Source organism: Marmota monax, unplaced genomic scaffold (genome assembly GCF_021218885.2).
Source record: "Marmota monax isolate L192 unplaced genomic scaffold, Marmota_monax_Labrador192_F-V1.1 WCK01_AAM20220418_F8-fsc00249, whole genome shotgun sequence".
Taxonomy (NCBI): Eukaryota; Metazoa; Chordata; class Mammalia; order Rodentia; family Sciuridae; genus Marmota; species Marmota monax.
The window spans coordinates 325,120-397,208 of NW_026694242.1; the positions used below are offsets into that span (position 1 = coordinate 325,120).

Genomic DNA, 72,089 nt, shown 5'->3' on the forward strand with positions numbered 1-72,089 from the left:
GTACACTCAGAAAAATGAGAAATGATATCCCATCCAAGTATGATATACCAAACTGTGTGTGTGTGTCTGTGTGTGTGTGTATATATGTGTGTGTGTGTGTGTATATATGCATTCTACTGTCACGGGGATGAAAGAGAGTCTGGGGATGTGGCTTAGTGGTTAAGAACCCCTTGTACTATAATGAGTCAGAGGGAAAACAGGGAAGACAAATCAGAAGGCAGGATGGATCCACACAATTCCAACGAATTTCCCATAATCCCTGCCCTAAAAACCAAGTACTTAGGGTCTGTGTGATATTGGTACATCTGTGAAAATTTGAAAAAAATACTTTTTCTTATGATCTGGAGACATAAAAATGGACTTGCAAATTTCTACCAGGCCTGGTAGAATGGGTTGGAAACAGTAGTCACATCCTATACAATTCCAAAGTCATTACTTTAATTGAACCACTTCAGCTGAGTTCCCAGCAAATGTGACTACCATTGGGGTAAAGGTTCAGAGACCACATTGCTCTAGTTTTAGATGAGTGTGAGGTCAGCCTGGGCAACAGAGTCTACCACTGTCTCAAGAAAGAAAAAAAGAGGGGGAGCCTTGGTGAGCGTGTAGCTCAGTGGTAAAGCAGCCTTGGGTTCAATCCCCTGTGGAGACCAGGACAGTGATTGGGAGACAAGTGTCTCAGATGGAGGTCTCTAATGATGTAATGGCAGTGGCATGCTTGGTGACTGGAAAAGTTTCTACGCAAAAGTATATGATGCCCGGTTGCTATGGCAATGCTCTCCATGGGGGAGACTCTGTTGTGGGAGACTTTTCAGCTATGACCTTATTCTCAGGCACAAAGTTCCTTGCTAAGTCAACCACAATGTTTCACCAGTTCCGCTGCTTTAAAGGATGCTTTAAAGTAACTTTAAAGGATGGACTTTCTTGAGAGCTGCACAGTGCTCTTAACATTGCAAATTCCAACTGTAGAATGTAACGGAGGAAATAGCTGCATACTGTTGCTAACTGTAACTTTCATAAATACAAAGAATAATGCTTGCATAGTCTTTAATATGATCAATGAAAGATATACAATAAAGATTGCTGGTGTAATTTTTTTTCTTTTTTTTAAAGAGAGAGATAATTTTTAATATTTGTTCATTTATATTTTTAGTTTTTGGTGGACACAACATCTTGTTTTTATATGTGGTGCTGAGGATCAAACCTAGGGCCCCACGCATGCCAGGTGAGCGGGCTACCACTTGAGCCACATCCCCAGCCCCCCTGGCATAATTCTTTAGACCTGCTGCTCCATCATAGAGCAGTGCTCCACCCGATCCCAGATGTTGTATCTTCTGTGACTCTTTATTTCTGTAATGTCCCATCAAACCTTGCCAGAACCTCCTAGTTTGGCCACACTTTCCGCAGCAATCAACAGTAGCAAAAATAAATGAATAAACACCATCAATCTCTAATTAAATCACTTCATATATTTTTTGATATGTTAAAACAAGGTCTATGGAAACTAAAAATTCCTATAAAATCTGATGTGCTTCTGAGAATATTTAATAGTCTAACATTTTCTAATTCATTAAATATGGAAAAATTAGAGTTCTATCTGGGCATCCTGAAATGTTTAAACACAGTCAATGATAATCACAGAGGAAAAAAATAAAATACCAACTACATAAACACAGATATTCTCTATCTCAACATTTGCCTTGGGTAGATTACTGCTACTTTGGTGATCTAGTCCCATCTGTAAGTATCCATACCCAATACCAAATATAGTGAAAATTACTGATCCTATTTAATCACAACTGGTATATATTTTGGCCTCAGAATTGGCTAATATTTTCTGTTTTCTCTATTTCAATAGCATTCTAATGCAAATTGTCCTTATCACTAACAGGACCAAATAAATTTTTAGACTACTCATCAGCTTTTCACAAATGACCTGAGCAGAGACGTTTTTGCAGGAGCACATCGCAAATTGCTGACATCCTCCTCCAAGGTTGCTTGACACACTCCTTGAAGACAAGAAAATCTGACACCTTTTAGGCTGCCCTGGATCATGTGGCAATGTGTTCTTCACTTATCAGTTTCACTTGAGCTCCCCAATGACATCATCTCTAAATCAGAGACCTCCATATGGAATTCCTCCACCAATAGGCTCTGAAAAGACAGGCACTTTTAGCACCTTCAGAGACTCCTGCACAATAGAAGCTTTCACAAACTCTTTATGATAAGGACATGATGGCCACTTGTGATGACTACCAATTACTGAGGTTCCCAGAGCAGGAAGCGGCCCCTCATGGACCTTGCTATATTATTATTTTTTAAAACCATACACTTGCTTTTTATTGAATTGGTGAATTTTACAGAGTTCCTGAATTAGTAAACCATGCCTGAGAATCCAAAGAAGAAAACAATATAATGGACAAGTCCATCCACCCATCATACGGTTTATTAAAACTTGGTTCCTAATGCATTTTTCTTGGGGGTACTGTGAATCGAACTCAGTGGCACTCAATCACTCAGCCACCTCCCAGCCTTCTTTTTTATTTATTATTTGAGTTACTTCTTAGAGACAGGGTCTCACTGAGTTCTTTACTCCTTGTTATCCAGGGAGGCCACCTTACAAATCAGAACCCTTGGGCTAAGGTTGTGGCTCAGTGGTTGACAATGTGCCTAGTATGTGTGAGGCACTGGGTTTGATCTTAGGAAAAAACAATTTATTTATATATATTACTTATATATATATATTATATATATATATAAATATAAATTTTTAAGAAAAATGAAAAGATGGACTGGGGATGTGGCTCAAATGGTAGCAAGTGCACCTGGCATACGTGGGGTGCTGGGTTCAATCCTCAGCACCACATAAAAATAAAATAAGATGTTGTGTCCACTGAAAACTAAAAAATGAATATTAAAAAATTCTCTCTCTTTAAAAAAAGTTGAAAAATATCACAATCCTCCTGCCTCAGAATCTTGAGCCACTGGTATTTCAGGTGTATGCCACAGCACCTGGGGATTCTCAAGAATTTTGAGAATTGCAGAGTCTTTCATAAAATTTTAACAATAGTGGAATCTAACCCTGCTGCAAGTCTTTAAAACTTCTAGTACACTGTACCATTAAATAAACCTCTCCATGTTTATCTCAGTTTGTTCCACATAAGCATCACACTACAAAAGTTTGTAAGAAAATGCATACATGAAGGAAAATATGTGATTCAAGGTCCAAGAGGTTACTTGTTATTATGTTTGGCCCCCAAATTATGTCTTTGGTATGACAAAGAATATTTTAATTCTCATTTAATCATTGTACATTCTCACTATTTGCTCAGCTACAAACCCAAATCCATCAGAAGGTAGCCATCCACCTGCCAGCTCACATGATAACACTATTGTCCAAAAGGGACAGGCAGGTACCGCCAGGAGATTATGTAGCCCTCCTAGGAGTCTGATTCCTAAACTGATGTACTCACCAAGACTGAACTCCTACAAACAATGCCCACACCCCAGGACAGTTGCATTCACTCCGGTCCCTCACACTGCCCAGGAACAAGCCTGCAACTACGGCCTTTGGCAAATGGATTTATTACAAACAAGTCCAGACTGCGTCAAGTGCTCACACACCTCTATGCAATATTTCTATTAAATCAAAAATGTAAAACTAGGAAATTGCCACACTGACTCATTAGCTGCAAAGAAAGTTTTTGGAAATCCTGGGAAGCATTCAAAACTATCTTTTAAAGAAGTTTTACTGGATGGCTTAGGCTGTATTTATCAAAAACAGAAGGGCCACAGCACACTCTTGGCTTTCCTTTCCAAATGAGCACTGAGGCACAGCAAATGGCAGGAACAGAGATAGCAGTGACAATCAACCTATCTTTGGCATGTTGGCAAACTTCAATATTTGGACACAAGTATGTAAGGAACTCTTACCAATAATCACACAAGATCCATGACACGTGAATAGGTTGTGGGAGAGGTTTTGCTCAGGAGGCTTTGAATCCTTAGGACAAGCAACTGAATCCTTTACCCTGAGCAGAAACAGCCCTCTCCACAGCAAGTACTGCACAATATCACCTGATTGGAGGCTGTAGCTTTATTAGTGATGTAGGGCACATGAGGCTAGACACCCAAGGAATGTTCCAGGAGCACATTGATTAGCTGCAGGGTTCTCAGGGGTATCACAAAATTTTTTGGATCACTGCTTTGAATTTCATTGATCTTTATTTACATCCAGTGGGACAGGGATGGAGGTTTATATTTTTTGTGGGGGTATACATAAAGGTGTTTTTTGTTGTCGTTGTTTTGTTTTGATTTGATTAGTTCACAGAAAGTGCTTTGTGTACCAATTTTAAGATTGGTCAGAGGCTTTCCAAGCTTTGCCACAAAAGCAGAAGTCTGTGTTATAACCCACATTGAGATCTTTGCAAAATCTTTTCCTGACATTCTGTTGAAAGAAAATTATGGTGAAGGTCTCTTGAGAAGCTTATTTAAGATTATTTGGTAGAGAAGAGAATGCCGCTGTATTAGGACATCAGAGTGGGATGCTCCTTACCAAGCCTTTGGTCATGCAGTGTGTATTAAGAAAACCATCACACAATTTTACCAGGGCTACTGAGGTACTCTAAACACAGAGAGAAATCAAGCCTGGGTTTTCTGCATATTCCACCTAAGTATTATTCATGGGGAGAAAACCTAAACTGGATGTAGTTTTTTTAAAAAAAAATTCACTGGTATAAAAGACCTTTAAGAAGGAAGAGATCAGCTGCAATTGTGGAGGAAACACCTGCAGAGCTGCATCTGCTAATGTGGTTATCAGTGGGGTCCACACTCACAGCAGCAGCAAACTCACCACCTGAGCCACAGAGCATTCAATGCTAGAATGCCTGCCTAGCATGCACAAGGCAGGATTCGGTCCCCAGAACTGGGAAAAGAAAAGAGAAAGCAACTCAAGTATAGGGCAAAATATATTTTGAGAAAGTGCCTCTCCAAACAATATACACAAATGATATTATCTTATAATGCTCTTTAATGTGCCTACATACAGCACAATACATGAGCCTTAGAACAAGCACAAGTGACAAGTGTGATGGTCCCAGAGTCATCAATAGATCAATAAGCAATCAAGGAAAAGGAAGAGGCCAGCTGCAGGGTACACAGACACATCCCGATGGTCCCAGCTGCCAGCCTCACCCCATATCAAAAAATAACAATTAAAAGGATTGTGGAGAAACTCAGTGGTAGAGCACTCCTGGGTGAAATCTGAACAAAGAAAGAGAAGAAAGAAGTTCAGAAGAGCCATTTCACCAATCTGTACCAAAGCCTGGAGTGGAGAGGCCTAAACTAACATACACAATATGTAATGAAACATTAGACTCAAAAGACTTAAGATACAGGAAAATGGAATCTAACAATAAGAGAGATTTAACCCAGAAAAACATATTGCTTTCAAATCTTCATGCTGATGCAATGCGCCTCTCCAACCCAGGGTGCAGTTTTGTTACCTCTGAATAGATTTAAAAAAAAAAAAAAAGAAAGAAAGAAAAAAGAAATGAAGGCACACACCATTTTCAAACACCTACACTGGTTTTCTCAAAATAAATAAATAAAATGAAATAAAATAAAATTTTCCTCAAGTCTGAACAAGTTCAAATGGATCTGAAACAAGCAAAGTTCTCACCACATTTCTACATACAGGGCTTTTCTCCAGTGTGATTTCTTAAATGCTGTTCAAAGGGAACTGGAAAGTTGAAAGTGTTCCTGCAATTTTTAAAGATAGAAAAAGGATTTTCACACATGTGAATTCTTTTATGCCTTTGGAGAAAACTCTGAAATCTGAATACTGCCCCACATGGCTTATCCTCAGCATTTTCTACAGTATGACTCCTTTCATACAACTGAACAAAACTAGAACGGCTGAACCCTTTATATTTCTTACTTGCATAGGATTTATTCTTTTTATTCCAAAATGATATTCCCAGTCCTTAGGGGAAAAAATGAGAAAACTAGTAGATTTCCCACATTTCTCACATTCACAGGGCTTCTCTGCATGAGTGTTTTCATATATAAGAAAGAAAATGAAGCTGACAGAATGTAGCAAATCCCCCAAATTCAGAGGGTTTGTTTTTCAATGTGAGTGAAATGGCTTTGAAGGCAACAGGGAAAATAGAATGATTTGTGATATTTTTCACATTTAAAGAGTTATTCAGTTGGATGTGGTGGTGTATGCCTTTAATTCCCGAGACTCGAGAGGCTGATTCTGAAGAATCAATGTTGGAGGCTAGCCTCAGCACCTTAGGAAGACCCTAAGAAACTCAACAAGTCCCCGTCTCAAAATAAAAAGTAAAAAGGAACTGGAATGTAGCTCAGTGGTAGAGCACCACCAGACTAAATCCCCAGTGGATTGATTGATCGATCTCTCTCTCTCACACACACACACACAAACACACACACACATTTTCAGCAGTGTGAGCCTCTCTTGTCTTTGAGGATGACATGAAATATTGATTTACCATATTTCACATTCAAAGGATTTTTCTCCAGTAAACTTCCTACATGTATATGAGCGAAACAGTAATAACAGAAGAGTTTACCAATTGTTTTCATGCATACGATTTCTATGCAGTATGTGTACTTTTACATGTGTGAAGCAGAGAAGATGTGGCAAAGGCTTCTCCACGTTGTTGACATTCATTGGGCTTCTCTCCAGTATGCATTCTTCCATGTCTGTGAAGGCCACTGGATCTAGAAAGGCTTTGCCACACTGCTTACATTCTTAGGGCTTCTCTCCAGTATGAGTGTGTTTATGTATCCGAAGGTAAAAGGCAGTAGTGTAGGCTTTTCCACATTGTTGACATTCATAGGGCTTCTCTCCAGTGTGTGTTCTTCCATGTCTGTTAAGTTGATAGGATGTAGCAAAGGCTTTTCCACATTGTTTGCATTCATAGGGCTTCTCTCCAGTATGTGTTCTTCCATGTTTAAGAAGCTGACGGGATGCAGGAAAGGCTTTGCCACACTGCTTACATTCATAGGGCTTCTCTCCAGTATGACTTCTTTCATGTATGTGAAAGTCACCAGATCTAGCAAAGGCTTTTCCACAATGTTTACATTCATAGGGCTTCTCTCCAGTATGCACTCTTCCATGTATTTGAACTTCACTGGATCTAGCAAAGGCTTTGCCACACTGCTTACAATCATAGGGCTTCTCTCCAGTATGAGTTTGTTCATGTGAGTGAAGGTGAGAGGACTGAGTGAAGGCTTTCCCACACTGCTTACATTTATAAGGCTTCTCTCCAGTATGAGTTCGTTCATGTATCTGAAGGTAAGAGGCAGTAGTAAAGCCTTTTCCACATTGTTCACATTCATAGGGCTTTTCTCTGGTATGCATTCTTCCATGTATGTGAAGATGATGGGATGAAGCAAATATTTTTCCACATTGTTGACATCCAAAGGGTTTCTTTCTAGTATGTGTTCTTCCATGAATCTGAAGGTCACCAGATCTAGCAAAGGCTTTTCCACACTGCTCACATACATAGGGCTTGTCTCCAGTATGAGTTCTTCCATGTGTGCGAAGGTCACCAGATCTAGCAAAGGCTTTGCCACACTGCTTACATTCATAGGGCTTCTCTCCAGTGTGTGTTCTTCCATGTCCCTTAAGCTCATAGGATGTAGCAAAGGCTTTTCCACATTGTTTGCATTCATAGGGCTTCTCTCCAGTATGTATTCTTCCATGTTTATGATGCTGAAGGGATGTAGCAAAGGCTTTGCCACACTGCTTACATTCATAGGGCTTCTCTATAGTGTGAGTTCTTTCATGTATGTGAAGGTCACCAGATCTAGCAAAGGCTTTGCCACACTGCTTGCATTCATAGGGCTTCTCTCCAGTATGTGTTTTTTGATGTATTCTAAGTAATCTGGGATAAGCAAAGTCTTTCCCACATACCTTACATTTGAAATGTGCATTCCCCATGTGTGTGATCCTGTGCTTTTGAAGACTTGTGTGTGAAATAAAGGTTCGACCATCTTGTTTACATTCATAGAATTTCTCTCCAGAATGAGTTCTTTCATGTCTTCTAAATAAGGAGGAGAAATGAAAGGCTTTCCCACATACCTCACATTGAAAAGGTTTACCTCCACTGTGTGTTATCATGTGTCTTTGAACACCTGGGAGAGAAGAAGAGGCTTCACCACATTGTTGACATTCATAGGGTTGCCTCCCAGTATGAGTTTCTTCATGTCTTTGAATGTCACTGAAACAACTGATGACTTTCCCACATACTGTACTTTCATGTGGTCTATCTCCAGTTTGGAACAACATTTGTGTGTGAACACTTTTGAGAGAAACCACAGATTTCCTATATTGTTTAAATTCACATGGCTTCTCTTCACATTCCTCATGCTTATAGTATTTGTGTCCAGAGTGAGATGTGATGTGCCTATGAAGGAATGAAGGACATATGAAATCTTTTGCACACATAATGAAGTCACATGGATTTACTCTACTAAAATTTTTCTTTGTTTCATTAAGAATTGGAATCAATTTGAAGGTTCCCCACACTATTCTGTGGGGAAAGTTTGAAGTTTATCAAAGGACTTCTTTGATACGTAACCCATTCACAATTTTCTATTTATTTATAGGTCTTTACATTTCTACCAACATCAGGTGAAGGCTAGATTTTCTGACTTGTCAAAGTTGCCTGAAAATAAAGAGATTGAAAGGAAACAATCCTTTGCAACACACCTTCTCTATGGCTATTATTCACATAGTGATATTCACATATGCAATTTAATACTACTTTTTGCATGTCAAATACTTTGAAAAGACTGAATACCTGTTACAGATAAGTATATATTTCTGGTAAAAAATATTATAAGAATAAATACATTTCACATTATGCATACTTCTTTGGTTGGTTTGCTTTAAAAATCATATGACAGTTCTCAGATTCCCTCACGAATACCTCTTGTGAGTACAGTTACCTTAGGTTGCTTCCAGAGTTTTCAATCTGATCTTCAGTGGTCCTGTCTTCCCACTTGTTTCCTAAAATGAGAACATAACAATATTTATGAATATATAGGAGCTAGAAATGCTTTGCCAAATTGTAGGTGCCATATATGTTTCAATAATACGTCAACTGATTTCCTTTTCACCTTCTACATAAATGACCATAATAAACATGAGTTCCCTATTTGATTAATTTTTAAAACATTATTATTACCTATAGAAGCCAGGTTTCTGAGGACTTCCAGCATCACATCTCTGTAAAGGTTCTTCTGGGAAGCATCCAGAAAAGACCACTCCTCCTTGGTGAAGTTCACAGCCACATCCTCAAAGGTCACTGAGGTCTAAAATATACCACAAATGTATAGTGGAGGCCAGGAAAGATTGACAGCATGAGAAATCTGCACTCAACATGCATGATGTTCACATGATTCCATGGCCTCCTGATTAATTCCATGATTTGGTCCATCAAATCTTTACTGCACTCAATTTCTTACACCCATTCCAACACTAGAAATTGGCTACTCAGAAGGCAAACATCATAGTGATTTTTACCCTTCCTTTGGTGAGTTCACAGGAAGTAAGACAGGCTCCCAGATCACTCCTAACTTCTTTAATGGTTGCACCTCTATTACATGTCCTAGAAATGTCCTGTGTGGTACAGAGCTAATATAAGCACTTCTCATAGTACTTATCTTTAGAAAAGAAAGGTGTTGAGTAGAAAAATGCAGGAATCATGAAACTAAGCATTTGAGAGAGATTCTGCCAACTACAGTGACTCCCGGTACCTACAAGGTTAATATAGGCAACATGGTATTTACTGATGTCTTGTTTCCTCTGAAAGTCTATTGTTCCATACTTAAAGAAATGCCTAGAACCAGCCCCCACTCCCACCCTCTGGGCATGGGGTCACTAAGGAGATTCCTTCATAGACAACATTTAGACAACATTTCACACAGCTGGTCACAATGTGTTAACTGGAGACTGAGCTCATTCTGTGTGATTACACTAAGAACAACTAGAAGTTTGCAGGTGCTGTACTCCAGAACAAATTTAGTCAACTAGCTTACTATTAAAGGACCAAAACAAACATGAGTTCTCTATTTGATTAATTTATTTATTAATAAACACAACAATTTGATAATTTCTTGTGGTTACTGTCAAACCAGAATGGGGTAAGTGGAAAGATGGCCCGTGTCTTAGAAATAACTCAATGACCCAAAAATGTCACCAAGGGCTGGAGATGTGGCTCAAGCGGTAGCGTGCTTGCCTGGCATGCGTGCGGCCCGGGTTTGATCCTCAGCACCACATACAAACAAAGATGTTGTGTCCACCGAATACTAAAAAATAAATATTAAAAAAATTCTCTTCTCTCTCTCTAAAAAAAAAAAAAAAAAAAGTCACCTTGTCCAAACAACAGCCTTACAAAGTTTTATAACTCTCAAAACAATCTTCTTAATAAACAGCAAGCACTACTTTTCTAAGTCTCACTGCAACAATGAATGTCCAATGATTGTCAAACTCTTCTTAACAGCAGCCGAATCACTACCATAATATACAGTCATGAGACATATACCAATGTTCTGCTCAAGGACATTTTGATCAAGGTTGGGCCACATATGCAATGGTTGTCTGTGGTGAAACAGATTCATTGTGCCTGTAGCAATGGTGGTGCAAACAAACCTAAGGCAGAAGCTCTTCCACAGTGTGGTAAAGCAACAAGTTTGTAGCCCAGGATTCTGAACTATCCCACACAGTCTGGGTGTGAAAGAGGCCACCATTCACATCTGTAAGCATGCTATGATGTCTGCACCGTGAAGGACAGACAAAAAGGAAATGTCCCTGCCACTTACACAGAAGCATACTCAAAGACTGAAAACATACAGAACCACCCCAAACAACGAAGAATCCAAAATTACCCTCAGAGACATCAGCCCAACTCTGTCAGGACAATGATGCAGACAGGAGGGCTTCATGGACCTTCAACCAAACGGGAAGCACACTGAGGTCTCAGGATCACAGCAACACTCTACAGGACATAAACCATACCCCTACAAGTGCACCGCCAGTGAAATCCCATGTATGCTCAAAGAACATGAGAGCTAAAGCAGAAATCAGATCAGAAGAAGCTGAAAGGCCTCCAGGGAAGGGGACATGAAACACAGGGCTCTGAACAGACACAGGACAAAGAGGTGACTCAAGAGAAAAGGTAACCATTTTGAAAGAAAAAAATGTAAAAGTCCATCATAGGAAATTCATAGAGAACACCAGAGGTGGCACTGTATTGGTATCTAAGTCATCCAACACACATTTCAGAAAAGAAGAGCTAAAAGCAACCAATGAAACTGCCACTTCAGAAAACCAGAGAAAAAGAGCAAGGTAAACCTAAATTAACCACAGGGAGGTAACAGAGAAGGTGTTGATGAAACCACAATCAGGAAATCTGCAGTCTGCCAATCAAGTTCTTCATGAACATCAGCATCACTGATTAATTGACATAAGGCTAAGAATACATAGGACAGGGACTGGGGTTGTGGCTCAGTGGAAGAGTGCTTGTCTAGTGCTTGGGAGAAACTGGGTTCAATCCTCACTGCCACATAAAAAGAAAGAAATAAAAAGTGTAAAATATACAATAATATTAAAGAAAAAAACAACGAGGACTGAAAACCTACTAACAGATTTAAAAGTGTCATCGTCAACAATGCATTGGGACTTCAAGATTATCATAAATGTTCTTGACACAAATTAGACAACTTGCAGAAACTGGACCATTTCTTTGAGAGAGACAATCTCCTACAACTTACACACAAGGGGAAACACACAAAACAGATGAGCCCATGGCTGCTGGAAAAACACAGACTCAATAACTAATTACTTCCCAAAAAGGCAAGGCAAGGCTCTGACATCTCAAACAGGCTTCCATGAGACACATAAGAACTGCCACCAGTTTTCTACTTTTTTTCCAGAACATAAAAGCTGAATTAACACCTCCTAAGTCTTCCTGAGGCATAAGTTACCATATTATCCAAATTAAATAGATAAAGAAAAGTATTAAATAGAAAAGAAGACTATGAATGATGCTTGCCGCAGTCTGGCTGGGCACAATCAGGAGCCACTTGTCAAAAGAAACTAACTTTATTTTTAGAACCACACACGCCAAACAAAACAGCCTCTCAGGAAAAACCCTCAGAGCCTCAACTGCCACCACCGGCTTTCCACAAGCCTCTCTCTCCCACACAAGCTTCTCTCCACCTCCCACAATCCTCCTGCTCTTGAGGCCGATTGGCTGGGTCACGTGGGCGGAGCCAAAAAAGTCCCCCAATGAGCAGCTCCGTGGTCTGAAAGGGCAGGGAAACAGCCCAATGAGCATCACCACAGAGGAGCCAATCAGCTAGATGTTGCTGGGGCCGCTGTGAGCCAATCATCAGCCGGCAGCTGGAAGTTTGCTAGCAGCTGGAAGTTTGCTGGGGCCCCGTCGGCTGTGGCTCTCAACATCTCCCCCTCTCTGTTTAAACAACAAGCATGTGGCTTAGGGACCGTGTCTGTTAGGCAGTCCAATTCAACATACGGTCCTTACCCGTCATCGGATGAACTGACCTCTAGGCGTCAGCCTCCTGTCTTAGGTTGGTACCACTGCAATTGGATCATACCCGTCACTGACTACCGGTCCAGCATACAGCTATACTTGTGGATCAGCCTTTGCACCTGTGGGGGGGTGAGGTTCTTTGCCTCACCTCTGTTGGCCCCCAAATTTTAGACCATCACTAGTAGAGGAGGATGCAAAATGCCATGACATTAAGCCAATTGAGGGCTCCTTTGAAAAATTGTACCACCGGTGACACCATCAGCAAAAATACCCCAACACTACCACAAGTCGCTGCACCAACAGATAGTTCACAATGCATACAGGTGAGCTCACAATGTGTCCAGGCAAGTTCTGCAAGCAGTTCAGTGATGGCTATTGTAGAAGCTGTAGATTGGTTTTATCTTTGACTTCACCAGCACTGGGATGAAGATAGGAATTCTGGCAATAATGGCTAAAGAAAAATTATGTAACATTACAGAAGGCACTAAAAGAAAACAATTTTCTTAACAATTTACATTATCTTTAAGAGAATTATTAAATATAATGAAAAGGAAAGGTGAAAGTAAACAAACAGATCTGTTAACCTTCTTTTTTGTTTACATATTAAAACAATCCTCAACAGTTGTTTACCCAATTTAAATTAAACCATATAAATCACGTGAAAAAACAAAATATTTGGATCCATTTTATCATGAGCACTCATCATATATGATATATGGACATACATACATTCAAACATATAACACAAAACACAAGTGTGCACACATAATATAATACATACAACACATAACATTATAGTAAAGGCCTTATAACTTTTTACAGGTGAAATCTCCATTGCAATGTTTAAAAACTCTATAGTCAAAAAATAGAACTGATCAGCAAAACATTAACCTAGGTCTGTATGAGCTCAAAAAAAAAAATAGAACTTCATGATATGGCAAAGGGCAATAATAAAATAGATATTGAAAAAAGCATTCTGGTTCTGTTGCAGATGTAAGAATAGCCAAACTGGAGTTTTGGATATCAGTTGTTATGGATTTGAGCCAAATCATCTTCTTTTTGGTCTGTAGAAATCGCTTTAGTTAATCTTTCTGGAATCCAAATCGGCTGCTGTTCTCCCTGTGGAAACACATAAACAGACCCCCGACTCCAGACAATCACTGGGTCAGGACCTTGGTTAATCTCTCTGGAATGCAAATCGGCTGCTGTTCTCCCTGTGGAAACACACAAACAGACCCCCGACTCCAGACAATTACTGGGTCAGGACCTTTCCATTGTCCTGTTAGAATATCCTTCCAAAGTACCTTGGGCTTATGCACATTTTTTGGACACATATGCCTTTCCGCAGCACTAAGTCCTGATGAATCCAAATTTAAAAAGTTTAGAGTAAAAAGGGTTATTTTAAGTTTATCTTTGGGGAATATATACCCCTTCCCAATTCCTTCTTTTTGCTTTAATAAGTACATTTTAATAGTTTGATGAGCTCTTTCAACTATGCCTTGTCCCTGTGGATTGTATGGGATTCCTGTTATATGAGTAATGCCAAATGTTGAGCAAAATTGTTTAAAAGAGGTAGAAGTATAACCAGGGGCATTATCTGTTTTTAACTGTTTTGGAACACCCACAGTGGCAAAATTTTGTAAGCAATGAGCTATAACATCTTTAGTTTTTTCTCTGGCATGAAGGGAGCCCATCAAAAATCCAGAAGAAGTATCAACTGTAACATGCAAATATTTTAATTTTCCAAATTCTGGCAAGTGTGTGACGTCCATCTGCCAAATATGGTTAGGTATCAATCCTCTAGGATTGACTCCAAGATTAACTTGTGGTAAAAAGGTCACACAATTTTGACATTGTTTTATTATTTGTCTAGCTTGTTCCTTAGTTATTTTAAAACGCTTTTGTAAAGTATTAGCATTGACATGGAACTTTTTATGAAAATTTATAGCTTCTTCTAGTGTAGAGAAAATATGTATGTCATGTGTAGTTTTATCTGCTAAATCATTGCCCAAACTAAGGGCTCCAGGCAATCCTGTATGTGCCCTGATATGTCCTATAAAGAATGGATCTTTTCTGTCCCAGATTAGACTTTGTATAGTGGAAAGCAAAGAGAAAACAGTAGAAGAAGGGGAAATCCTACCAGCATCTTCAAGAGATACTATAGCATTAACTACATACTGACTATCAGAAAATAAATTAAATACAGAATCTTTAAACATCACAAAAGCTTGTAAAACTGCATTAAGCTCTACCTTTTGAGCTGATTGTTTGGGTACTAAGAATGTAAAAGTTTGATCAGGGGTAACTACTGCTGCTGTACCATTATTTGACCCATCAGTGAATATATTTGGAGCATTCATGATAGGTGTTTTTCTTGTCATTTTTGGAAAAATTACAGGATGCAATGACCAAAAAGACAATAAAGGATTAGATGGTAAGTGGTTATCAAATGAAACATTAGCTTTGCACATGATTATTGCCCAAGTATTTAACTCATTAGCTAACTCATCAATTTGATTCATAGTATATGGAGTAATAATTTTATGGGGAGAAATTCCAAACACTCCCTTTGCTGTTTTTATTCCTTTGAGTATTAATTGTCCTACAGCCTCAGGATACCTAGTAAGAATAGTGTTAGGAGAATAAGATAAATGTATCCATAATAATGGACCTTCTTGCCAAAATACTCCTGTAGGAATATTTTTTGTTGGTAGTACAATAAATAATAAAGGCAAACTTATATCAATTCTATCCAAATGCATATTTTCCATATATGTTTCAATGATTTTTAATGCCTTTCTTGCTTCAGGCGTTAACATTCGGGGTGAATTTGGATCTGATGGACCTTTTAGGATATCAAATAAAGGTCCCAACTCTCCTGTTGGTATACCTAAATAAGGCCTTATCCAATTTATGTCTCCTAATAACTTTTGAAAGTCATTAAGTGATTTGAGTTGATCTACTCGTATTTGAATTTTTGGTGGACGGACCATGGTTGAGGATAATAGAACTCCTAAATAATTAATTGGAAAATTTAATTGTACTTTATCTATTGCTATCTCTAGATTATAATTTTTTAATAAGTTTGTAAGTGTGGCATAACATTCTAGCAATGTGTTTTTATCTTTGTGTGCTAATAATACATCATCCATATAGTGAAATATTTGTAGTTCAGGATTTTGATTTCTAAGTGGCTGGATTACTTTGTTAACATAAATTTGACACATAGTTGGGCTGTTAGCCATCCCTTCAGGGAGTACTTTCCATTCATATCTCTGATCAGGACCTTCATGATTCAGTGCAGGGATAGTAAATGCAAAACGTGGACTATCCTCAGGATGAATTGGAATTGAAAAAAAAAACAATCTTTAATATCTATAACTAAAACATACCAGGTTTTTGGCAAAGCAGACAACTGAGGAATCCCTGATTGAGCAGGTCCCATAATAACCATCTCATTATTAATGGCTCTTAAATCTTGCAATAATCTCCATTTACCAGATTTCTTTTTGATGACAAAAAATGGGAGTATTATGGGGAGATACAGAAGGTTGTATATGTCCTTCTGCTAATTGTTGTTTGACCAGGTCATGGGCTGCTTGTATCTTTTCTTTAGTCAGGGGCCACTGAGGAACCCATACTGGTCTTTCTGATTTCCAAGTAATTTTTATTGTCTCAGTGGCCCTTTCTGAAAATCCAACCCATGTCTGTCTGTTCCTTGATCTATTTGTATTGGTGCTGCTATACCTTGTTCTTGTTTTTCTAATCTTTTTCCTTTCCTAAAACCTTGTCTAGTCATAATAGTGGGTGCATTTTGGTTGATGTTATTTGTTAATGTCAAACCTAATTGATCTAGGACATCTCATCCCCATAAATTTATAGGAAGATGATCCAATACATATGGCTGTATAGTTCCTTCACATCCTTCAGGATCCTTCCAATCTAATACCATTGCACTTCTATGGGGATTAGTTGCCACTCCTAGGCCTCGAAGCATTTGAGTGGCTTGTTGTAATGGCCAATGTTTTGGCCATTCTTGACGAGAGATGATGCTAAGGTCTGCACCTGTATCCAGTAGCCCATTAAATTCATGTCCTTGAATATTTAGTTTTAGCATGGGGCGAGAATCTAAATTTAAAGAAAGCATAGCCCAATCTACACCTGTGGAGCCTAATCCCTTGGAACCTCTTTCTACAGTACGACTGGAAAATTTATCATGTAGGCTGGGTATTATTAGTAACTGTGCTATTCTATCTCCTGGTGAAATTACTGATATACCCTTTGGAGAACTGGCTATAATTTTTATTTCACCTTCATAATCGGGATCAATTACCCCAGGACTTATCATAAGTCCTTTTAGAGTAGAAGAGCTGCGTCCCAATAATAAGCCTACTGTTCCTTTGGGAAGAGGTCCTTTCACCCCTGTGGGAATGATTTGAACTCCCATCTCTGGAGTTAGTACTGCTCTGGCAGAGGCGCAGATGTCCAACCCTGCGCTCCCTCTGGTTTGTCTGATGAGGGATCTGATGGACAATGTGTCCTGGGCACTACCCTGATGGGGTTGCTGGGTTCCTCCAGTGCTCCGTATATTTGTGGTTTTGGGCCCCGGAGCATTGGGCCCCCCTGTCCATTTTTTGGCAATGGAGCCCGATGCCTTTCTCCATGATATCGTGGATAAACACCTGGTCCTTGTTCGTTTTTTGATAATGGAGTACCCTCTATGGTGGTTTGAGAACGGCATTCATTAGCCCAATGTCTCCCTCTACGGCATCGTGGGAAAATACCTGGTATTCTACTCCTTTGATACCTAGTTTTGTTAAACCCTCCTCCAATGGGGCAATTCCTTTTAAAATGTCCTGTTTGTTCACAATTGTAGCATGTTCTTGGCCTGGCATCTAAAGCCTGTTTTACTGCAGCTGCCACAATTTGCCCTTGTTCATTAATGTCTCTGGCATCTAAAGCCTGTTTTACTGCAGCTGCCACGACTTGCTCTTGTTCATTAATGTCTCTACATAATTTAATATATGTGTTTAAATCTTCATGTTTCCATGGTCTAATGATATCTCTGCACCAACGATTCGCTTGCTCATAAGCCAGGTGTTTTAGTAATGGCATTGCTTGTTCTGTATTCCCAAAAACTCTGGTAGCTGTTTGAATAAGCCTATCTACAAATTCAGCATAAGGTTCATTAGCTCCTTGTATTACCTTAGATAATTGACCTTGTAAACCTCCATGTCCTTGTAAAGTCTTCCATGCCTTAATTGCATCTGCAGCAATTTGTGCGTATACGCCAGGATCATATGCAATTTGTTGCTGCTGATCCTCATAAGGTCTCTTTCCTAACAACATATCTAGATTTCTCTGAGGATAACCAGCTGCTGCATTTCGCCTAGCCGTCTCCTTGCAAAATTCCTCATTGGCAACCTTCCATAACAGGTATTGTCCTCCATTTAGCACAGCTTTACACATATTAGCCCAATCTGCTGGCGTCATGTTCAAGTTGTTAATGGATTCGACCAAGCTTACAGTGAAGGGTGCTTGAGGACCATAGGTTGTTACAGCCTCTTTTAGCTGCTTCACTGTTTTGAAATTTAAAACTTGGTAAAATCGCTGCCCTCCTGCCTCAAATACAGGGCATGTTAATATTTGAGATCTTGTCTCAGGATCCCAACTATCAACTGCGGGGGTTGGGGGCCTCCCAGCATATGGAGGTGGCGCTGTTGGTTGGACACTTACGCCCTCTGGTGATAGAAAGGTGTTAGTAGCAGTCTCCTGTAGAGGTGGTGCTGTTGGTTGGACACTTACACCCTCTGGTGATAGAAAGGTGTTAGTAGCAGTCTCCTGTTGTAACTTTCCCCCTGATGGCTTTTTCTGTTTTACACTTTCTTTCTCTGTCTGACTAGCTTGAGAGGCCTTCTCTTTTACTTGAATCTTTTCCTCTGTCTGACTAACTTGAGAGACCTTCTCTTTTACTTGAATCATTATGTCTTCTCCTTCCTCTACCATTGTCTGAACTGAAGGCTTTGGACTAAGCAAACAAGATATGAATGTCCACAATGGCAATGTGCCATCTGGCAGAGTCCCTGGGCTTTTCTTTTCTATTCTTTTTAAATCTTCACCATGATGGTTCCATTGTGATATATTTAACAACTCCTCCTTAAAAAGCCATGGGCTACATTTTTGTATTGTATCAACATATGCCCTGATTGTTCTTGATTTTACTGAGATGCCTCCTTCCTCTAACAATTTACTTAACACTCTTTCAGTTTGTTTTTTACTAATTTCTGATCCCGTATTTCTACTATAATACAACCCAACAAGATGACGCCAAACAAAACCGAGACAGAATGAAATAAAAAGGGAACAACAAAAAGTCATTATAGCCTTTCTATCCTCCTGACATGTGCATCCGTCCTTTCTCCCTATCTGTTCCTCAGACGTAAATAGTTTTTCCTCAGATGTGAGTGGTTTTTTTTCCGTCTCACTCATCTCCAGGGACAGGCAACTTAAAACAAAAGTGAAGCAAAATAAAAGAGGAATCTTAAAATGGCTACCCATCCTCTCGCCCTGCCCTCAGGGGCGAGCAGTTTCACTTACCCTCAGTCGCTCCCCGTGCGAGCCACCAAATGCCACAGTCTGGCTGGGCACAATCAGGAGCCACTTGTCAAAAGAAACTAACTTTATTTTTAGAACCACACACGCCAAACAAAACAGCCTCTCAGGAAAAACCCTCAGAGCCTCAACTGCCACCACCGGCTTTCCACAAGCCTCTCTCTCCCACACAAGCTTCTCTCCACCTCCCACAATCCTCCTGCTCTTGAGGCCGATTGGCTGGGTCACATGGGCAGAGCCAAAAAAGTCCCCCAATGAGCAGCTCCGTGGTCTGAAAGGGCAGGGAAACAGCCCAATGAGCATCACCGCAGAGGAGCCAATCAGCTAGATGTTGCTGGGGCCGCAACATAATGTAATGGCTCATAATCATAAATACAACATTTAATCATAAATGCAAAAAACTGTACAATGAATTCATCACACTCCAAGTGTCTATGCAAATGATGTGAAAATTATGGGCACAGGAACCCTCACTGCAGTGACTACAGCAGCCATATCCAGAACGGCCCAAAGCTAGATGCAAGGAAGATGCACCTTTCAATACTGAATGGACAAGCTGCAGTTTAACCACACCAAAGAGCATCACCCAGAAAATGAGCTCTGCAGCCTGGAAAGATACAGCACCCTTAAAGGCAGACTGTTAAGTGAGAGAAGCCAGTTTGAAATGGCCAAGTGCAGTAAGATTCCAAGCCAAGGACATTCTGGAAGACAACATTATAGATGAACTAGCAGAAGTGATGAGTGCCAGGGACTTAGGGAGCAGAGAGGGAGGAAGCAATGAGGAGGAGTGATGAACAGGTGGAACACAAGATTCCCAGAGCAGTGAAACTCTTCTGTATGACATTCTATTGCATACGACGTGACACACACAATCACATCACAAGGAAGAGGAACCCTAAAGTAAAGGATGAACTTTGGCTTATCCTAAATGCTGCTTCATCCATTCTCTTTATCAAATGTTCAACACGGGTTTAGTAACTAACAAACACCCTACACCAATGCAATATGTTGAAAACAGTAGAGACTATCAGCTGGAGAGAAGGGGTATTTGATACTATGTGTAATGGCACATTTAATTGTCGCCTTGATTGGAGTAAAAGATGCTGATGATTAATGAGCTTCTGGGTGTGTCCATGAGGGTGTGTCTACAAATGATGGGCATATGGGATAGTGAGCCAAACTGGAGAACCTCCTTAAGCTAGGCAACACCATCCAATAGGATGGTGTCTTGGCTTCAGCCTCTGGGACTCTGCAGCTACTACTTCTCAAGCTCTCCAGCCTGCAGATGGCCACTGTGGACATCCACCTTCAGGTCAAGTAGGCCAATCTAATGAATCCCCTTTGATAATGCTACTTCCTCTTGATACTTTTCCACTAGAGAATACTGACTAATAAACTATGTAAGCCTAAAATTGCTCATAAAAACAAAGTTTATCTAATGAAGAAGTAAATAAACTACCAAGCCGTGAAGTTTTAAAAATGTATACATAAGAAACAATATTATATGCTAAATACCTTTTTCATAATAATGCAAAAATAAAGCAAAGAGGAAGAGTCACAGTTACAAATTTCAAAAGTGTGAACAAAAGCAAGAAAACTGATTTTCAATACTATTTTCATCTGGAAAGAAATTGGATGATAAGTCTTCAAAACTCATTGCAACTGCTGGTGGAGTGGTGTGCACCTGTAATTTCAGCCACTAGGGAGGTCAAGGCAGGGAAATGGCAAAAGTTTGAGGCCTGTCTCAGCAACATAGCAAGACACTCAGAAATTTAGTGAGATTGGTCTTCATCAAAAATAAAAAGGGGCTCTGGGACTGTAGCTGAGTGGCAGAGCACTTGCTAACATGTGTGAGGCACTGGGCATGATCCTCAGCACCACAGAAAAATAAATAAAATAAAGGTATTCTATCCATCTACAACTATACAAAATACAAAAAAAGAAAAAGAAAAAGAAAAAATAAATAAATAAGAACAAGGGCTGAGGATGTGCTCAGTGGTCGAGTGCCTGTAGGTTTATCCCCCAGTAAAACACCTGCCCACCTCCAGAACGTTGCTCACAAATTAAAATTTATTTCTGGAAGATAACGAAGAATGAGCAAGCCCATGGCATAAATTCCCAGCACTCAATAAGTAAGCAAATAAATAAACAACAGTCTACAATACTAATTCTCTTGGGCTGGAGAGTAGCTTGGTAAAATACATGTAATGAGAGATAAAAATGATTATAATACAAAAGGTACACAATTAGAGGCATAAAACCACACAAAATCAGTGGAAAGACACCACACTTTCTCACAAAGAAGACTGAATGTTCCCATGATCTAAACTCTCTCAAAAAACACTGAGCATTTCAGCAAATTCTGTAAAATTTAGGGCATGGTTTGTTGTATTTTGGAGGTAAACTTAAGAAAAACTACATCTAAAAATGGAAATAGGAGGGTTGGGATTCTGGCTCAGCAGTAGAGTGCTTGCCTAGCACATGAGAGACCCTAGGTTTGATCCTCAGCACCACATAAAAATAAATAAATAGGCATTGTGTCCAAATACAGCAACAACAAAAAATACTTTTCAAAAAACTGGAAACAGTACACTATATCTAAGACCAGCCAAAATGTTGTACAGGACAGAGAGAATAGAGAGAGCATTTATGTTACTCCCAAGTTTCATAAGCTAAAAGGCTAGCTCCCAAAGGCGTGGCCCTACAAGGAGGCAGTTGGGAGGGAACAGGAATTAGGTGACATTGTGAGGGGATCAACACCCTTATTTAGACACAAGGATCTCTCCTTTGCAGAAAACAGGTGTCATTTACTCTTTCACTGATATTCAGTGATTAAATGATTACAGTTGGGTATTCAAGGTATTGCCAAAATTGTCCTTAAAATTTACAATGAAGACCCGTGTGATGGTGCACACCTGTAACCCCAGCGGCCCTAGATGATGTAACAAGACTCTGTCTCAAAATAAAGAATTTAAAAGGGGCTGGTGGTTAAGCACCTCAGGGTTCCATTCCTGATAACAAAAAAACACACAGTTAACATGAACCTGCCAAGTTCAGACAACAACGGTGAAAAACTGCCATCCTTTGTCAAAATCATCACCTTGTGAAGGACAGATACTAGTTTTCATGAAATCACATTCATAAATTTATGCAACACTATTTTTGTAGAATTGGACTCAAATTCTGCAGCAATAATGCAAGACAGAGTTTCTCTGTATCTTACGTGGTATTTTGGAATCTAGGGTTGGATTTCAATTTCAAACCACTGAAAAGACAAATCTGAATCTTACAAACTTTCTATACATACTCAGGGGTAGCAAAGGTAAATTAGGTAATTAGGTGTTTTCTTTTCCTTTTTTTCTTTTTTCTTTTTTGTTTGATGCCCCCGAGATTAAACCCAGAGATATTTTACTACTGAGCCACATCCCCAGTCATTTTTATATTTTATTTTGAGACACAGTCTCACCAGGTTGCAAAAGGCCACGCTATGTTGCTAAGGCTGTCCTCAAATTTGCAACACTCCTGTCTCAGCCTCTGGAGCAGGAAGGATCACAGGTGTGCACCATTGTATCTGGCTGTAAGCTGGGATTTTTTACAAAACAACAAAAAAAAGGTAGATTTTAACCCACATCTCTCTTGCCTCTTTAATAATATTCCATCCCATTTGGTTCTGAATAAATAAACCTGGGCCTCAGATAAGTGAGCACATCATTTCAAAGTGATACACAGAAAGCTTTGGTGTTGAGAGAGCACAGATGTGTCAGGCTCAAGGGGCAGGGAAGGTCCCTGACAGCTGGGACATGATACCTCCTGGTCTTGCTCATGGAAAAAGCATCCAGGATCACCCTCCCAGGCACCTGGACCATGACTCCAGTCTATGAGGCTTTTCAGGTCTGCACAGCTCTGCCCTGGGGTGGGTGGTCCTTATGTTCTGGGAGAGGATTTGCTCCTTCACACTGTGAGAGACTGAAAGGGCAGGAGTCACTGCTGACCTGGCCCCTCAGCACCCGCATCCACAGGCTGACTGTCCACCTGTCTCCAAGGAATGGGAACAGAGCTTGGGGAAAACTAGGTCCCAAGGAAGTAGCTGTTTAGATGAGGCCTTTTCCAGGAGATTCCTCAGCCCAGGGCCCCCAGCAGCTTCCCTGAGAGGCTGCACCCCACACCTCAGGCTGTCCTCTAGGAGGAGCTGACCCAGGGCCTGAAATTCTGTTCACCCTGCAAGGCACAGGGCAGCTGTGGGCACTCTGTGGCAGCTCCAGGAGAGGATAGTGGCTGAGGACATGGGACTCTGGGACGTGCCCAAAGGGAACCTCTGCCCAAGAAATCTGACATGGTGTCTACACCTAAGGAAGATAAAAGAAAAAGCACAAGATTTTTACAGCTGTGAACTCAAGTTCTCTATACAGTTGCATCTCCATCAAAGAACCTTCAGAGTACTTGACTTTGCCTAACTAGACCACCATGAGGGTGGAAAGGCAGGGTTCTGTATGGAGAGCAAACATTATCTTGGGCTAATCCTAAGCTCTTCAATAGCCAATCATCTGAATTTCTGTATCACACCACAATCTCAAAACTTCTCAGAATATATCACTGACCTTACCAGACGTCTCCAAAATCTACCAAAGCCCAGAATGCAATAGCAGACATACAGAAGAAATTTTATTTTTTTTCTTCTGTGCCCCACCAAACTGATGTTCCTACCAATGCAATTGGTTAATGCAGTGATACACAGTTTCTTTTATAAAAGTTCATGGAGGCCAGGCACAGTGGCACACAACTGTAATCCCAGCAGCTTGAGAGGCAAAGATAAGAGGATTGCTAAATTCAAAGCCAGACTCAGCAACTTAGTGAGATCATGTCTGAAAATATAATATAAAAAGGACTGGGGATGTGGCTCAGTGTTTAAGTGCCCCTGGGTTCAATCCCTGGTATGAGCAAGGAAGGAAGGAAGGAAGGAAGGAAGGAAGGAAGGAAGGAAGGGAGGGAGGAAGGGGAAGGAAGGAAGGAAGGAAGGCAAGAAAATAAAGAAAAAGAAAGAAAAAAAGAAGTGATGTAATCTCTTCCAGAGAGGAACACACACATCATTCAGGGTAACTTGAATCCATGTTCCTTAGTATGGTAATTAATATTTGGGTTAAAATGAACTATTTTCTGTAGCTGGGGTTGTCGATGCCTTTAAACCCAACAGATTGGGAAGCAGAGGCAGGAGAATCACAATTTTCAGGCCTAGCTGGGCACCATAGCCAGATCCTTTCTGAAAATCATACTGAAAACAGCTGGGGATGAAGGACAGTCAAGGAATCAGACATTATTACAGTGGCATCCCCTTTTTTCACAAAAAAAAAAATTAACTGGGTTTCTCCAGAAATCTTCACCATGGCTAATTTTAGGACTGTCAACAAAAGAGTGTCCACAAAAAAAATTCAGTGTAGATAAACTTCCTATTTTTGTGTTGCCCTATTTTACTGGGCTGCTAGTCTGGAAGAAATCAGCACTCCAGGTGCTGGACTCCCCTTTCCTAGTTTTTCACACACTTGTATCCAGTATAGTAGTTTGTAGAAAAGTGCAAACAAGGCCTCTGGCCTTGAGCTGGGTTTCACAGAGAAGTCACCAACTGGGCTCCATGGTAACAGCTGGTGGGGAAGGAAAGAAAGGGGAGAAGAAGCTCTCCCCTCCTCAGGTGCTGTCCTTGAAGGGTTAACTTGGCCAGAACAGAGAAAGAAAAACCTGCTTTTATGTGTGTGATGTGACAGCTTGACTACGGTGACTCCACTTTGTGAACTCAGCTATGACACTCAAAAAGCTCATGACTGGTGCAGTTTGGACTCTTTTGTTCATGAAAATTCCCCAAGAACACAGAGTGATCTATGGGGCCAACTGGAGACTACTTGACCACAACTTTCAGGCTTGCTTACGTTGCCTGAACCCCCAAACTTCCCTTTTCTGGTTTTTGTGCTTAAATATGGAGCCAACTGAAGGCAGGGGCACCACTCTGACCATCTCATTCTTTCGAGAGCAGAGTGTCTGTCACTGGCCACCAACAAAGGCTTAACTGGAATGAGACTGTGTGGTCTGAGAGTTCTTTGGGGGTCCCGGTATTACAATGTGAACTTCTGAGCCCCTCCCCTTACATGATGGGAATAAAATTCTGAAACCACCTGAACTCGGGGTTCAGGGGATGGATGGATTCATTACAGCAAAAGCAGTGCCCTCTGAGACTGGCTGTAGCCAAATAAAACTGTTTCCAGCTACCTTAGCGCCTTACCTCCTTTGTCCCTACATCATTATTACCCCGTGTGCTTACCTAACTACAGGACTGGTGTGACTCTACATCATGGACTCTCAGAAAAGGGAGCAGTTATACTCGATTGATGTAGCCCAGGATTCCATATCCCTGGGATCTATAAACAACCCCCTTATTCCCTTTAAAGCAGTTATTTTGACCAAACACAAGGAAGTGTTAAGTGATCATTCTTTCCCCTCAAGGATAATATTCACAAATAGAAAACAAATGCTTTCAAAAGTGTTCTTCTTCCCAGGGACATTGGCACAAGCCTGTAATCCCAGATAGGCGGGGAGGCTGAAGCAGAAGGATCACAAGTTGGAGGCCAGCCCAGATTCCAAAACACATGGAAGGGGGGAAGGGAGGGGGGAAGGGAGGGGGGAAGGCAGGGGGGAGGGAGGGAGGGGAAGGGAGGGGGGAATGAAGATTGATTGATTCTTTCCAATAATTCACTAAGCGATAATGACAATTAGCAGACGGTGTCTATTTGAAACGAGTGGGAAGAAGGAATGTCTGGCCGAGCTGTGGGGTGGAGGGAAGGTGGCCTTTTAGAAGGCAGGAGGCGCCTGCAATTTGGAGGACCTCCACTGGGGGGAGCTCCACTGGGAGAAGGAAGGTGCATTTGTGGCCCTGCTTCCTACACGTTGGGAAAAGTGAGTGCGGGACACAGGTAGGGAGCAAAGGGGACACCTGGGAGCTGAGCCTCCCTTCCAAACCCAGGGAACCAGGGGACAGGGCCCAGGGCCACCCGACAGCGGCGACTCCGCCGGCACTCGGCAGCTCACCCGCCCGCCGGGCCCCAAGGCCGGTGCTGACCGCCTACCTTCCGCGAACTCACCATTTTTAGCTTCTCTGGTGACCTGACGTCCTCTGGAGGAAACTCCGGGCACCCGAGATCCCCGAGAAACGGGCAGCGCAGTCACCTGGGTCCCTGGAGCAGAGAACTCGGGGCCTGGAGCAGGAGTAACCCAGTCGATGAGGAAGAAAAGCCCGCGAGCTTGCGGAAGCCCGCCCTTCCCTTTCCTCTGCGCACTGATTGGACAGTTCCCCCCAGCGACCCGGATGGATGGCCTCCAGGCCCGCCTCAGCATCGTGACTGACAGCTAACATCATCCAATCACTGGCTGAAATTGGGTAGAGTGACAGATCCTTGGCCCCAGCCCTCTTCAGGAGGAGCTTCCCGGCTGTGCTGGGAACTAATCCAGGTGAGAAGCCTTGGCTTAGCCTCTGGGACACAGGTGACAGCTGGCGCTGAGCTAAGCTTCAGCCATAGAGTGCTTTGGGATCATGAGGAGGCCCTGGGTTTAACCTCAACACAAAAACAAAGCACAGCTTCTCCAGGGCGTTGAGGCTGGAGGAGCCCAAGGTCAGGTCTGCATCTGCAAACAGTGAGACCCTCTCTTAAAATGAAAAGATGGGGATGGAGCTCAGAGGTCGGGATCAAGCCCCATTGGGTTTGTTCCCCAGTACCTTAAAAAAGAAAGTACGATATTTTATTATATATAATATATATTATATAATTTTATAAAATATATATATTATATATATTTCATATATAATATGTATTTTATATAGTATGTTCTATATATAAAATAGATATTTTATATATTTTATACATATAATATATATATTTTTATATATAATATATATATTTCTCACACCAAGTACGTCTAATCAGTATATTATATATATATATATATATATATATATATATATATATATATATATATATATATTTTCCCCAGCTGATGCGACCTCAAGCAACTTAGAAAGACAAGCTTTCCAAATTTTTGAAACACTATTTAAAGATATCATATATATGACCCATATATAATACCTAAAACTGAAAACAATTTGAAAACTATTTAGTAATTCTCCTCACCTCCTGGCCTCTGTTGCTTTGAGGAGGCTCCTGATCTATGAAAGGAAGCTATTGGGATTTGGCTCTGATGCTCAAGGCTCCATCCCCAGCAGAAAGGGTGGGGGAGGAAGGAGGGCAATCCTCTAGGGCAGCAATGAGCAGTGGAAATAAAATGGGTGCATTGTGCTTAGTGTAGATGTTCTACTTCGACTGTTAGGAAGCCTTCTGCAGAGATGTGACTCTGCTGACCCCACAGGTCTGGTCAGGTGTTCATCCAAAACCAAACAGAAAAGGTTATGATGCAAAGCAGGAAAGAAACTTTGACCAGTGCAGCTACACCAGGAAGACAAGGAAACCCTGTCCTTACCCTGTCTTCAGATGCTGACAAGGACTTTGAGATTTTATAGAAAGGGTAATCATAGGCATGTATGGATAGGGGAAATTGTATCTAGGATTTAGTATTATCTGTAGGATTTAAGCTTCAGGCATCTGTGGTCTTATAACTTGTCTGTGAGCTCACACTCACTTGCCCCCTTGACACATGTCACTCCATTGCACAGACTGACCTCACTTTGTCAGGAGGAAGTCCCCCTCCAGTGTATTCTTTCCATGTCAAGGTTTTCAAGAAAAGCCACAAGCCCTAGGAAGCAACGTATCTCCAGTAGCTGACCCAGCACTCTCAGCATCCTGGGTTTCAACTGATAGTCCAACCAGAAAGAAACCAAATCCCTGCTCAGCTGGGCCCATTAACCTTGCATATGAACCATAAAAAATTGCCACTTGGGGCCAATACTGCCTGTCATGTCTATCCCCCTGTTGGAAATTAAGTACAATTTTATTCTCTACTCTCAAGTTGGGCTTTGTGAAGTCTTTCACATCCTGCTCACTGGCCCAAGTTCATTCTACCTAACAATATTGCCCATGGACTGGGGGGGGGTGGGGGGCTATTGTGTAAAAAGTCCTATTTCCACAGGTGTGGAAAAGTGGACACATAGCTGCCCAGGGCTGAGAATTGAATTCCAGGTGCCTTTATTGTCCCCCATGGTAGAGATTGAATTGAGGGCAGGGGCACTTTGCCACTGAGCATCCCTTTTATGTGGTTCAGAGAAGGTGGGTGTGAGCAAAACTGTAATGGGCCTGAGAGTCCAGATGGTGACTCCAACCTACTATCAATCAAATGAAGAAATTGATAAATAAGAAGGTTAGACCAAGCATGGTTGTTCATGCTTGCAATCCCAGAGGCTCAGGAGGCCGAGACAGGAGGATTGCTAGTTCGAATCTAGCATCAGCAAAATTGAAGTGCTAAGCAACTCAATGAGAGCCTGACTCTAAATAAAATACCAAACATGGCTGGGTATGAGAATATAGTATTTTCCTTAAATGTAGAATTGACTCGTAAGAAAGGCAACCTGAGGGCAAGGAGAGCAAAATGGAGAGTCACGTGTACAGCCTCAGACTGTGGATGTGGCAGATCCCGAGTCCGTGCACCTGAACCACCCTGGACACACAGGAGGTAGGGGAGGGGTCACCGTGACCAAGAGAGAAAGAAACAGTGTTGATTCAGGTAAAGTCAAAAGTGTCTACGTCCAAGATGCACTCAATCCAAGAAGACTTTCCTGGCACAAAAGGACAAAGGGAGTTGGGGACAACTAATGGTGTATTGCTTTATATACAAATATGTGGGGGGTTTGATACCAGGGATTTGACTGAGCGCTGCCTAACCACTGAGCCAAACTTCCAGCTCTTTTTTTATTTTACACAGGGTCTGGCTAAGTGGCTTAGGGCCTCCTGAAGCTGCAGAGGCTGGCTTCCAACTTGAAGTTTTCCTGCATTAACCTCCCAAACCACTGGGATTTCAGGCATGTGCCCCTCTGCCCTGCAGCATGCTTCTTTAAACAGCCCAGTGGGACACAGGGAAACCCAGGTGAAGATCTGGAAGTTGGTGCACCCCATAGTACTTTGCCAAAGAGGAACTGGGGTGGGAAGCGGGGACCCTTGTGAACCAGAGGATAGAATGCTGACTGCAACTTGCCTGTTCGCCCAGATGTTCCATCCTGAAAGACTCTCAGCGAAAGCGGTGCTTTTTCTGTACCTGTGTCTCTTAGTCTTTTAGGGAACCCACCCAAGAATGGTGGGAGCAGACGGTTAAGAGAATAATCCTGTAAAATGGGCCCACCGTGCTGACCAGCACATTCATTCTTTTCCAAAAAGCAATTTACCTGCAACTCTGCCTGGCCTAAGTGGACAAGAGGTGTCACATTCCTCAGAAAACTACCTGTGATCTGCATGAGAAATGCAGGCAGGAAACCCCCTAAGAGAAACCCAAGTGACTATGCAGGGACAGATTTTGTGACTCTTTCCACAGACCAGATTTTGGAAGAAAGGATAATTCTTTGGATAAGGATCCAATTAGAATGGCTCAGCGTGGGCCAAGGTGACATAGAGTTGCCATGACCGTTGAGACTTGAAAGTATGATGTCACCCTGCTGTCAAGAGTCCAAAAGTGCACCTGGGCAGGACTCTCTGGAAATTTTCCAGGGACTCCATTAAAACTAGAGTGCAGAAGATGCACAGGGTCTGTCTGCTTTCTGACAGGACCCACTCTCGCCCTTGAGAATGTCCCCTTCCCCTTCAAGAAGTTCATGCCTGTTACAGGGCGACATGTCTGAAAACTTTCTGATGTGATTGCAAAAATCAAGGGTTCAAGGGGGTCTTTTCACTTCCTCAGTTTCTCAGGAGGTCCCAGCTCTATAATGAGTTCATTTTCTCTAAAAAAAATCAGAAACCTTCATTAACAAACAGCAAAACAAAACAAACAACAAAAAAAATATAGACCAGTAACCTGCTAGAGCAGCCTCCGCAATTTAGCTTCACTCTGTCTCAAAATAAAACTTGCAATAGAGATGTAGTTCAGGGCATGTACTTCAGAGGGCCAGGTATGGTGGTACACACTTCAAGTCACAGCAGCTTGTGAGGCTGAGGCAGGAGGACCGTGAGTTCAAAGCCAGCCTCAGCCATGGTGAGGTCCTAAGCAATTTGGCGAGACCCTTTCTCTAAATAAAATACAAAATAGGGCTGGGGATGGGGCTCAGTGGTTGAGTGCCCCTGTGTTCAATCCCCAGTCCCCACCCTCCTCAAAAAAGACATAAGAAAATAGAATGTAAAAGGGCAGATATAAATCTAACAACATCAACAGTGACATTACATGGGAATTGACTGAGCAATCCTATCCAAAGGTAGAGGTCATCAGAAAAAAAAAATTTAAAAATGTCCAATTCTACGCACCTGAGACCCAGATCAGGAAATGTAATGAGCAAACTAGTCCCAACTTTGCCCCACATCTCCCTCCAGGCTGCCTGATACCTTTTTTGGGGGTTCTATGATGTCTCCTCTGACCTTAAGGGATCACAGAAAGAGAGAACGAGAAAGAGAGAGAGAGAGAGAGAGAGAGAGTTTCAGGGGTTGATGTAGTGATCAGTCAGAGCCTCTTGCTTCAGGACTGGAAGGCGGGGGATCATTCAGAGTGGCTCCCCACATATTTCCTCTTCCTTAGTATTTGAAGGCGATTGGGAAATTGTATCTTTCAGTCCCTGGATTCTTTGTCCGAGGTCATCATGATCTACTATTGAAACACAAAAGGCATTAGTAGAAAACATACTATCTCTGGGACACAACCAACTTGGAAGATCCAGGTTATTATTATTATTATTATTATTATTATTATTATTATTATTATTATTATTCTGCCAAACACTCACCCGAAGATTCTTCATCTTTTCTCGATTTTATTGGGAAACATTGCACTTGGCAATGGTAACACAGACATATTCATTTGGTATGGCGCTTCAGCCTGTCCACAAACTATGGAGCAGAGGGCTCAGTCACAATATTTATCACAGTGGCCTTTTAGAGGATTTCAACTCAGTTCTAATTTTTCCATCAGCATTTATCTGACTATGAAAGCTCTTGGAAGTAATTTAAGTCCAACATTAAGAAAATCCATGTGTTGTAAGTTTGAAACAGAGCCATAAAGACTCAGAAGCAACAAATGATATTTAAAGTAGTCACTTCATGAGACCAGGAGCTGGCCTAGGTCTGGTTAACTGGCATACACCTGTTTCAGACCTGAATCTTAACCTCAGCAGAGTGTAGCTCTGAAATATCAGCTGGCACTAACTAGTGATGCCATAAGATGAGCTGTATTCATACAGGCGTCAGGATAGTCATCATCCTTTCTCTTAATTCTCACATTTAAGGAATCTGTTAGGTCTGTCAGTGATGTAGATATTCTCATGGCAGAAGACAAAAATCCTAACATCCTTTTGGGTGCCATCTCACTGAGGGTTAGGGTATTACCAATAAACTTCCAGGTGCCAGGCATCCTCCTGTAATTGTTCTTGTCCATTCTAGGAGACCAGCCTAAATGCATGCACTATTTCTAGACCTCTTGTGTGGTCCTGACTAGATATTTGCATAATACTTAGGAATACTCAGGAATAATACTTAGGAAAGGTGCCAATTTCTATTGTAGAATGATCAGGGCAACCCTACATTGGTGGATACCTTATGTAAATAACTGGCCTGTAGAGAAAAATTCTATTTCAACAATCTTTCTATTTGGACAACTGTCCAGATTAGTAGTCTTAATTTCTAAGGGCAGCATGATTGTCTGGTTTAGGTTTCTCGTATGGTGTCTATACCTCATATAGAATCCCAGACATCCTGTTTGCCATAGGATCAACACATAACTGACCACTACAGTCAGTAGGATTAATCTAGTTTCATGGGTGGGCTGTCCAGTCCACACTACAATGTACATTAAAAATGGATCTGAGGGCTGGGGTGGTGGCTCGGTGGTGGAGCGCTCGCCTAGCACGTGTGAGGCCCTGGGTTTGATCCTCAGCACCACATGAGAACATAAACAAAATAAAAGGATTGTTTCCATCTACAAGTAAAAAAACAAATTTAAAAAAATAGATCTGAGAATGGGTCCATAGAAGTCTCTTCATGCTTTTTACTTACCTGACAAGTTCATGAAGCTGCGTGGTTGGAAACTCTGCAGTTGGAAGATTTACCTTCCTGTGTCGTGTTTTTCTGTCATTTTCATGATGACAGGTTTAAATTCTATCTTTTCAAACCTGATTTAATTTACTGAATCATGTTCAGCAGCAGTGAACATGAATCAGTAAATTCAACAGCAGTCTCAATTTTTTTTTGGTGGTGCTGAGATTGAACCCAGGGCCTTGTGCATGTGAGCAAAGCACCCTAACAACTGAGCTATATCCCCTGAGATAAATATTTTGTAAGATCTAGTGTGTGCCTCTGGGGTCCTGTGTTCCCCCTTTTCTTTATTTAATAAAATTGAGTAAAGACTTGGCATAAGCCATAGTATCATCAGTTTAAGTTGTGGATAGTAGTACAAGTATTTAAATGATCAGAATTACCTTGTATGATTATTGTAATTTCCCAATATATATACTAGTTGATCCATCCTAACAATTTAAAAGGAATCCTCAATCTCTTTCTGAGAGAAGGTCTCAAAATATCTTTATGTCTCAGAATCTTATCCTTTAAATAGGTGTCTCTTGATGGGCTTTTAAAAAATGTCATTAAGCATTATATAAATCCCACCAAATTTTGTGGATAATAGGTCCAATCAGAGAACTTCTATCATGTCCATGAATTTTCAACAAGGTTTGCAAATTTTATTGCTCACAACTAACGTACAACTTTAATTTGGAGAACCTCAGTCCTAATAAAATTCCCAGATCTCAAAATGATTCAACAATCAAAATATACAAGAATGGACAGTCTTTGAATCAATCAAATTTAGTCTCCAAGGAGAATTGTAAAAATTACAATCTAAGTCAGCAGTTTAATGTATTTAGTGTTTCATCAAGGATGTGAATTTATTCACCCAAATTAATCCTTGCCTTAAACAATAAGAATCATTAGGCAATAAAGACCTTGCTTAAAGGAATTAAACTTAATATTTTAATAGCTCTTTATCATGTCAAAATATGAACAGAAATATTAGCTCAGTATCAGCATACAGAGTAAAATCAGGGAAATAGCCTGAAATATCCTTGAATTAATCAGTTAAAACTTTTAGTCAGTCAAGTACATATAAATCTTTTTTTTTACATTTCTATATTACCTAATTAATATTATAAAAATATTTCTATTTAGGAAAATATTTTTATCATAAAAATCTAGAATATGAAGATTCTGGTTTACCCAAAGATGATTTCTTTCTTCTTAGGGCCTCCAGTGTATGCTTGTCCTCTGTTGAAATTCCTTTTAGAATTTTTCCTGGTTACACTTTGAAATAATTTGTGAAAATAATATCTGAATAATAATTATCTTTGTAGCTTGATAAAAAGAAATATCAACGAGTGCTGGGGTTGTGACTCAGTGGTAGCCCACTTGCCTGACATGCATGAGGTACTGGGTTCGATTCTTGGCACTGCATACAAATAAATAAAAAAAGTAAAGGCCCATCAACAACTTAAAAAGTATTTAAAAAAAAAAGAAAATAAATATCAATGAAAATATAGTTAAAGTCCTTGGATATTTCTGTAGATAAGGGCATAACCTAAAATTAACACAGTATAATTGATTAAATTTATGTAACCACGTGGTTCTTAAGATATTTTGGATCCATTTCAATTTGTTTTTAACTAGGAGTGCATGCTTGCATGTGATGTCACGTGATGTAGCTGATGATCCTTGTGTATACATTTATTTCTTTCTTGTAATTATATAGTCAGGAACAAGAAGAAGGATTTTGGGAGTCATCCCAGGAACATGGATGGCTTTGTTTCTGCGATAAGCAAATGCATCCTCGAGTTACAGCCGTCTGATCTGGTAGGAGGTTCAGAAAATACACACACACACACACACACACACACACACACACACACAGGCTGAACCCTTTTATTGAGGAGAAGCCATTCAAATGAGGCCAGGGATCAGGTTTCAGGAGGCTGAGTCTAGCTTCCTGATGTCTTGTCCACAAGAGGCTTGGTTTCAGCTTTGGAGTTGTTCTGTATCCTCACTTGCAGTGAAAGCATAAATGACAGTCAGACCCTATCATTCCTCCTCCAATTAAAAAATCCTTCAGGAGAAGTGTGAAGTGTGTGGGAAGGGCGCCCCCTGCCGGGCTCTTGCAGGAACACACGGCTGCAGAGTTCTTAGGGTCCCCTGTTAGCCTCAGATTGTGTCACCTGAGCAGCAAGTGGAGACCTACTCTAAGATCCCCCAGATTTCAGAGATCGGGGTATTTGCACGCAGCATATCAATAACCTTTGGAAAACTTTCATTAGTAAAATCATGCTACATTGATGTATGCATAGGTTTTGGAATGCTTCAATCTAGAGACTGTTTTCACATTCTTTATGGTGTTGGAAGAGAAATTTCTTATCAATTTGATGAGATACTCTTTATGAAATTTTCTGTTCTTGCTGGTGTAGTGGTTCATGCCTGTCATCCCAGCAGCTAAGGAGGCTGGCGCAGGAGGACTGCGAGTTTCAAACCAGCCTTGGCAACTTAGTGAGGCCTGAAGCAACTCAGTGAGATCTTGTCTCTAAATAAAATATAAAGAAGAGCTGGGCATGTGGATCAGTGGTTAAGTGCCCATAGGTTCAATCCTCCATACCAAGAAAATAAAATAAAAAATTTTTAAAAGTGGTTTCTGATTGTACCTTCACTATGATTCTAAGACATCTTTCCTCTCTCAAGATCCCCAAAATTCCCTCTTGTTTTTTGCCCTGATAATTTGAGTATTTTCAGTATTTGCATTTCTGTGTGTTCCGTGACACTAGAGTATATTGGACACGTTATACATACATGGAGTGTAACTTATTCTGATTAGGATCCCAGTCTTTTAGTTGTACATGATGTGGAGTTACCCAGGTCTGTAGTTATATATGAACATAAAAATGTGTCCCATTCAGTTTACTCTCTTTCCTATACCATTCCCCTCCCTTCCCATAATTTCCCTTTATCTAATCCAATAGACTTTTATTTTTTTCCCTCTTCAATCTCCATGTGTGTGTATGTGTGTGTGTGGGCAACTAGGCTGATTTCATACTTGAGCTATTGTGAATTGAGTTGCTAGAAACATTTTTGTGGCTGAGTCACTGTAGTGTGCTGATCTTTAAGTCTTTGGATATAAATCGAGAAGTGGCATAGCTGGGTCAAATGGTGGTTCCATTTCAAGTTTTCTAAGGAGTCTCCATACTGCTTTCCGGAGTGGTTGCACCATTCTGCAATACCACCAACAATGGGTGAGTGCCGGGTTTCTGTTCTCGCGACTAAAAGGCTCAGGGGTCACTCTAGTTAAACTGGGCTAACTGGGCTGCATGAAATAACCACACAAGAGACACAAATACCTTTTTCGTTGGGGTTGCTGTGACGGCTCCTCTGACCTTAAGGGTCCGCCGAAAGAGAGAGAGCTAGAGCACGGGCTGACCCCTTTTATTGAGGAGAAGCTATTCAAATGAGGCAAAGGGGTCAGGTTTCAGGGGCTGAGTCTATCTTCATGATGTCCACTGTCAGCAGGTTGACACCTGGGTAGGCCACACCCAAGGGCACAGTAAGAGGAGGGGACACACACAAGGCACTTCCATGGAAGATTCTATCCTAAACAGGGCAGGGGGTTATATTACAAAGGAACAGGTGAGCATAGCTTCACCCATGGGGCTGTAGCAAGACACACCCATTTCTGTGACTGAGCGCCTCAGCACCCAGCTGGGGAATGTAACTCAGTCACCTGTAAGGTTGGCCTCCCACAAGGGCTGACATCTCTGGATCAATCTTCAGTCATTTGAACCTCGGTTCTGGGTCCTCCATGTCTGATAGCACATTCAGGTACCCCAATAGAATGAGAGGCACTTTCTGGGAAAACACAAGCATGACTTCTACCCCACATTATCACTGAATCTTATCCTTTCTGTTGTTATGTTTGTAAATCCTTCCACCAAACATGGCTCAAGGGACCTGCTGCAGTGGAAAAAATGTGTTTTTCAGCTGCAGTGTGACTTTCAGAGTCACAATAAAAAAAATTAAAACAAAACATGATTAAAGTTATTTTGTGGGGCCTTATCCCACACTTTTTTATAATTGTAGCTTAATAGATAAATGAGCTCATTCTACAATGGCTTGACCTTGATGCTTCTATGCAATATCTGTTTCATGATCAATACAAAATTGACGGCAAAACTGCTGAAAAGAAAAATTGGTATAAGCTAGTGTATTATCAATTTCAATCTGTAAAAGACATTCTAATGCTACAAAAATAGCTAGACAGTGAGAAATAACATGCTGAGTATTTTCTTTTACACAGGCAGTGGCAAAAATAAATCTAGAGTAAGTATCAACAATAACATGAATTTAACACTGTTTGCCAAATTGAGGGATGTGAGTTACATTCATTTGCCATAACTGATTTGGTAATAAACCATGGGATTAACCCCAGTTGGTAAAGATAAAATATGTTTAAAACATTGTGACATTTGATGAACAATTTGACAAGTTTTTCCCCAGGAATATTAAATTTTTTATGTAAAGAAGAAGCATTCTGATGATGTAAAGAATGTGAGGCTTGTGCACAATCATATAAAGATATTTATTCACAACCAGCAACAAGTTTATCAATCTTATCATTACCTGATGCTAAAGGACTTGGAAGATTAGAATGTGCCCTACTTATATGGCTAATGAAACATGGATAGTGACACATTTGAATTGTCTTTTGTAAGGTCTGAAACAAATAACTCTTGCAATGGTGTGTTCCCAGTAGTTGATGTTTCAATATTTTTTGTAACACGAACTGCATGTAGAATATCTGAATAAACATTGATTGATTGGCTCATTTGCAAATGAATTAAAGCACAAATGAGAGCTTGAAGTTCTGCTCATTGTACAGAAGTATAAGATGTCTGCATTATCTCTGTATGACCATGGCTATAGAAACCTACTTTTCCTGAACTTGATCCATCAGAAAATATTGTTAGTGCTCCACCTATTGGTTAAGCACATACATTTTGGGGGGAAATAATTGTAGTCACAAGAGCAAATTAAATAATTTTATCATGAAGGTAATGGCTTTCCATTTGACCAGGGAAATTAGCAAAAGCTATCTGCCAAGTATTAGAAGACTGCCAAAGCCTATCATGCTCTTGAGTAGAAAAAGGGACAACAATAATATTAGGCTATGACCCAACTATCTGCAAAACTCATGCCATTCCTTGAATAACTGAGTAATAAAGCCATGGAAATGAGTTGATGACTTTTGAGGAGAATGAGGTAGGCAAGGCCACTCAATAATTCCCAATTATTGCCATATGGCTCCTGTAGGAGTATGAACATTGGGAAATGTTCGTCAATATACACGCTCTTGTGGATTAATTCTAGTAAGCTGTGCAGTCTCCATGGCAGATTCAACCTTTCTTATGGCAATCCTTTTTTCTGCCATAAGTTGAGGAGAAAGTACAGAAGGATCTCCCTGGGCAATCTGAAACAGAGGACTGAAATCTACAGTGGCTAATTTTAAACTTGGTCACAGCCAATGAATATCACCTAGTAACATTTAGATGCCATGTGCCTTGGGCAATCTATTGTGCTTGGGGGTGCTGCCGATATTTCCCAAGGTAAAACCTAAATCTCCATGGCCCCATGATGAGAGAAGACCCCCAAGTAATTCACGGGTGACTCCCTGCAACTTAGTCGGGCCCTACCTCCAAATAAAATATAAAAATGGCTGGGGACAGGTCTCAGTTGTAAAGTGCTCCTGGGTAAAACCACCAGTACAAGAAAAAAACAAGCAAACAAATAAAAACAAAAAAGAAAACAGCTGGAGGGCTCTGCACATGTGAGACAAAATCATCTGTAACAGAAATTGTTAGATAGAGGCAAGAACATGATATATACTTGTAATTACATAGACTGAATTATATATTAAATATATGCATATTTGTGATAAAAATTAAGATATAGAATATATATCAATAGAGTGGGCAATCTCAAAAACTAAGTTATGAATGTATACATGTCTAAAAACAGTGTTCCAAAATATGTGAAGTGAAAACTATCAGGATTAAAAGGAAAAAAAATCTACAAAAAGTGCTGGATCATTTGTGATATCCCACTTTCAAGAAAGAATGAAATGACTAGCAAAAATCCATGTAAAACAGACTGACTTGAACAACAATATAACTACACTAGGTCTACAGGACTATACAGAATATTCTGCCCCAAAGAGTAGAATACATATTTTTCTCCACTGTGTAGGAAACATTCTACAGGACTTGCCATTTTAAAGCCATAAAAATATCAATAAATTTAAAAGCACTGAAATCAGGACAATGATCTTTTGTAACTGCAATGAAATTAAGTTAAAAAAACAAAATTTAAAAATTTGCAAACATGTAGCAATTAGACAGTGTACTCTTTAGGAACAAAAAATATAGAAAATAGTTTAGGTGGATAAAAATGAAAGCAAACATGCCTGAATTTATGAGGTGCAGCTAAAGTAGCCCTCAGGAGAAAATTCATAACCACAAAAGCCTACATTATAAAAGAAAACCGCCCAAACCAAAACCTAACTTTATGCAGTAACTACACAAAGAAAAGTAAACTGTAATCAAATTGCACTGGGGATGAATTTTGATAAAGAATAGAGCAAGAATAAAAGAAATATACAAAAGAAAGAATTAAGAAAACATCTTGATTGTTCAAAGGATTTACAAAATTGATTGTTCAATTAACCAAGAAAAGAGAGAGAGAGAGTACTCAAGTTAATAAATATCAAAAATAAAACTGAGACCATCAAAACAGACTCCACAAAAAAATTTAGAGAATTTTAAGGGCATATTATGAACAACTAAATGTGAACAAATTCCTATAAAACTTCCATCAAAACTGACTTAGACATAGAAATTCTAAAAAGACTTAATAAGAGATTGAATCAGTAAAAAACACAATAAAAACATCCATATCAGAGCTGAGCATTGTTGGCGCATGCCTGTATCCCAGTGACTTGGGAGGCTGAGGCAGGAGGATCATGAGTTCAAAGCCAGCCTCAGCAAAAGCAAGGCACTGAGCAACTCAGGGAGATCCTGTCTCTAAATAAAACACAAAATAGGGCTGGGGATGTTGCTCTGTGGTCAAGGGCCCCTGAGTTCAATATGGTACCAAACAACAACAACAAAAATCCTATTAGAAATGTGTGTGAAACTATCAAACTATATCGAACTCTAAAAGCAGATATATGGCTTTATGTGAATTAAATTCTAATGTCTCACCAAAGAACTATTTAAATAAAAAATTTCAGCTTTTATGCAGGATATAGCACCAATCAATCAATATAATTTTTGAAGCTGAACAATAAATATTCAAAGCAAAATTATTTAAATTTCCATTTATGGTAGTATCAAACATTAAATTCATAGCAAAAAAATTACAAATATGTCTTGTAAGCAGAAAATACTATACAAAATGTTTAAAAGACTAAGTAGGCATCCATTATTTATTGATAAGTTTAATGTTGCTGAAATGGTAAAATGCAAGTTCATTTACATACCAATGTAAACCTTACCAAATTTCCCACATGCCATTTTTGAAAAAGATGGAATGGTAAGCCTAAAGTGAACATAGAAGTTCAGTCAACCTCAAATATGAAATACAGGCTTTCTTCAAGAGAAATATAAAGAACAAAATTGGAAGACTCACCCCGATTTTAAAGCTCAGTATAAAGTTTCAGTTCTAAAGAAAGAGGATCCTGATTCCTCACCCTGTTCAAAATCAATTCAAAAGGGGTAAAAGACCTGACTGTAAAACTACAAAATAAACAAGAGAAAGCCATTTAAGCTCTGGTAAGGACAACAAATGTTTTGGAAATAATTTCAAAATCAAAAAATGAATAAATAAAATTAAAATGGCATTAAATTAAAACCTGATTTACACCAAAGAAAAAAAGTGGAATCTCTATAAGATGGGAGAAACTCTTTGCCCAGTATGCATTTGATACAAGCTTCATATTTACAATACATAAAGAACACAAAATAATAAAACAAACCATACAATCAAAAACTAATTAATGCCATTTAAAAGTAGACAAATAAAGTAGACAGTTTTCAAAAGAAGAAACAAAAAGTCCCAGTAAACATATAGAAAAATGTCCAATATAATTAGCCTTCAGGAAAAAGCAAATCAAAAATACAATGTGGAAGACTGGGGAAATAGCTCAGTTGGTAGAGTGCTTACCTTGCATGCACAAGGCCCTGAATTCAGTCCCAGCACCACAAGAAAAAAAAATACGTGAGGTATCATCTCATCCCAGTCAAAATGGATAAATGAGAAATGTGACAACCACTGATGTGGATGTGGAGAAAAATCAACACTTATGCATTGGTGTGTGCAAGTAAATTGGGTAGCTGATATAAAAAAACTAGGCATATTACTGAAAAAACTAACAATAGCTGGGATCATGGCACACAACTAATCCCATATATTTAAGAAGCTAAAGGAGAGGATTACAAGTTTAAGGCCAACTTGTGCAAGTTCAAGATCAAAGAGGGCAAAACCCTGTCTCCAATAAAAAAGAAATATGCTGGAAGCCAGAAATGGTGATAAATGCCTATAAAGTAGGCAACTTCGGAGACTACAGGAGGAGGATCCTGAATTGTTGTGAGGTTAAAGAAACTTAATGTAAAGCTCTCTCAAAATAAATTAATAATAATAATAATAATAATAATAATAATAATAATAAATAAGGCACTGTGATGTAGTCTAATGGTCAAATGTTTGCCAAGAACATGAGGCTTTGGTTAAGTCTTCAGTATCGCAACTAAATAATACTAAAATAGAATTACCTTATGATTCAGGTATCCCACTTGGGGGTATGTAATGAAAACATGGGAAATGAGAACAGGATTTCATCAGTGGATGTGGCATATGTGTTAAAATACCATGCAGAGACACTTTATTATCTATATTTAGTACATCTTCATCAAAGCTATTTTTAAAATGTTACTGTAATCAGTACTGAGTCACACTTACAAAATGATTCAATGGAATAATATTGTCATGCGTGGTTGTGGATGCCTATAGTACCTGCAACTCAGGTGACTGAGACAGAAGAATTGACACTTTGAGGTCACCCTTGAGAATGTAGCAAGATCATGTCTCAAAACAAAACAAAAAAAAATAATGAACTGGGGATAAATCTCAGTGGTAGAGTGTTCCTAGATTCAAATTCATTACTGCAAAAAGAAATAAGAATAGAATTTAGAAATAGATCCTTATATTTATGGTCAATTATTTTTCAAGGAGAATGCCAAGACATTATAGGAAAAATGTTTTCAAATCATCTGGAACAACTTCCATCCATATAAAACATGGAACACAATCTCAAACACTATCTCAAACTTTACACAATTAATTTTTAATGGAAGAAAGGTGTCAATATGAGAATTTAAACTACAAGATTCTTAGCAGAAAACATGTAAAAATCTCAAGATCCTGCATTGAACAATAGATTCTTAGAAAAGACAATTTTTCTTGGTTTCTTTTTGGTATCAGGGATTGAACCCAGGGGAGCTTAACTACTGAGCAACATTCCCAGCCCTTTTAAAAATTTTACTTAGAGACCAATTGCTAAGTCTGGCTTTGAACATGTGATCCTCCTGCCTCAGCCTCCCAAACTGCTGGGATTCTAGGCAGGTGCCAAAAGATACTGCTTATAATGCCATATATTTAGAAAGTATCTACAGGATTTTAGATATGAGGTTTATGATGTGGCATAATAAATTTTGTGAAGGGTAAAGAAAAATATATTTATAATTTAGACAATATGTTTTTTTAAAACTATAGACTTCATCTAGGCTTCCGTATATACTATTTCAAATTTCACTGTCCCCAATGGGGACTTCTATCTGAAAAACTCCAACCACATTTACCTAGTATAAGTCAAACCTGGACATCCATTTTTCTTAATCGATAGACTTAAATAAAATTGAAATTTCTCAAGAGTAAAGATTATTCCTCTGGAGCCAAATGATCCATAGCATTGTGTAGAATCATATTCGCTGAAGGGCTGTAAAAGAAATAATATTAACTAATTAACTTCTGACTCCAAATAACATCTGTACACTTGTCGCTTCTTCATGTACTCATGAATGTATAGTTGAGACAAAAAAAAAGAGAAATATTATAATTTTGTGGGCATATTTTTTAACAAATTATGAATTATCATGAAAATGGTTCTCATTTTCACCGAACTCACAGAAGTGTCAACAGAGTCAAGATTAAGCCTATTACATTGAGAAATGTCTTTGTTCCTTTCATAATTATTTGTTGGTACTGAAAATTGAACTCAGGGGTGCTTTACCCCTGAGCTACATCTCCAGTGCCTTTCTTCAGTTTTAAATTTTATTTTTTATTTTTGAATTTCAGTTACACATAACATTAAGATTTATTTTGACATGAAATCATACCACTTTAAAACGGGGATTATTCTATATGAGTGGCGTGATTAAAATAAATACAAATATTATATAGCCATAACCACATCCAAAGTAATGAAAATTTTCTCAAATGTTTTTATGATTTTTATGCTTCTAGCTATTACACAAAGAACTTTGATCTTTTTTTAATTTTATTTTTGTATATGATGTGAGGTACGTATCCAAATACATTTTTTCTTCTTGTGGATATCTAGTCATCTCAGGGGCATTTTTGCTTTAGCCTTTACTCTTGAAAAATATAAGCAGTGTGTGTGTGTGTGTGTGTGTGTGTGTGTGTGTGTGTGTATGTAATCCCTCTGAAGACCAGTTACAAATTGCTGCACATGCAGGTCAGGCAAATTGCTGCCTACACAGTTACAAATTGCTGCCCCCGACCTGCAAAGTCAGCTTAACTTAAGGGCACTCATGTGAATTTCCAGGGACACCAAATAAAACATACACACACTTTACCTTTACACAAGCTTCAGGACTTCTTCTCTGCTCTTGGCCTCAGGCTCCCCATAAGGGAAAGCAAGAGAAAGGCACGAGAGGCTGGTGAGAAAGTGATCACATTCAGAAGAGACCTATTATTGGAGGACTCTTGTTCTTAGAAAGTTCTCTTCAAAAAAGGCCAGAGGAGCAGGGTTACAAGGACCATGAGGGTAAGTCAACCCTCATGGGTAATGCCTACATCTGAAGACCCACCTCTGTATCTGAGCGGGGACAATGCCCAAGACACCATAAATGTAGTGACTGGTCAGAGCCTCCTGCTTCAGGACTGGAAGGCATGGGTCACACAGAAGGGCTTCCCACATATCTGTCCTTCTTTCTTTGAAAAAGCAGGTGATGGGTCATTATTTTGAGTCCCTGAATTCTTCTTCTAGGGGCACAACATCCTACAATTACAACACAAGAGAGAATAAGTAGCAACGAGAACAATACAAGGATATACCCTGCAGAGTGTTTAAGAATGTTTCCAGGGTTAAAGCTGGTTAATTCTTTAAGTATTTGATCAGCTAAAGAAGTAGGATCTGAAAAATCAATCTTTCATTTTTGTATCTGGAATCTGATGATGCAGCTCCAAAAGATCCAAGCATTATTATGCCAAATATCCAACAAATGGTTTTGAAGCTTCTTCCAGTACCATTAAGAAGCATGGCATTTGGCAGCAGTAACACACACATACTTATAGCTAGCATGACATTTAGGTCTTTCCTTGAATTTCAAAGTGGAAAGTTCATTATCTATATTCATGACAGCAGTCTAAGGCATTTAGCTTGGTCTCATTCCTTTCATCAACATTTATTTGATTGCGAAGAGCCTTGGAAGTATTCTGAGCCAAATAATTAAGAAAATTTGCATGTTGAATATTTGAGATATGGCCACAAAAGCTGTCACCGTGGAAGCAATAAAAGAACCCAAGGGAACAACTCTCACTATTATGAGTCCAAGAGCACACTTAGGTCTCGCTAGCTGGGCGTGTATTTGTTGTAACACTTGAAAAGCAGCATCAGCCTACCATGGCTCTGAAATATTTCCTGGTAATAAGACAAAGGAGGGCTGATGGAGCATCATCGTTCCTTTTTCTCTATTATTTCTGGTGATACAATTAATTAAATTACATTTGCTACATGTTACAAGATATCTATCATCTTCCCTTTTAAATTTAACATTTCCTGTAATTAAAACATAAGGAGATTGAACACAGGCCAATAAGCCGTAGCAAGAAACTTCCTGTTACAGTTCTTGCCTACAAAGTCTGGTAAAGCTTTGTCAGTAAAATGTAAGAATTCTGAGGCAGCAATTAAGTGCCAAACATCTTTCTGAATGCCACCTTCCCTGAAGGTAAGGATGCTACTAACAAATCCTCCAGGATTCAGGGCATTACCCTTGCATAACTGCCTTTTGTCAATTTTAGGAGACCAGTCCAAAATATACCCACCATTTCTACACACCTTATGCTGTACTTGAAAAGTACAAATAAAATTTAAAGTTTCTAGTATTAATGATAAAAATGAAAAAGAGATCAAGGGTGCCAGATCTCTAGACTCTGGAGTATAAGGAATTAAAAACAGACTTATTTGCAATTTTGCCTTGAGCATAGTGGTAGGATTATGATGTCTACCCCCCCCATTGGTATGGGGTACTACAAGAATATGAGCACAAATCACAGATTTTCTATATATTTCAATACAGCCCATCAACAAACTCAACATTAAATTTAAAAGAAAAAAAAATAAATCTCTATTGTTTATGTCAAGCCCTAGCTACAAGAGATCCAGGGATCCTGAAGGATGAGTGGCTTAGGTGAAAGAAGAGGAGACAGGACTATAGTTGCAAGTTATGAGCAGCCTTCAGAAGTACTTGCTGCCCCTAGAGGGGCCTTTATTTTTATACATTTTTTACAAGTGTTTTTTTCATGTAGTTAATGGATAGCTTCAAAGCTCAAAATTTCCTTGATTTACATAATTTTTAAGAGCTACACTATTTTCAGACATATATTAATTACCTAAGATATTGAGTACATTGTTTAAAATATTTTCCTATAACCTTTGCCAGTCACGATTAAGCTTTTACATTTTCACCTCAATCAATAAGTGCTGGACCACACAACTCGACTACATGTATCTGGACCTATTATTAACTTTTAACTTTAAGCATACGTATAATTATATCATTAACCTTTAACTTTAAAGCATACCTATGATTATTGTTAAGCTTTCTTACTTCTTAAGTCCCAAGAAAACACTTAAAATAGTTATAGCCTATTACTTAAAAGCACTTTTCTGAAGTGCTTCTAAAATGTATGTATATTAATTTTATATTATTCTATTTTTAATTTCAAAGGTAATTTTCTTTTTCATATGACCTATTTAACTGCTTTCTTTAATACTTTCTTTGATACTTTTTCAAAATACAACTATTCTTATGTCTTTGTAATCTTTAACAAAAGAGCAGGCTCTTCAACACAACCCATTTACCATTAATATTAACAATGTGTTTCCCATTTTTATCATGAATTCCTGTGTAAGGCAAAGGAGGGCCTGTTAGTGGGGGGAAATGTATGTTGCACAGATTGTAGATTTAGAATGTGGGGCTTAGTGCAAATTGTTAAGTTTTTCTCAAGAACCTTGAGATCTGTCATATTTTCTTCATAAATGTTTGAGGAATAACACTATTCTTTGTATCCTGAGAGACATTAAAACACATCTCCAGGCATATCTTAATTGCATCTTTAGTCTCATTTGGGGAATTTTCCTGCCATTTCCGTCAACATGTACTTTTATTATTGATTGATGTATACCCTATTATCCATATCATGAGTATCATAAACAATACATTTAACCCTCCCCATAGTTTCAGTTTCCAAATGGTGTAGCTCTGCCACAGCATCCCCCATGCTGTGACCCTATCAGACAGAGGGTGCAGGAACAACTTAACTACACTATCTATAATACACCAGCTCTTTTCCATATGACTTCTGTGGAACTTGTGATTGAATCTTGAGTTCCAGCCTATAGTGGGTCAATTAATGGTCACAGGATAACAAGTCATTCTAGAACTTATTGGCTTACTCCACCCCTGAGCCAAATCCCCAGCAGTATTTTGTATTTTATTTAAAGAAAGAGGTTGCACTGATTTGCTTAGCACTTCTCCCTTGCTGAAGCTGGCATGGAACTCATGATCCTTCTGCTTCAGCCTTCCAGGACCCTGGGATTACAGGAGTGCAGCATTGCACTCAGCTCTGTTCACAATTTTAATGCCAGCATTCCCTCTTTGCCTTATCAACCATTTTATGCTATATTTCAAATGGATGCAATATTTCTAATTTTTCCTCCAAGAACTGGATGACAGTTTATAGATTTTGATTTCTCTTTGTGAGCATTTCACATGAGAAAAAAGCAGACACAATGAGTTTATTAGAAGTGATGTGAAGGAAGAAAAAGGTGACACTTTAAAGAGAGAGAATGTGTCCACTCTGTAAAGAGAAGAGCATGGCTCTCTTTCTCTCCAAATTTATTAGAGATCTAAAAAAAGATTCTAAAGAATCCTGCCCAGGTACACTTCTTGACTTTGGACTGACAGCGGGATCATATCACACTCTCAAGTATCCACTGCCATGAAAACTTTAGGTTAATTAGCCTTATGTTCATGATTTATAATTGAATTCTTAATCATAAACTCTTTCAGAGTTTATGGTTAGTAGAAATTATCTTTATTTCCCTGAATTCCAGAATCTGGTCTTTAACAAGATCACAAAAGTCTCCCCTTTAGTGTAACTTGTGTTCCTCTTACAAACATTATTTTGAAACTGCATTTCTCCTGCAGATAATAGTTTGTTAAAGAATGTAACACATCCTGTCCAGTTAATCCAGAAAGGGTGCAAGTAAATTGCTTCTTGGAAGATAAAGCATAGGGTCAATGTGTAGGGCCTATTTATTTATTTATTTATTGTGCTGTGTGTTGAAATCAGAGCTAGTCAACCACTGAGCTACATCACCAGCTCCTTTTTTATATTTTATTTGCAGACAAGATCTCATTGATTTGCTTAGTGCCTGGCTGATACGTTGCTGAGACTGGCTCTAATTTCATGATTCTCCTGTCTCACCCTCCCAAGCTGCTGGGAATACAGGTATGTGGCACTATGCCCAACTACCATTTACCTTAAAAGTACTTCAGTTCTTTTACCAGGTTCTGTGAAAATTACTACAATGAAAATATAAATGTAGTCTTTTCTATGATCTAATGACTCCAATTTTTTTAGATGCATACCCAGAATTACTACTACTGAATCATATGACATTTTTATTTTAACTTATTGAAGAACCTTAATACCATTTTCAAAAATACCTTTATTCAATTTATATTCTCACCAGCATTTTTACAGGTGAATCTTTATATCCATGCTCATATGCTCTGGAGTACCTACTATCTTTCAAATTTTTATTGTTTACTTCTAAATATTTTACTTATTTATTTACTAGTCATAGATAGACAAATACCTTTTATTTTATTTATTTCTTTTTATGTGCTTCTGATGCTTGAACACAGTGCCTCCCATGTGCTAGGGAAGCACTCTATAACTGAGCTTGAACCCCAGCCCCTATTTTTCAGATTTTTATCATAGGCATTCTGACAAGACTGCATAGGGTGAAGGAAAGTTTTCATTTGATGCATTAAATTTCTGAGGCAAGTGTGTTATATTCCAGGCTGTCAAGTAGCTAGAAGAAGAGTCTATTGTATTTTCTGTGGTGAAACAGGAATCTGTGGTTTCTAACACATTTTTAACAGGACTGCTGCAAATTTTAGTTTTTGGAAGCAGTTACAAACAATGCAAATCCAACTATTTGTAATGTATGAATATTTGCACATGCTCAGTCTCTGTTGCTTATAGAAATTGGATGTTTAGGATATACTCCCTGGAACAGAAGTCACTAATTTTAGATGCTCAGTACATGGAGAAACTACTTCTGAAAACAACTGGAAGGCCTGGAATTATTACTGGGGTGAACAAGGGTAGGTCAGGGCTCAGAAAGTGCTCAAATATTATTGAGTCTATCGGTACTTTGTTTAATTTTCCCCTTTGGTACCTATAATTGAGTTGAGAGAGAAGCAATTCTTCCAGCAACAGAAGTTAGCAAAACCACTGGAACTTACGCCTAGTGCAGGAAAGGGGCGTCCTTTCTCTAGAAACTTCCAGATGACTAGGAGCAATAAGTAACAATTAGCATTTTGAAAATCATTCTCAGAAAACACCATAAAGAGTAGCAGAAATATCTGACGGATTCACAATTCAGAATTCATTTTTTAATTTGTTGATCATTTTATTATGGAGTCACTAGAGTTCCTTTTATACTCTGAATACTATGAGATAATTAAATATGTAATGTAAAATATTTTCTCCTGCTTAGCAACTTTTAAAAAAAATATTTTCACATGTATGACTCCTCAGCAGTCACATCAATGTTTATAGCAGCTCAATTTGCAATAGCTAGACTATGGACCAACCTAGGTGGTTCTCGAGAGATGAATAGATAAAGAAAATGTGGTATATATGATCAATGGAATATTAGTCAGTTTGAAAGTAGGCTAAAATTGTGGCATTTTCTAGTAAATGGTTGGAGTTGGAGAATATCATGTTAAATGAAATAAGCCAGTCTCGCAAAACCAAAGACTAATGTTTTCTCTATTATGCTGATGCTAATTCAGGAGGGAGGGAGCACTGGGGCAGAATACTTTACCTTACATTAAGTTGAGGGAAGTGATGGGAGGGAGGGGAGAGGGATGTGGGAATAGGATAGACAGAAGTAGATTGAAACAGACATCTTTACTGTATGTGTATATTTGACTACATGACTAATATGATTCTGCAACATGTACACTCAGAAAAATGAGAAATGATATCCCATCCAAGTATGATATACCAAAGTGTGTGTGTGTGTGTGTGTATATATATATATATATATATATATATATATATATGCATTCTACTGTCATGGGGATGAAAGAGAATCTGGGGATGTGGCTTAGTGGTTAAGAACCCCTTGTACTATAATGAGTCAGAGGGAAAACAGGGAAGACAAATCAGAAGGCAGGATGGATCCACACAATTCCAACGAATTTCCCATAATCCCTGCCCTAAAAACCAAGTACTTAGCGTCTGTGTGATATTGGTACATCTGTGAAAATTTGAAAAAATATTTTTTCTTATGATCTGGAGACATAAAAATGGACTTGCAAATTTCTACCAGGCCTGGTAGAATGGGTTGGAAACAGTAGTCACATCCTATACAATTCCAAAGTCATTACTTTAATTGAACCACTTCAGCTGAGTTCCCAGCAAATGTGACTACCATTGGGGTAAAGGTTCAGAGACCACATTGCTCTAGTTTTAGATGAGTGTAAGGTCAGCCTGGGCAACAGAGTCTACCACTGTCTCAAGAAAGAAAAAAAGAGGGGGAGCCTTGGTGAGGGTGTAGCTCAGTGGTAAAGCAGCCTTGGGTTCAATCCCCTGTGGAGACCAGGACAGTGATTGGGAGACAAGTGTCTCAGATGGAGGTCTCTAATGATGTAATGGCAGTGGCATGCTTGGTGACTGGAAAAGTTTCTACGCAAAAGTATAAGATGCCCGGTTGCTATGGCAATGCTCTCCATGGGGGAGACTCTGTTGTGGGAGACTTTTCAGCTATGACCTTATTCTCAGGCACAAAGTTCCTTGCTAAGTCAACCACAATGTTTCACCAGTTCCGCTGCTTTAAAGGATGCTTTAAAGTAACTCTAAAGGATGGACTTTCTTGAGAGCTGCACAGTGCTCTTAACATTGCAAATTCCAACTGTAGAATGTAACGGAGGAAATAGCTGCATACCGTTGCTAACTGTGTAACTTTCATAAATACAAAGAATAATGCTTGCATAGTCTTTAATATGATCAATGAAAGATATACAATAAAGATTGCTGGTGTAATTCTTTTTTTCTTTTTTTTTAAAGAGAGAGATAAATTTTAATATTTGTTCATTTATATTTTTAGTTTTTGGTGGACATAACATCTTCTATTTTATTTATATGTGGTGCTGAGGATCAAACCTAGTGCCCCACACATGCCAGGTGAGCGCGCTACCACTTGAGCCACATCCCCAGCCCCCCTGGTATAATTCTTTAGACCTGCTGCTCCATCATAAAGCAGTGCTCCACACGATCCCAGATGTTGTATCTTCTGCATGTGTGACTCTATATTTCTTCCAATGTCCCATCAAACCTTGCCAGAACCTGCTAGCTTCGCCACACTTGCCGCAGCAATCCCCAGTAACAAAAATAAATAAATAAACACCATCAGTCTCTAATTAAATCACTTCATATATTTTTTGATATGTTAAAACAAGGTATATGGAAACTAAAAATTCCTATAAAATCTGATGTGCTTCTCAGAATATTTAATAGTCTAACATTTTCTAATTCATTAAATATGGAAAAATTAGAGTTCTATCTGGGCATCGTGAAATGTTTAAACACAGTCACTGACCATCACAGAAGAAAAAATAAAATACCAACCACAGAAACACAGATATTCTCTATCTCAACATTTGCCTTGGGTAGATTACTGCTACTTTGATGATCTGTTCCTGTCTGTAAGTATCCATACCCAATACCAAATATAATGAAAATTACTGATCCCATTTAATCACAACTGGTATATATTTTCGCCTCAGAATTGGCTAATATTTTCTGTTTTCTCTATTTCAATAGCATTCTAAGGCAAATTGTCCTTATCACTAACAGGACCAAATAAATTTTCAGACTACTCATCAGCTTTTCACAAATGACCTGAGCAGAGACGTTTTTGCAGGAGCACATCGTAAATTGCTGACATCCTCCTCCAAGGTTGCTTGACACACTCCTTGAAGACAAGAAAATCTGACACCTTTTAGGCTGTCCTGGACCATGTGGCAATGTGTTCGTCACTTATCAGTTTCACTTGAGCTCCCCAATGACATCATCTCTAAATCAGAGACCTCCATATGGAATTCCTCCACCAAAAGGATCTGAAAAGACAGGCACTTTTAGCACCTTCAGAGACTCCTGCACAATAGAAGCTTTCACAAACTCTTTATGATAAGGACATGATGGCCACTTGTGATGACTACCAATTACTGAGGTTCCCAGAGCAGGAAGCGGCCCCTCATGGACCTTGCTATATTATTATTTTTTAAAACCATACACTTGCTTTTTATTGAATTGGTGAATTTTACAGAGTTCCTGAATTAGTAAACCATGCCTGAGAATCCAATGAAGAAAACAATATAATGGACAAGTCCATCCACCCATCATACGGTTTATTAAAACTTGGTTCCTAATGCATTTTTCTTGGGGGTACTGTGAATCAAACTCACTGGCACTCAACCACTCAGCCACTTCCCAGCCTTCTTTTTTATTTATTATTTGAGTTACTTCTTAGAGACAGGGTCTCACTGAGTTCTTTACGCCTTGTTATCCAGGGAGACCACCTTACAAATCACAACCCTTGGGCTAAGGTTGTGGCTCAGTGGTTGACAATGTGCCTAGCATATGTGAGGCACTGGGTTTGATTCTGAGGAAAAAAAATTATATTTATATATATAAATTTTTAAGAAAATGAAAAGATGGGCTGGGGATGTGGCTCAAATGGTAGCATGCTCACCTGGCATGCGTGGGGTGCTCGGCTCAATCCTCAGCACCACATAAAAATAAAATAAAGATGTTGTGTCCACTGAAAACTAAAAAATGAATATTAAAAAATTCTCTCTCTTTAAAAAAAGTGAAAAAAAATCACAATCCTCCTGCCTCAGAATCTTGAGCCACTGGTATTTCAGGTGTATGCCACAGCACCTGAGGATTCTCAAGAATTTTGAGAATTGCAGAGTCTTTCATAAAATTTTAACAATAGTGGAATCTAAGCCTGCTGCAAGTCTTTAAAACTTCTAGTACACTGTACCATTAAATAAACCTCTCCATGTTTATCTCAGTTTGTTCCACATAAGCATCACACTACAAAAGTTTGTAAGAAAATGCATACATGAAGGAAAATATGTGATTCAAGGTCCAAGAGGTTACTTGTTATTTTGTTTGGCCCCCAAATTATGTCTTTGGTATCACAAAGAATATTTTAATTCTCATTTAATCATTGTACATTCTCACTACTTGCTCAGCTACAAACCCAAATCCATCAGAAGGTAACCATCCACCTGCCAGCTCACATGACAACACTATTGTCCAAAAGGGACAGGCAGGTCCTGTCAGGAGATTATGTAGCCCTCCTAGGAGTCTGATTCCTAAACTGATGTACTCACCATGACTGAACTCCTACAAACAATGCCCACACCCCAGGACAGTTGCATTCACTCCAGTCCCTCATTCTGCCCAGGAACAAGCCTGCAACTACTGCCTTTGGCAAATGGATTTATTACAATGAAGTCCAGACTGCATCAAGTGCTCACACAACTCTATGCAATATTTCTACTAAATTAAAAATGTAAAACTAGGAAATTGCCACACTGACTCATTAGCTGCAAAGAAAGTTTTTGGAAATCCTGGGAAGCGTTCAAAACTATCTTTTAATGAAGTTTTACTGGATGGCTTAGGCTGTATTTATCAAAAACAAAAGGGCCACAGCACACTCTTTTGGCCTTCCTTTCCAAATGAGCACTGAGACACAGCAAATGGCTGCAACAGAGGTACCAGTGACAATCAACCCATCTTTGGCATGTTGGCAAACTTCAATATTTGGACACAAGTATGTAAGGAACTCGCACCAATGATCACACAAGATCCATGACACCTGAATACGTTGTGGGTGAGGTTTTGCTGAAGAGGCTTTGAATCCTTAGGACAAGTAACTGAATCCTTTAGCCTGAGCAGAAACAGCCCTCTCCACAGCAAGTACTGCACAATATCACCTGATTGGAGGCTGTAGCTTTATTAGTGATGTAGGGCACATGAGGCTAGACACCCAAGGCAGGTTCCAGGAGCACATTGATTAGCTGCAGGGTTCTGAGGGGTATCACAAAATTTTTTGGATCACTGCTTTGAATTTCATTGATCTTTATTTACATCCAGTGGGACAGGGATGGAGGTTTATATTTTTTGTAGGGGTATACATAAAGGTGTTTTTTTGTATGTTTCTTTGTTTTGATTAGTTCACAGAAACTGCTGTGTGTACCAATTTTAAGATTTGTCAGAGGACTTCCAAGCTTTGCCACAAAAGCAGAAGTCTGTGTTATAACCCACATTGAGATCTTTGCAAAATCTTTTCCTGACATTCTGTTGAAAGAAAATTATGGTGAAGGTCTCTTCAGAATTTATTTAAGATTATTTGGTGGAGAAGAGAGTGCCGCTGAATTAGGACATCAGACTGGGATGCTCCTTATCAAGCCTTTGGTCATGCAGTGTGTATTAAGAAAACCATCACACAATTTTACCAGGGCTACTGAGGTACTCTAAACACAGAGAGAAATCAAGGCTGGCTTTTCTGCATATTCCACCTAAGTATCATTCATGGGGAGAAAACCTAAACTGGATGCAGTTTTAAAAAAAAAAAAAAATTCACTGGTATAAAAGACCTTTAAGAAGGAAGAGATCAGCTGCAATTGTGGAGGAAACACCTGCAGAGCTGCATCTGCTAATGTGGTTATCAGTGGGGTCCACACTCACAGCAGCAGCAAACTCACCACCTGAGCCACGGAGCATTCAATGCTAGAATGCCTGCCTAGCATGCACAAGGCAGGATTCGGTCCCCAGAACTGGGAAAAGAAAAGAGAAAGCAACTCAAGTATAGGGCAAAATATATTTTGAGAAAGTGCCTCTCCAAACAATATACACAAATGATATTATCTTATAATGCTCTTTAATGTGCCTACATACAGCACAATACATGAGCCTTAGAACAAGCACAAGTGACAAGTGTGATGGTCCCAGAGTCATCAATAGATCAATAAGCAATCAAGGAAAAGGAAGAGGCCAGCTGCAGGGTACACAGACACATCCCGATGGTCCCAGCTGCCAGCCTCACCCCATATCAAAAAATAACAATTAAAAGGATTGTGGAGAAACTCAGTGGTAGAGCACTCCTGGGTGAAATCTGAACAAAGAAAGAGAAGAAAGAAGTTCAGAAGAGCCATTTCACCAATCTGTACCAAAGCCTGGAGTGGAGAGGCCTAAACTAACATACACAATATGTAATGAAACATTAGACTCAAAAGACTTAAGATACAGGAAAATGGAATCTAACAATAAGAGAGATTTAACCCAGAAAAACATATTGCTTTCAAATCTTCATGCTGATGCAATGCGCCTCTCCAACCCAGGGTGCAGTTTTGTTACCTCTGAATAGATTTAAAAAAAAAAAAAAGAAAGAAAGAAAAAAGAAATGAAGGCACACACCATTTTCAAACACCTACACTGGTTTTCTCAAAATAAATAAATAAAATGAAATAAAATAAAATTTTCCTCAAGTCTGAACAAGTTCAAATGGATCTGAAACAAGCAAAGTTCTCACCACATTTCTACATACAGGGCTTTTCTCCAGTGTGATTGCTTAAATGCTGTTCAAAGGGAACTGGAAAGTTGAAAGTGTTACTGCAATTTTTAAAGATAGAAAAAGGATTTTCACAGATGTGAATTCTTTTATGCCTTTGGAGAAAACTCTGAAATCTGAATACTGCCCCACATGGCTTATCCTCAGCATTTTCTACAGTATGACTCCTTTCATACAACTGAACAAAACTAGAACGGCTGAACCCTTTATATATCTTACTTGCATAGGATTTATTCTTTTTATTCCAAAACGATATTCCCAGTCCTTAGGAAAAAAAATGAGAAAACTAGTAGATTTCCCACATTTCTCACATTCACAGGGCTTCTCTGCATGAGTGTTTTCATATATAAGAAAGGAAACGAAGCTGACAGAATGTAGCAAATCCCCTAAACTCAGAGGGTTTGTTTTTCAATGTGAGTGAAATGGCTTTGAAGGCAACAGGGAAAATGGAATGATTTGTGATATTTTTCACATTTAAAGAGTTATTCAGTTGGATGTGGTGGTGTATGCCTTTAATTCCCGAGACTCGAGAGGCTGATTCTGAAGAATCAATGTTGGAGGGTAGCCTCAGCACCTTAGGAAGACCCTAAGAAACTCAGCAAGTCCCTGTCTCAAAATAAAAAGTAAAAAGGAACTGGAATGCAGCTCACTGGTAGAGCACCACCAGACTAAATCCCCAGTGGATCGATTGATGATCGATCTCTATCTCACACACACACACATACACACAAACACACACACACATTTTCAGCACTGTGAGCCCCTCTTGTCTTTGAGGATGACATGAAATATTGATTTACCATATTTCACATTCAAAGGATTTTTCTCCAGTAAACTCCCTACATGTATATGAGTGAAACAGTGATAACACAAGAGTTTACCAATTGTTTTCATGCATACGATTTCTATGCAGTATGTGTTTTTTCACATGTGTGAAGCAGACAAGATGTGGCAAAGGCTTCTCCACGTTGTTGACATTCATTGGGCTTCTCTCCAGTATACATTCTTCCATGTCTGTGAATGTCATTGGATCTAGCAAAGGCTTTGCCACACTGCTTACATTCTTAGGGCTTCTCTCCAGTATGAGTTTGTTCATGTGAGTGAAGGTAAGAGGACTGAGTGAAGGCTTTGCCACACTGCTTACATTCATAGGGCTTCTCTCCAGTATGAGTGTATTTATGCATCCGAAGGTAAAAGGCAGTAGTGTAGGCTTTTCCACATTGTTGACATTCATAGGGCTTCTCGCCAGTGTGTGTTCTTTCATGTCTGTTAAGCTGATAGGATATAGCAAAGGCTTTTCCACATTGTTTGAATTCATAGGGCTTCTCTCCAGTATGTGTTCTTCCATGTTTCTGAAGCTGACGGGATGTAGCAAAGGCTTTGCCACACTGCTTACATTCATAGGGCTTCTCTCCAGTGTGTGTTCTTCCATGAATCTGAAGTTGACTAGATCTAGCAAAGGCTTTTCCACACTGCTTACATTCATAGGGCTTCTCTCCAGTGTGTGTTCTTCCATGAATCTGAAGGTAACTAGAACTAGCAAAGGCTTTTCCACACTGCTTACATTCATAAGGCTTCTCTCCAGTATGTGTTCTTCCATGTGCATGAAGCTGATGGGACAGAGCAAAGGCTTTTCCACATTCTTTGCATTCATAAGGCTTCTCTCCAGTATGTGTTCTTCCATGTGCATGAAGCTGACTGGATGTAGCAAAGGCTTTTCCACATTGTTTGAATTCATAGGGCTTCTCTCCAGTGTGTGTTCTTCCATGAATCTGAAGGTGACTAGATCTAGCATAGGCTTTTCCACACTGCTTACATTCATAGGGCTTCTCTCCAGTGTGTGTTCTTCCATGAATCTGAAGGTGACTAGATCTGGCAAAGGCTTTTCCACACTGCTTACATTCATAGGGCTTCTCTCCAGTGTGTGTTCTTTCATGAATATTAAGGTAACTAGAACTAGAAAAGGCTTTTCCACAATGCTTACATTCATAAGGCTTCTCTCCAGTATGTGTTCTTCCATGTGCATGAAGCTGACTGGATGTAGCAAAGGCTTTTCCACATTGTTTGCATTCATAAGGCTTCTCTCCAGTATGTGTTCTTCCATGTTTCTGAAGCTGACGGGATGTAGCAAAGGCTTTGCCACACTGCTTACATACATAGGGCTTCTCTCCAGTATGAGTTCTTTCATGTATGTGAAGGTCACCAGATCTACCAAAGGCTTTGCCACACTGCCTACATACAAAGGGCTTCTCTCCAGTATGAGTTCTTTCATGTATGTGAAGGTAACCAGAACTAGCAAAGGCTTTGCCACACTGCTTACATTCATACGGCTTCTCTCCAGTATGCACTCTTCCATGTCTTTGAAGTTTAAAAGAACTAGCAAAAGCTTTGCCACACTGCTTACAATCATAGGGCTTCTCTACAGTATGAGTTTGTTCATGTGAGTGAAGGTGAGAGGACTGAGTGAAGGCTTTCCCACACCGCTTACATTCATAGGGCCTCTTTCCAGTATGAGTTCGTTTATGTATCTGAAGGCAATAGGCAGCAGTAAAGGCTTTTCCACATTGTTCACACTCATAGGGCTTTTCTCCGGTATGCATTCTTCCATGTATGTGAAGACGACGGGATGAAGCAAATGTTTTTCCACATTGTTGACATCCAAAGGGTTTCTTTCTAGTATGTGTTCTTTCATGAATCTGAATGTAACTAGATCTAGCAAAGGCTTTTCCACACTGCTTACATTCATAGGGCTTCTCTCCAGTGTGTGTTCTTCCATGAATCTGAAGGTGACTAGATCTAGCAAAGGCTTTGCCACACTGCTTACATTCATAGGGCTTCTCTCCAGTGTGTGTTCTTCCATGAATCTGAAGGTGACTAGAACTAGAAAAGGCTTTTCCACACTGCTTACATTCATAAGGCTTCTCTCCAGTATGTGTTCTTCCATGTGCGTGAATCTGATGCGATGCAGCAAAGGATTTTCCACATTGTTTGCATTCATAAGGCTTCTCTCCACTATGTGTTCTTCCATGTGTATGAAGCTGACGGGATGCAGCAAAGGCTTTTCCACACTGCTTACATACATAGGGCTTCTCTCCAGTATGAGTTCTTCCATGTGTGTGAAGGTCACAAGATCTAGGAAAGGCTTTTCCACACTGCTTACATACATAGGGCTTCTCTCCAGTATGAGTTCTTTCATGTGTGTGAAGGTCACCAGATCTAGCAAAGGCTTTTCCACATTGTTGACATTCATAGGGCTTCTCTCCAGTATGTGTTCTTCCATGTCTCTTAAGCTCATAGGATGTAGTAAAGGCTTTTCCACATTGTTTGCATTCATAGGGCTTCTCTCCAGTATGTATTCTTCCATGTGTATGAAGCAGACGGGATGTAGCAAAGGCTTTCCCACACTGCGTACATTCATAGGGCTTCTCGCCAGTGTGTGTTCTTCCATGAATCTGAACGTAACTAGAACTAGCAAAGGCTTTGCCACACTGCTTACATTCATAGGGCTTCTCTCCAGTGTGTGTTCTTCCATGAATCTGAAGGTGACTAGATCTAGCAAAGGCTTTTCCACACTGCTTACATTCATAGGGCTTCTCTCCAGTGTGTGTTCTTCCATGAATCTGAAGGTGACTAGATCTAGCAAAGGCTTTGCCACACTGCTTACATTCATAGGGCTTCTCTCCAGTGTGTGTTCTTCCATGAATCTGAAGGTGACTAGATCTAGCAAAGGCTTTTCCACACTGCTTACATTCATAGGGCTTCTCTCCAGTGTGTGTTCTTTCATGAATGTTAAGGTAACTAGAACTAGAAAAGGCTTTTCCACAATGCTTACATTCATAAGGCTTCTCTCCAGTATGTGTTCTTCCATGTGCGTGAAGCTGATGGGATGCAGCAAAGGCTTTTCCACACTGCTTACATACATAGGGCTTCTCTCCAGTATGAGTTCTTTCATGTGTGTGAAGGTCACCAGATCTAGCAAAGGCTTTTCCACATTGTTGACATTCATAGGGCTTCTCTCCAGTATGTGTTCTTCCATGTCTCTTAAGCTCATAGGATGCAGTAAAGGCTTTTCCACATTGTTTGCATTCATAAGGCTTCTCTCCAGTATGTATTCTTCCATGTGTATGAAGCAGACAGGATGTAGCAAAGGCTTTCCCACACTGCGTACATTCATAGGGCTTCTCTCCAGTGTGAGTTCTTTCATGTACATGAAGGTCACCAGATCTACCAAAGGCTTTGCCACACTGCTTACATTCATAGGGCTTCTCTCCAGTATGTGTTTTCTGATGTCTTCTAAGTAATCTGGGATAAGCAAAGTCTTTCCCACATACCTTACATTTGAAATGTGCATTCCCCGTGTGTGTGATCCTGTGCTTTTGAAGACTTGGGTGTGAAATAAAGGTTCGACCATCTTGTTTACATTCATAGAGTTTCTCTCCAGAATGAGTTCTTTCATGTCTTCTAAATAAAGAGGAGAAATGAAAGGCTTTCCCACATACCTCACATTGAAAAGGTTTACTTCCACTGTGTGTTATCATGTGTCTTTGAACACCTGGGAGAGAAGAAGAGGCTTCACCACATTGTTGACATTCATAGGGTTGCCACCCAGTATGAGTTTCTTCATGTCTTTGAATGTCACTGGAACAACTGATGACTTTCCCACATACTGTATTTTCATGTGGTCTATCTCCAGTTTGGAACAACATTTGTGTGTGAACACTTTTCAGAGAAACCACAGATTTCCTATATTGTTTAAATTCACATGGCTTCTCTTCACATTCCTCATGCTTATAGTATTTCTGTCCAGAGTGAGATGTGATGTGCCTATGAAGGAATGAAGGACATATGAAATCTTTTGCACACATAATGAAGTCACATGGATTTACTCTATTAAAATTTTTCTTTGTTTCATTAAGAATTGGAATCAATTTGAAGCTTTCCCCACACTATTCTGTGGGGAAAGTTTGAAGTTTACCATAGGACTTCTTTGAAGAAGAAGTGACCAGCACATAATTGATACCTAACTCATTCACAATTTTCTATTTATTTATAGGTCTTTACATTTCTACCAACATCAGGTAAAGGCTAGATTTTCTGACTTGTTAAAGTTGCCTGAAAATAAAGAGATTGAAAGGAAACAATCCTTTGCAACACACCTTCTCTGGCTATTATTCACATACTGATATTCACATATGCAATTTCATAGTACTTTTTGCATGTCAAATACTTTGAAAAGACTGAATACCTGTTACAGATAAGTATATATTTCTGGTTAAAAAAATATTATAAGAATAAATACATTTCACATTATGCATACTTCTTCGGTTGGATTGCTTTAAAAATTTTATGACAGTTCTCAGATTCCCTCACAAATTCCTCTTGTGAGTACAGTTACCTTAGGTTGCTTCCAGAGCTTTCAATCTGATCTTCAGTGGTCCTGTATTCCCACTTGTTTCCTAAAATGAGAGAACATAACAATCTTTATGAATATTTAGGAGCTAGAAATGCTTTGCCAAATTTTAGGTGCCATTTATGCTTCAATAATTCACCAACTGATTTCCTTTTCACCTTCTACATAAATGACCAAAATATTAAACATGAGTTCTCTATTTGATTAATTTTAAAACCAACATTATTACCTATACAAGCCAGGATTCTGAGGACTTCCAGCATCACATCTCTGTAAAGGTTCTTCTGGGAAGCATCCAGAAAAGACCACTCCTCCTTGGTGAAGTTCACAGCCACATCCTCAAAGGTCACTGAGATCTAAAATATCCCACAAATGTATAGTGAAGGCCAGAAGAGAATGACAGCATGAGAAATCTGCACTCAACATGCATGATGTTCACATGATTCCCTGGCCTCCTGATTAATTCCATGATTTGGTCCATCAAATCTTTACTGCACTCAATTTCTTACACCCATTCCAACACTAGAAATTGGCTACTCAGAAGGCAAACATCATAGTGATTTATACCCTTCCTTTGGTGAGTTCACAGGAAGTAAGACAGACTCCCAGATCACTCCTAACTTCTTTAATGGTTGCACCTCTGTTACATGTCCTAGAAATGTCCTGTGTGGTACAGAGCTAATATAAACACTCCTGATAGGACTTATCTTTAGAAAAGAAAGGTGATGAGTAGAAAAATGCAGGAATCATGAAACTAAGCATTTGAGAGAGATTCTGCCAACTACAGTGGCTGCCAGTACCTACAAGGTTAATATAGGCAACATGGTATTTACTGATGTCTTGTTTCCTCTGAAAGTCTATTGTTCCATACTTAAAGAAATGCCTAGAACCAGCCCACACTCCCACCCTCTGGGCATGGGGTCACTAAGGAGATTCCTTCATAGACAACATTTAGACAACATTTCACACAGCTGGTCACAATGTGTTAACTGGAGACTGAGCTCATTCTGTGTGATTACACTAAGAACAACTGGAAGTTTGCAGGTGCTGTACTCCAGAACAAATTTAGTCAACTAGCTTACTATTAAAGGACCAAAACAAACATGAGTTCTCTATTTGATTAATTTATTTATTAATAAACACAACAATTTGATAATTTCTTGTGGTTACTGTCAAACCAGAATGGGGTAAGTGGAAAGATGGCCCGTGTCTTAGAAATAACTCAATGACCCAAAAATGTCACCAAGGGCTGGAGATGTGGCTCAAGCAGTAGCGTGCTTGCCTGGCATGCGTGCGGCCCGGGTTTGATCCTCAGCACCACATACAAACAAAGATGTTGTGTCCACCGAATACTAAAAAATAAATATTAAAAAGATTCTCTTCTCTCTCTCTCTAAAAAAAAAAAAAAAAAAAAAACTCACCTTGTCCAAACAACAGCCTTACAAAGTTTTATAACTCGCAAAACAATCTTCTTAATAAACAGCAAGCACTACTTTTCTAAGTCTCACTGCAACAATGAATGTCCAATGATTGTCAAACTCTTCTTAACAGCAGCCGAATCACTACCATAATATACAGTCATGAGACATATACCAATGTTCTGCTCAAGGACATTTTGATCAAGGTTGGGCCACATATGCAATGGTTGTCTGTGGTGAAACAGATTCATTGTGCCTGTAGCAATGGTGGTGCAAACAAACCTAAGGCAGAAGCTCTTCCACAGTGTGGTAAAGCAACAAGTTTGTAGCCCAGGATTCTGAACTATCCCACACAGTCTGGGTGTGAAAGAGGCCACCATTCACATCTGTAAGCATGCTATGATGTCTGCACCGTGAAGGACAGACAAAAAGGAAATGTCCCTGCCACTTACACAGAAGCATACTCAAAGACTGAAAACATACAGAACCACCCCAAACAACGAAGAATCCAAAATTACCCTCAGAGACATCAGCCCAACTCTGTCAGGACAATGATGCAGACAGGAGGGCTTCATGGACCTTCAACCAAACGGGAAGCACACTGAGGTCTCAGGATCACAGCAACACTCTACAGGACATAAACCATACCCCTACAAGTGCACCGCCAGTGAAATCCCATGTATGCTCAAAGAACATGAGAGCTAAAGCAGAAATCAGATCAGAAGAAGCTGAAAGGCCTCCAGGGAAGGGGACATGAAACACAGGGCTCTGAACAGACACAGGACAAAGAGGTGACTCAAGAGAAAAGGTAACCATTTTGAAAGAAAAAAATGTAAAAGTCCATCATAGGAAATTCATAGAGAACACCAGAGGTGGCACTGTATTGGTATCTAAGTCATCCAACACACATTTCAGAAAAGAAGAGCTAAAAGCAACCAATGAAACTGCCACTTCAGAAAACCAGAGAAAGAAGAACAAGGTAAACCTAAATTAACCACAGGGAGGTAACAGAGAAGGTGTTGATGAAACCACAATTTGGAAATCCGCAGTCTGCAAATCAAGTTCTTCATGAACATCAGCATCACTGATTAACTGACAAAAGGCTAAGAATACAGAGGACAGGGACTGGGGTTGTGGCTTGCCTAGTGCTTGGGAGAAACTGGGTTCAATCCTCACTGCCACATAAAAAGAAAGAAATAAAACTGTAAAATATACAATAACATTAAAGAAAAAAGCATCGAGGACTGAAAACCTACTAACAGATTTAAAAATGTCATCATCAACAATGCATTGGGACTTCAAGATTCTCATAAACCTGCTTGACACAAATTAGACAACTGCAGAAACTGGACCATTTCTTTGAGAGAGACAATCTCCTACAACTTACACACAAGGGGAAATACACAAAACAGATGAGCCCATGGCTGCTGAAAAAAACAGACTCAATAACTAATTACTTCCCAAAAAGGCAAGGCAAGGCTCTGACATCTCAAACGGGCTTCCATGAGGCACATAAGAACTGCCACCAGTTTTCTACTTTTTTTCCAGAACATAAAAGCTGAGTTAACACCTCCTAAGTCTTCCTGAGGCATAAGTTACCATATTATCCAAATTAAATAGATAAAGAAAAGTATTAAATAGAAAAGAAGACTATGAAGCATGCTCATAATCATAAATGCAAAATTGAATCATAAATGCAAAAAACTGTACAATTAACTCATCACACTCCAGGTGTCTATGCAAATGATGTGAAAATTATGGGCACAGGAACCCTCACTGCAGTGACTACAGCAGCCATATCCAGAACGGCCCAAAGCTAGATGCAAGGAAGATGCACCTTTCAATACTGAATGGACAAGCTGCAGTTTAACCACACCAAAGAGCATCACCCAGAAAATGAGCTCTCAGCCTGGAAAGATACAGCACCCTTAAAGGCAGACAGGTAAGTGAGAGAAGCCAGTTTGAAATGGCCAAGTGCAGGAAGATTCCAAGTCAAGAACATTCTGGAAAAGACAACATTAGAGATGCACTAGCAGAACTGATGGGTGTCAGGGACTTAGGGAGCAGAGAGGGAGGAAGGAATGAGGAGGAGTGATGGACAGGTGGAACACTGGATTCCCAGAGCAGTGAAACTCTTCTGTATGACATTATCTTGTATACGACGTGACACACACAATCACATCACAAGGAAGAGGAACCCTAAAGTAAAGGATGAACTTTGGCTTATCCTAAATGTTGCTTCATCCATTCTCTTTATCAAATGTTCAACATGGGTTTAGTAACTAACAAACACCCTACACCAATGCAATATGTTGAAAACAGTGGAGACTATCAGCTGGAGAAAAGGGGTATTTGATACTATGTGTAATGGCACATTTAATTGTTACCTTGATTGGATTAAAAGATGCCAATGATTAATGAGCTTCTGGATGTGTCCATGAGGGTATGTCTACAAATGATTGGCATATGGGATAGTGAGCCAAACTGGAGAACCTCCTTAAACTATGCCGCACCATCCAATAGGACGGTGTCTTGGGTGGAACAAAATTCTTCACTCTCCCAAAGTGGACTCTACCAGTGATTCTCTAGTGAGTTTCCAGAATCTTTGGTCTGGACTAAGGCAGCACCATTGATCCCCCTTGTTCTCAGGCTTCAGCCTCTGGGACTCTGCATCTACTACTTCTCAAGCTCTCCAGCCTGCAGATGGACACTCTGGACATCCACCTTCGGGTCAAGTAGGCCAATCTAATGAATCCCCTTTGATAATCATACTTCCTCTTGATACTTTTCCTCTGGAGAACACTGACTAATAAACTATGTAAGCCTAAAATTGCTCATAAAAACAAAGTTTATCTAATAAATAAACTATCAAGCCATGAAGTTTTAAAAATGTATACATAACAAACAATATTAATATGCTAAATACCTTTTTCATAATAATGCAAAAATAAAGCAAAGAGGAAGAGTTGTAGTTACAAATTTCAAAAGTATGAACAAAAGCAAGAAAACTGATTTTCAATACTATTTTCATCTGGAAAGAAATTGGATGATAAGTCTTCAAAACTCATTCCAACTGCTGGTGTAGTGGTGTGCACCTGTAATTTCAGCCACTAGGGAGGTCAAGGCAGGGAAATGGCAAAAGTTTGAGGCCTGTCTCAGCAACATAGCAAGACACTCAGAAATTCAGTGAGACTAAATTTTTATTTTATCAAAAATAAAAGGGGCTCTGGGACTGTAGCTGAGTGGCAGACCACTTGCTAACATGTGTGAGACACGGGGTATGATCCTCAGCACCACAGAAAAATAAATAAAATAAAGGTATTCTATCCATCTACAACTATACAAAATATTTTTTTAAAAAAAGAAAAGAAATAAATAAGAAGAAGGGCTGAGGATGTGCTCAGTGGTCGAGTGCCTGTAGGTTTATTCCCCAGTAAAACACCTGCCTACCTCCAGAACGTTGCTCACAAATTGAAATTTTTTTCTGGAAGATAACTAAGCATGAGCATGTCCATGGCATCAATTCCCAGCACTCAATAAGTAAGCAAATAAATAAAGAACAGTCTACAATACCAATTCTCTTGGGCTGGAGAGTAGCTTGGTAAAATACATGGAATGAGAGATAAAAACGATTATGATACAAAAGGTACACAATTAGAGGCATAAAAACACAACAAAATCAGTAGAAAGACACCACACTTTCTCACAAAGAAGATTGAATGTTCCCATGATCTAAACTCTCTGAAAAAACACTGAGCTTTTCAGCAAATTCTGTGAAATTTAGGGCATGCTTTACTGTATTTTGGACGTAAACTTAAGAAAAACTATATCTAAACATGGAAATAGGAGGGTTGGGATTCTGGCTCAGCAGTAGAGTGCTTGCCGAGCACATGAGAGACCCTAGGTTTGATCCTCAGCACCACATAGAAATAAATAAATAGGTATTGTGTCCAACAACAGCAACAACAAAAAATAGTTTTCAAAAAATTGGAAACAGTAAACTGTATCTAACACCAGGCAAAATGTTGTACATGACAGAGAGAATACAAAGAGCATTTATATTACTCCCAGGTTTCATAAGCTAAAAGGCTAGCTCCCAAAGCGGTGGCCCTACGAGGAGGCAGTTGGGAGGGAACAGGAATTAGGTGACATGGTGAGGGGATCAGCACCCTTACTTAGACACATGGATCTCTCCTTTGCAGAAAACAGGTGTCATTTTCTCTTTCACTGATATTCAGTGATTAAATGATTACAGTTGGGTATTCAAGGCATTGCCAAAATTATCCTTAAAAATTACAATGAAGACGGGTGTGATGGTGCACACCTGTAACCCCAGTGGCCCTAGATGATATAGCAAGACTCTGTCTCAAAATAAAGAATCTAAAAGGGGCTGGTGGTTAAGCACCTCTGGGTTCCATTCCTGATAACAAAAAAACACACAGTTAACATGAACCTGCCACGTTAGGACAACAACAGTGAAAAACTGTCATCCTTTGTCAAATTCATCACCTTGTGAAGGACAGATACTAGTTTTCATGAAATCACATTCATAAATTTATCCACCACTATTTTTGTAGAATTGGACTCAAATTCTGCAGCAATAATGTAAGACAGAGTTTCTCTGTATCTTACGTGGTATTTTGGAATCTAGAGTTGGATTTCAATTTGAAATCATGAAAAGACAAATTTGAATCTTACAAACTTTCTATACATACTCAGGGGTAGCAAAAGGTAAATTAGGTAATTAGATGTTTTCTTTTTCTTTTTCTCTTTTTTCTTTTTTGTTTGATGCCCCCAAGATGAAACCCAGAGATATTTTACTACTGAGCCACATCCCCAGTCATTTTTATATTTTATTTTGAGACGCAGTCTCACCAGGTTGCATAAGGCCTCACTAAGTTGCTAAGGCTGTCCTCAAATTTGAAACACTCCTGTCTCAGCCTCTGGAGCAGGAAGGATCACAGGTGTGCACCATTGTATCTGGCTGTAAGTTAGGATTTTTAACCAAAAAAAAAAAAAAAAAAAAAGCTGGATTTTAATCCACCTCTCTCTTGCCTCTTTAATAATAGTCCATCCCATTTGGCTCTGAATAAATAAACCTGGGCCTCAGATAAGTGAGCACATCATTTCAAAGTGATACACAGAAAGCTTTGGTGTTGAGAGAGCACAGATGTGTCAGGCTCAAGGGGCAGGAAAGGTCCCTGACAGCTGGGACATGATACCTCCTGGTCTTGCTCATGGAAAGCATCCAGGATCACCCTCCCAGGAACCTGGACCATGACTCCAGTCTATGAGGCTTTTCAGGTCTGCACAGCTCTGCCCTGGGGTGGGTGGTCCTTATGCTTTGGGAGAGCTTGTGCTCCTTCACACTGTGAGAGACTGAAAGGGCAGGAGTCACTGCTGACCTGGCCCCTCAGCACCCGCATCCACAGGCTGACTGTCCACCTGTCTCCAAGGAATGGGAACAGAGCTTGGGGAAAACTAGGTCCCAAGGAAGTAGCTGTTTAGATGAGGCCTTTTCCAGGAGATTCCTCAGCCCAGGGCCCCCAGCAGCTTCCCTGAGAGGCTGCACCCCACACCTCAGGCTGTCCTCTAGGAGGAGCTGACCCAGGGCCTGAAATTCTGTTCACCCTGCAAGGCACAGGGCAGCTGTGGGCACTCTGTGGCAGCTCCAGGAGAGGATAGTGGCTGAGGACATGGGACTCTGGGACGTGCCCAAAGGGAACCTCTGCCCAAGAAATCTGACATGGTGTCTACACCTAAGGAAGAAAAAAGAAAAAGCACAAGATTTTTACAGCTGTGAACTCAAGTTCTCTATACAGTTGCATCTCCATCAAAGAACCTTCAGAGTACTTGACTTTGCCTAACTAGACCACCATGAGGGTGGAAAGGCAGGGTTCTGTATGGAGAGCAAACACTATCTTGGGCTAATCCTAAGCTCTTCAATAGCCAATCATCTTAATTTCTGTATCACACCACAATCTCAAAACTTCTCAGAATATATCACTGACCTTACCAGACATCTCCAAAATCTACCAAAGCTCAGAATCCAATAGCAGACATACAGAAGAAATTTTATTTTTTTCTTCTGTACCCCACCAAACTGATGTTCCTACCAATGCAATTGGTTAATGCAGTGATACACAGTTTCTTTTATAAAAGTTCATGGAGACCAGGCACAGTGGCACACAACTGCATTCCCAGCAGCTTGAGAGGCTAACATAGGAGGATTGCTAAATTCAAAGCCAGACTCAGCAACTTAGTGAGACCATCAGGAACTTAGTGACATCATGTCTGAAAATACAATATAAAAAGGGCTGGGAATGTGCCTCAGTGTTTAAGTGCCCCTGGGTTCAATCCTTGGTATATTAGAAAAAAGAAAGAAAAAAGAAAAATAAAGAAAGAAAAAAAGAAAGAGAGAAAATAAAGAAGAAAGAAAAAAAAAGTGATATAATCTCTTCCAGGGAGGAACACACACATCATTCAGGGTAACTTGAATCCATGTTCCTTAGTATGGTAATTAATATTTGGGTTAAAATGAACTATTTTCTGTAGCTGTGGTTGTCGATGCCTTTAAACCCAACAGATTGGGAAGCTGAGGCAGGAGAATCACAACTTTCAGGTCAGGCTGGGCACCATAGCCAGATCCCTTCTGAAAATCATACTGAAAACAGCTGGGGATGAAGGACAGTAAAGGAATCAGACATTATTATAGTAGCATCCCCTTTTTTCACAAAAAAAAAAAATATTAACTGGGTTTCTCCAGAAATCTTCACCATGGCTAATTTTAGGACTCTCAACAAAAGAGTGTCCACAAAAAAGTTCAGTGTAGATAAACTTCCTATTTTTGTGTTGCCCTATTTTATTGGGCTGCTAGTCTGGAAGAAATCAGCACTCCAGGTGCTGGACTCCCCCTTACTAATTTTTTTCACACTTGTATCCAGTATAGTACTTTGTAAAAATGTGCAAACAAGCCCTCTGGCCTTGAGCTAGGCTTCACAGAGAAGTCACCAACTAGGCTTCATGGTTACAGCTGGTGGGGGAAGAAAGAAAGGGGAGAAGAATCTCTCCCCTCCTCAGGTGCTGTCCTTGAAGGGTTAACTTGGCCAGAACAGAGAAACAAAAACCTGCTTTTATGTGTGTGATGTGACAACTTGACTATGATGACTCCACTTTGTGAACTCAGCCATGACACTCAAAAAGCTCATGACTGGGACTGTTTGTATACTTTTGCTCATGAAAATTCCCCAAGAACACAGAGTGATCTATGGGGCCAAATGGAGACTACCTGACCACAACTTTCAAGCTTGCTTACGTTGCCTGAACCCCCAAACTTCCCTTTTCTGGTTTTTGTGCTTAAATATGGAGCCAACTGAAGGCAGGGGCACCACTCTGACCATCTCATTCTTTCGAGAGCAGAGTGTCTGCCACTGGCCAGCAATAAAGGCTTAACTGGAATGAGACTGTGTGGTCTGAGAGTTCTTTGGGGGTCCCGGTATTACAATGTGAACTTCTGAGTCCCTCCCCTTACATGATGGGAATAAAATTCTGAAACCACCTGAACTCGGGGTTCAGGGGATTGATGGATTCATTACAGCAAAAGCAGTGCCCTCTGAGACTGGCTGCAGCCAGATAAACCTGTTTCCAGCTACCTTAGTGCCTTACCTCCTTTGTCCCTACATCATGATTACCCCGTGTGCTTACCTAACTACAGGACTGGTGTGACTCTACATCATGGACTCTCAGAAAAGGGAGCAGTTATACTCGATTGATGTAGCCCAGGATTCCATATCCCTGGGATCTATAAACAACCCCCTTATTCCCTTTAAAGCAGTTATTTTGACCAAACACAAGGAAGTGTTAAGTGATCATTCTTTCCCCTCAAGGATAATATTCACAAATAGAAAACAAATGCTTTCAAAAGTGTTCTTCTTGCCAGGGACATTGGCACAAGCCTGTAATCCCAGATATGCGGGGAGGCTGAAGCAGGAGGATCACAAGTTGGAGGCCAGCCCAGCTTCCAAAACACATGGAAGGGGGGAAGGGAGGGGGGAAGGGAGGGGGGAAGGGAGATTGATTGATTCTTTCCAATATTTCACTAAGCGATAATGACAATTAGCAGACGGTGTCTATTTGAAACGAGTGGGAAGAAGGAATCTCTGGCTGAGCTGTGAGGTGGAGGGAAGGTGGCCTTTTAGAGGACAGGAAGCGCCTGCAATTTGGAGGACCTCCACTGGGGGGAGCTCCACTGGGAGAAGGAAGGTGCATTTATGGTCCTGCTTCCTACACGTTGGGAAAAGTGAGTGCGGGACACAGGGAGCAAAGTGGACACCTGGGAGCTGAGCCTCCCTTCCAAACCCAGGGAACCAGGGGACAGGGCCCAGGGCCACCCGACAGAGGCGACTCCGCGCGACACACAGCAGCTCACCCGCCCGCCGGGCCCCAAGGCAGGTGCTGACCGCCTACCTTCGGCAAACTCACCATTTTTGGCTTCTCTGGTGACCTGGCGTCCTCTGGAGGAAACTCCGGGTCCCCAAGATCCCCGAGAACACGAGCAGCGCAGTCACCTGGGTCCCTGGAGCAGAGAACAAGGGGCCTGGAGCAGGAGTAACCCAGTCGGTGAGGAAGAAAAGCCCGCGAGCTTGCGGAAGCCCGCCCTTCCCCTCCCTCTGCGCACTGATTGGACAGTTCCCCCCAGCCAACCGGATGGATGGCCTCCAGGCCCGCCTCGGCATCGTGACTGACAGCTAACATCATCCAATCACTGGCTGAAATTGGGTAGAGTGACAGCTTCTTGGCCCCAGCCCTTTTCAGGAGGAGCTTCCCGGCTGTGCAGGGAACTAATCCAGGTGGGAAGCCTTGGCTTAGCCTCTGGGACAGAGGTGACACCTGGCGCTGAGCTATGCTTCAGCCATAGAGTGCTTTCCGAGCATGGGGAGGCCCTGGGTTTAACCTCAACACAAAAACAAAGCACAGCCACTCCAGGACGCTGAGGCTGGAGGAGCCCAAGGTCAGGTCTGCATCTGCAAACAGTGAGACCCTCTCTTAAAATGGAAAGGTGGGGATGGAGTTCAGAGGTAGGGGTCAAGCCCCATTGGGTTTGTTCCCCAGTACCTTAAAAAAGAAAGTACGATATTTTATTATATATAATATATATTATATATTTTTATAAAATATATATATTACATATTTTTATATATATAATATGTATTTTATATAGTATATTCTATATATAAAATAGATATTTTATATATTTTATACATATAATACATATATTATATAATATATATATATATTTCTCACACCAAGTACATCTAATCAGAATATTATACATTATATATATTATATATATATATATATATATAATATATATATAATATATATATTTTTCCCCAGCTGATGCGACCTCAAGCAACTTAGAAAGACAAGCTTTCCAAATTTTTGAAACACTATTTAAAGATATCATATATATGACCCATATATAATACCTAAAAATGAAAACAATTTGAAAACTATTTAGTAATTCTCCTCACCTCCTGGCCTCTGTTGCTTTGAGGAGGCTCCTGGTCTATGAAAGGAAGCAATTGGGATTTGGCTCTGATGCTCAAGGCTCCATCCCCAGCAGAAAGGGTGGGGGAGGAAGGAGGGCAATCCTCTAGGGCAGCAATGAGCAGTGGAAATAAAATGGGTGCATTGTGCTTAGTGTAGATGTTCTACTTCGACTGTTAGGAAGCCTTCTGCAGAGATGTGACTCTGGTGACCCCACAGGTCTGGTCAGGTGTTCATCCAAAACCAAACAGAAAAGGTTATGATGCAAAGCAGGAAAGAAACTTTGACCAGTGCAGCTACACCAGGAAGACAAGGAAACCCTGTCCTTACCCTGTCTTCAGATGCTGACGAGGACTTTGAGATTTTATAGAAAGGGTAATCATAGGCATGTATGGATAGGGGAAATTGTATCTAGGATTTAGTATTATCTGTAGGATTTAAGCTTCAGGCATCTGTGGTCTTATAACTTGTCTGTGAGCTCACACTCACTTGCCCCCTTGACACATGTCACTCCATTGCACAGACTGACCTCACTTTGTCAGGAGGAAGTCCCCCTCCAGTGTATTCTTTCCATGTCAAGGTTTTCAAGAAAAGCCACAAGCCCTAGGAAGCAACGTATCTCCAGTAGCTGACCCAGCACTCTCAGCATCCTGGGTTTCAACTGATAGTCCAACCAGAAAGAAACCAAATCCCTGCTCAGCTGGGCCCATTAACCTTGCATATGAACCATAAAAAATTGCCACTTGGGGCCAATACTGCCTGTCATGTCTATCCCCCTGTTGGAAATTAAGTACA

At 39.9% G+C, this 72,089-nt stretch overlaps 2 protein-coding genes across 2 annotated transcripts; both read right to left on the bottom strand.

Moving 5' to 3' along the window:
• Positions 1-1,446: 1,446 nt before the first annotated feature.
• LOC124108488 (zinc finger protein 709) lies at positions 1,447-26,465 on the bottom strand. Its single transcript, XM_046466946.2, has 4 exons — positions 26,321-26,465; positions 9,216-9,342; positions 8,977-9,037; positions 1,447-8,432 (listed from the first exon to the last, which is right to left on the bottom strand). The coding sequence occupies exons 1-4, from the start codon at positions 26,321-26,323 to the stop codon at positions 6,773-6,775; spliced, it is 1,851 nt and encodes a 616-aa protein (XP_046322902.1). The 5' UTR covers positions 26,324-26,465; the 3' UTR covers positions 1,447-6,772.
• A 24,221-nt stretch (positions 26,466-50,686) lies between these two features.
• LOC124108492 (zinc finger protein 433-like) lies at positions 50,687-70,291 on the bottom strand. The gene is made up of 4 exons (XM_046466949.2): positions 70,227-70,291; positions 60,557-60,683; positions 60,313-60,373; positions 50,687-59,741 (listed from the first exon to the last, which is right to left on the bottom strand). The coding sequence occupies exons 1-4, from the start codon at positions 70,227-70,229 to the stop codon at positions 55,982-55,984; spliced, it is 3,951 nt and encodes a 1,316-aa protein (XP_046322905.1). The 5' UTR covers positions 70,230-70,291; the 3' UTR covers positions 50,687-55,981.
• Between the last annotated feature and the right edge of the window lie 1,798 nt (positions 70,292-72,089).

What these genes read in the sequence shown, in the direction of transcription:
- LOC124108492 (XM_046466949.2), bottom strand. An exon ending in CAGAATCCTGGCTTGTATAG is followed by an intron (nt 60,374 to 60,556) that starts GTAATAATGTTG and finishes CTCTCATTTTAG; the next exon opens with GAAACAAGTGGGAATACAGG. An exon ending in AGCTCTGGAAGCAACCTAAG is followed by an intron (nt 59,742 to 60,312) that starts GTAACTGTACTC and finishes ATTCCTTCATAG; the next exon opens with GCACATCACATCTCACTCTG.
- LOC124108488 (XM_046466946.2), bottom strand. An exon ending in CAGAAACCTGGCTTCTATAG is followed by an intron (nt 9,038 to 9,215) that starts GTAATAATAATG and finishes TTCTCATTTTAG; the next exon opens with GAAACAAGTGGGAAGACAGG. An exon ending in AACTCTGGAAGCAACCTAAG is followed by an intron (nt 8,433 to 8,976) that starts GTAACTGTACTC and finishes ATTCCTTCATAG; the next exon opens with GCACATCACATCTCACTCTG.